Below are 72089 nucleotides of genomic sequence, written 5' to 3' on the forward strand. Positions count from 1 at the left end.
GATGTAATGCATAACATGCTTTTCGTAATGAATGTAATGTAATTTAGGAATAAAGGAAACCATTCATCAGATAGCAGAAGTGTTGGGTCTTCGAGAGGCACAGATAAAAGAGAGAAAACTTGCTAACTATGCCCCTACATAGCGCCGGCTGGATGCACAGTGCCGGGACTTCAGTTCGGCGGGTGGGCTAAGGTGGCGTGGAGTGGGGTAGGGATTGTGTTGGATGGGGAGTGTAGAAGGAGAGAGAAGTGGGTGGCAGGAAGAGGAGTTGGTGGTGGGTAGTTATTGGGAAGGAGGGAAGATGCAAGGGTGCCGAAGCTGGTGGGGAGTGATTCATAAGGAAGGTGACTGGGACACTTGTATTGGGAGGGTATGTACCGCTTCCCAAAACCTCCTGCACCCATGCATCTCATGTCCAATGTGTGCATCTGCCGTCCCTCCCTTCTGCATTCCTAGCCAGAAAACCTGCTACCTTCCTCTGTGCCTCTAGCTATCAACCCCAAACCCCTCTTCCTAACTTCTACCCGTTCCCCTTACCTCTACCTATCCCCCCTAACAACCTCCACCCCACCCTAGTCCACCTGCCAAACTACAATCTTCCTGCATCCCTGCATTGTGTGTCCAGCTGGTGCTGGACACTGGAGAGAAAAAGAGAGAGAGAGAGAGAGAGAGAGAGAGAGAGAGAGAGAGAGAGAGAGAGGGGGGGGGGGGGGTCTGATAGCCCTAATATGGCTGGGTTAAATAAATAAATAAAAACCTTTATGTACAGTAGATTTTATCTTAATTTCTATTGGGCGGTATCATCAAATGAGGACAAGTCATTACAGTGACGCAATATTTTGCTCCCACACCAAGACAACTGAAGTGCATTATGTGCCAGTGGCCACTATGTGCCATTCCTTATGTGGCAGCCTTGTGAACACTGTCAGTTAGTATTTGGGCTATTGTTGGCTTTTGGGACAAGGCAAATCTTTATCCCTCATCACGATTGATGTTGGAAGACTGCTTTTTAATTTCTGTTGTCTCGGCTACCTTTCTCTTGCAGGTAAGTGGTTGCCTATGTAGTGCACAAGCTACCTGAAATTGTAACATTTTGCCACACTCATTGAGACATTTTTCCACTGCCATCTTGCTGCGTTGTTCAAGCCGTTATTGCCTTTCATGTTCCATTAGGTATGTTATAATGTATTATATTCCTCACTTGCAGGTGACTTTGTATGCTCCATGCATGTCTAGCGTATTGATAGCATCCTTCATGGAGCCTCACAGGTTGGAATTTTTTACTGCTTTGGTAGGTCAACTCATTGTTCACACAATTAAGAACTTTTCCCACTCATTCACTGATGTGCTGCTCACTGATAGAAGGGAATGTGCTTTTGTTCTGCCTCTTCTTACTATTAAGTTTTATTTTTTGGTAATGTAATGCTACAGATAGTTTGTTGTCGGACCCATCAGCTCTGAAAGTGGATCTCAGTTTCTGCAGTTTCTCCTTCAAGAGTCTTGCATCAGTCATTTGGTGTGTCCTCTCAGTTAATATCTGGAGGGTAGAATTCTTCGTGTTTCAGATGATGGTGGGTGGTGATATGCAGGTGACAATGGCTGTGGAAGCCAAAACTCACATGTGTTATTATTCAAAACTAGATATTCGCACCATATAAGAAATTGATGCCGAAACCAGATGAGATGGAAAACTGGTACAAATGGGCCTGTGTAGTACATAGTGGAGGCAAAACATTGGTTAAACACACATTACTACGTCAATTGGTTGACTGCCCATGAGTTCCAGCAGAGATCTCCTCTGCCACTGTTAAGTGGTTGACTGTCATACGAATGCATCTGCCATGCTTATATAACTGTGCTGCTGCCAGTGTCCATTTTACAGTGCATGGTCCACTACAGCTTATTCTTCAGGGTAGTGTAGGCAGAAACACGTTTCATGTTCTGTGCGGTGCTGTTCGATAGTGCAGACAGTCTGAGCAATGTAAAACTGCCCACACCCACATGGTATTTTATGTATTCCAGCTGTTGTGAGGTCTACATTGTTTTTCACAGGCTTCGTCAGTTGCCTTATCTTTGCTGGCATTCTGAAGACTGTGTCTGTTTTATGTTTCTTGAGGAGCCGGCTAATCTTCCCTGTTATTGAGCCACAAAACAGTAGACATTGTAGGTCTCATAACAACTGAAAATACAAAATCCTGTGTGGTTGTGGGCGGTTTTATGTTGGTCAGATTGTCTGAACTATTGAACAGTCCCATGCAGAACATGAAACGTTTTTCCACATATGTTATCCCGAAAAATCAGCTGTAGCAGAGCATGCACTGGAAAGTGGAAACCGAGTTGCATTCAGTGATACTTCTGTTAATAAAAGGACCAGTGGTTTCTGGGATAGCATAAAAAATGAAGCAATAGAGACAAAAATATTGGACAACACTCTGAGTAAAGACAGTAGATCACAGTGGAGTATGGTCCGGGATCCTGTGATTTGGAAGTTCAAGAGGGCTCAGTGGTCAAGCCATCAAAACAAACCCGTATGTGGTGCGAGACTAGGTAACAGAGACATTGCTGGCAGCAATGTGACTATATAAGCACGGCAGCAGCATTAACATAACAGTCAACAACTTGACAATGACAGAGGAGATCTCTGCCAAAAGCCAGTGGACAGTTAACCACTTGACATGACTTGAAATACAAGAATGTTTTGTTAATGGATATTGCCATGAGACCATGGATTTGTACATATTTACTGTATGCCATATCAGAAGATTGTGGAACAGTAACAGATGGTCTTACTATGCTCATAATGATGTCTCAGATGCTCACTGACTCTACCCACTATTTAATTACTGCTTTGGTTGTGAGTAGGATGTATGTGGATTAGTAAGGACACTAGAATTGCATAAACCCGCAATATGCAGCATACATATGTATGCTGTTGTGATGAAGCAAGCTGGGATAATTTTTACTTCCCCTCTTGTTTTGCCATCTGCCTCCTTAAATTCTTTTGTTCTATTTTAACTAATTATCATTAATATACATGAATATAAACTGCCTTTTCATATAAGAGAAAGGCTGTCCCTCAATTTTAAAAAATATAACACCAGATCTAATTTTGTGCTTAGTGTTATATATGTAATTAATTTTTTAATTTATTTTGACAATTTATAGTTAGCATCTTTTGTTATTGGGTGAAATCAGTAATTGTTTCATAACTTAAATTCTACTGTTGACTTATAAACAAATATAAATCTGTACTAATTGTAAACATTTGGAATATGAAATACTAATAATCTTAAAGTATCTATTTGGCTCTATTTGAGAAAATATTAACAAAGCCAGCCCTTAATTAATTCCAAAGTAATTAACAGTTTTGTCAAAAGTATTGTTTGTGTAACTATATATGTTAACTTCATGATTTAAACAAATAATTTGGCCTAACTCTTGCTGTAGAAGAAACTGTTAAAAAATGACCAATTTTTCAATGTATTCAGTTAATTTAATGAGTTAAGTTTTAATTGTAATTTCTGTAAATTTAACTTTAAACAATGTATAGTTTCAGTACCTATTATTGTGAGTATATGTAAGGGCACGATTTTTGGTCATGAGACAATCTGCCCACGGCCTAGTTTCAGACGAGGAACCTGTGTTGGTTGGAATGACAACAATGCATCAACTTAACGGTTACACAATTATGCTGCATGACAGTGTCTGCTCCATATGTGCCTTTTTATTCTTCAGGAACTGTGAACTTTGTGGCAAGGCTTTTACAGCTTGTAGATGTTTAACAGTAAACTATTACAGCAGTATGTGGATCATTTGCCTGATAACTATTAATGAGGCTTAAAGGAAGTTAGAGCAATAGTGCACTGGCCATATATAAATGTGTATTATTGGGGGGCTGTGAAAAGTGGAAGTAAAAGACTGTGAAACACAACTGTGCATCTGTCGGCTACATTATTTACTGTAGTCAGTGTCCAAATTACTAACTCCATTTTTTAACCAGTGTAGCAGTGCAGTACCTCGACACTGAGGACAATCAACAAACGAAGAAACAATGAAAGCAAATCGCTACACTGTCTTCATAGATAGCAAAGAAAAACTGTATTGTGCCAGCTTATGTAATCCATGCTATTAGCTATTTTGTTTATGCCTTGCACACTGTACTGCATTCCACACAATAATAAAAATTATAGACAGGTAAAATTGTGTAGATAGACCTACCTCATTAACAGAACCAAGACATTAGATATACAAACGAGTGGTGTTGTCACACATCACATCGGTGAAGAGATGATTGGCTGGAAAAAGAGACAATATTCTGTGCTTTCTCAGGGACGTGCAGGAGTTTACTGAAAGGTGTAGATTCCAGTGAGGAGAGAATATTGGAGACTTCAAAAAACCTTGATGACGATATTCACAGCTTCCACAATGATAATAAGTATGCTGCTTACTTAAATAAGTGCAATGAATATACAGATACCAACAAATGTCCTCTCATAGGCAGTAGGGAAGCAAGTGTTGAGTACAGTGTCATACATCACCCTAAATAAAGTGAAGCCTGCAGCATCTCACTTCAGTTGTTCCATTAACAATTGTAATATTCCCCTCAGTAATGCTTGAGCCATTCCGAGGAGACATAGAAATATTGGCATGGTTTGGGGGACTTGTTCATGCATCCCAGAAAGAAGAGCTGCCTATAGTTCGTAAGCACTTATTTCTGCATGGTTATTTAAAGCAGCTAAACACCAGGAGGTGAAGAATTTATTAATGCTCATTAGGGCAGGAAGGATAGAATAATATAGGCCCACTTGGACTACCTGGATAATATTAAGCTTTTTCTGATGAAGGCTGTGGCAGAAATCTTATGAGGAAGTGTCTTTTATTTGTGCCTGTCTGTAACTTAACATGTCATCTTTACTATTATTTAGTAAACACAGTCGTGGTAGCGTATAAGTTGTTACTTTTGATTTATCCACAAATAAAAAGTAACAACTTATATGTGATCATGACTGTGTTTACTAAATGATTATGATACTAATATGACTTTATGATAAGTAGCAGTCTACCTTTTCCTACATTTTTGAATTCCTACCTGGAGTTTCCATTGTTCAGTTTTGGATAATTTTAAGCATATTCAGTTTGTAGCTGCAGAATTACTTAACTTCACCTTCACTGCCAATAATTACCTCATTCAAGTTTTGTGTGTACTTGGTGAAGAGGTGGACACATATGGCCAAGTATTCACCATGGATTCTTAGGGTATTCCCCGATGTGTTATTTGCGTATTGTTGTTAAGTGTAAAGTTTTTGTAAAGGACAACATCCTTAAACTAATGAAATTCATAGGAGAGGAAGTTGACAAAAGTCTATTGAACATACACCATGTCACTCTTCTACAACAGCAGCTCTTAATGAATACATTAATTCCAAACAGACATTAAGAAGGGATATATGTAATTCGTATCATTTTGTCCCCTTCTGTGAACGGACTTAGGATTGTTAAACAATTGCAGAAATCATGAAGCGAAGAAGATAACTGGTGATTCTCATAGCTGATATGGAACATAAGACAACCATCTGTGGGAAGATGAGAAAGACACTGTGAACTTACTATATTAAATCATACTAGGAACCTTTGTGAATCAAAAACAGCCCCCCTAAGTGGTTTGGAAATCAAATGAATGTTGCCTCCTGTAGTCAAATAGATGCTACCTTGCCAACTTCATGCTCCAATGCTTATGAAGGTGCTTACTCTTCATCTCAGTTGTTAGTCCCACATGATGTTCAGACTATTTCACGAATTTGAAAAATACAGTTAGCCCATCCTAAAACATGTTCACAAGAAAGCTTTAATGTGGACTTATTGACTGTTAATGACCATTATTGGAATATATCTGAGAACTGTTTGATGACTTGTATTTCACCATCAGTTGATACAATTCCTACCATATTTGGATGAACTCTAACTTGAATTTACTTGGGAGTTGGTGCACGTCCACTTGCTGCAAATCTTATTCATCACATGTCAGCTGGACATTTGGAATAGTGAAAACCGTGCTTCAGATGTAACTAGCAATGCACTCTTTGATGAGTTTCACATACTCTTGACATATAGTATGCAAGATAGTCAAAGAGTTGTATGTTTTCCCAGAAAACAAGATGTTCTTCCAACAACAGGCTCGACATGGGATATCAGTTTAATGCCTTGCATAAAAGTCTTCTCAACAATGTCACAAGGGTACGTACCGCAGTCACATGCTGGACTAAATTGCAACAGGGTGTGTGGAATACACCCTCACAGAAGATCATGGAAACACCATTTTTAAACCTTCCTCATCAAGTTACAACTAAGGAGAAATTTGGGAAGATAAAGTGGAAAATAATTTTTGGTGTGTCTACTCATGAGACCAACATACCTTCTCTCATTAAGACATTAGAAGGGGAAACGTGGGGGGTCGGGGAGCACACCATCTGCTGGAAATATTCATGTTTTTGATATTCACACATCATCAGTGATATTATGCAAGCATTTTTGCAATTGGTTTCACATGAAGGCAATAGGAACTTAACTAGATCGCTATGGAACTAATCCAAGATTGGGATGGGAACTACCAGATCAAAGGATGAAATGAGTCATTAGAATGCCATTTGGCATAACATGCAGCCCATTCTTGCTCTCCATAACACTAAGTCAACTAGCTGATCAATATGAAAGTACTTTTCCTGTTGTTGTCTATCATGTAGACAAAAGTGTTTTTATAAGTGATTTCACAACCAGCATAGAGCCTGACACAATTGCAAATTGTTTGCATTAAGAATTCACCAAATTAATGACACTACTAAGTCTTGATTTGGTGAAATGGATCAATAATTCATAAGAGCTAAAGGTTGTATTATGGTTGCTCAAAGAATGAAATATCAACTTAGAGGCATGGGATCTAGGCATTTACTGTAATGCAGTCTTCATATGAATAGAATACTTGCAAGATCAAGTGCTAAGAGAAAGCTGCAAATCACTGACAAGTACAATTGCACACTAGGTCTCTTTTCTCCAATATCTTCAGCTGGAAAATTTTATTCCAGGGTATGTGGTACAGAGTCACTGATTATAAAAAACAGTTGGCACCTGATATTGAGAACTGATGGAACACTTAGCTGTCTATATTAGTCACTGATTTTGATGTAAATTCCACAATGTTCACAAAATGCTGCACTCAGCTACATGTCATTTACAATGCTTTAGAGAGAGCATGTGGAACAGCTTTATGTACTTGCACAGTTGTAAAGGATATACTGTTGTTTGTTTAGCCTTATTACAACATGTAATAGGTTACTATTTTGCTAATAAATAAAAATGCAGACACTAGAATTATGAAATTCTCTATTTTTCATTTGTGTAATTTAGAATTATAGTTTTGGTATAATATTGCCTTGGCAGTGTATTTGTCAAGTTGATTCGAAATGACTACCAGTAGATAAAACTTACTCATAATTTTATCAGTATAATATATATACAAAATTTACGTGAAATATCAGCATTGATTTACAAGATGTATGTTTATGAACCTTTTGTTTAAAGTATAGCTTGCATTTGACTGATCACTATGATACGAAAGTATACAACATTCAGTATAAAGAAGATTACATTAGGAGATATTTTGTAAGCCATTGAATACTCAAAGTTTTGTCCCTGTTGATAAGTGTCTGCTGCAGAATTCATATAATTAATTTTAAAGCCCTGATTTTCTTGATTTATTAGAACACTACCTTTTTTAAAAAATGTTACTTTGGAAATATAATCATTAAAAAATGTTGTCATTAAAATCAACACAAAATTATAAAATCTAACCCTTTCAAAAATCCAATATTAACATCTGGCTTTGATTTTTCTGTTTTCTAAAGTGTACATTGGTTAGCAAAAATTTAAACAATGAGAAATAGTTTCTAGGATCATCCTGATGGGCTTTTCAGGTGTAATAGCATTACAGACTTCTATCTGTTGTGCATGAAAGCATCCACTGCAATATTTACAAACCTAAAAAGGAAATGGCTTCAATATAAAGACAGCCAAAGTTGCAAGATCCTCTTTTTATTTAATTGATGACTAGTTTCAGGTTACCTGAATCCATTTTCAAAATCATCCACATGAACAAAACAGTATTCTCTGAAGTAGCATATAAACCATGTCAAAATTATACATACACGTACAACAAAGTCATGTTTAACCATGAAGAGTGACAGACAAACATATAAAATATATTAATCCAGTATGCTGGAGATTCATCAACAAGGAAATGTTTACTAAACTGAATTGCACATAATTTAACAGTGATTTTTGTGATATATTAACAGCACTGGACATTGATGGTGTTCTGAAACCTATTGACAGACTCAGAAATGATTAAATGAGCATATCTGTCAATCTTTGGTATCACTTGATAAAAGTGTAAGTATAAATTTATGAGAGTAATATTCATTTCTTTCACCAGTTCCAAAAATAATAATGTAAATGAGATACAAACTATTTTTGTAGGAAAGTAAAAGAACTGATATTATGCAGTCTCTTTGCAGAAAAAATGGTAACAATTTCTTTCCTTGCCTACCATCAGCATTTGAGGTTACTGGCTATACCACATATGTAAGTATATGTAATTGCTAACTCAGTTAAGAATGAAATGGGAATAAGTTCTTCATTGCATTAATATTGATTATGCTTCAGTAACTTCACATGTTAGTTTGAAGCATTTGTTTTCTCCATTCTGGAAAACAATTGGATGTTTAACAGTTCCTGTGTAAATTAATCTCTTACACTGCCCATTACATATCTACTCAAATTCTGTATGTTCACCTACTACAAGCTGACTAATAGCACCCACTAAAAAGTTTAGGACAAACAGTTAAATATGTACTGTGCATTCAGTCACAGAGAAATGAATTGTGGAATGGAATATAGCTTTATAAAGGTACACTGTCACCTTTTTTTGTTTTAAGGCCATTGTTTCTGTGTTTTAAGGCCATTGTTTCTGCTTTTTATTTCCTCGTGTTTCACTAGCACTATTGACTAAGATAATCAAAGAATAACATATGTGTTACAACTCGAGTCTTGTGAGTGCATGTGTTGATGTTTCATACAATCTCTGTATCAGGTGTCAATTTATGTTTGCAGTTTACTACAGAATGTATTTCATAAGTGTTTTAACTAATTTTCACAACTGTAAGATAAAATTAAATCACCATTTATGAGTAATTCCAGGCACCACCACCGCTGGTGACCAAAGAAATCCAATTTAGGTAGGAGACAATGCGAGTGTGGACGTCTGGGATACCAGGAGTGCCACATTTTGGAGCTCCAAAACTGATTATGCCTGTGGCATAATAAAGTCCGTCAACATCCTGAGCCATCAGGGCTCCTCCACTGTCTCCCTGATCAAGAAATGTATAATGCATATCATTAAAAAATGATAGATTAGGAAGTAACTTGTGACATGAAAATCTGCAGATAACTATTTTTCCATTTATATTTGCATTTTTCTGTTTAAGTACTTACTAAGAACAATCATAAGCAAACTACAGCTGACAGTTAAATCTATCACACTGCAGTTGAGTATGCACTGTTTGAGGTTTCCTTTTAGATTAAAACTATGTATGAAACACACATTTGAAACCAGAACTGTGCCTTGTGCGTGGGTTGTTTTTTCCTACTATTCTATCCAAATTTAACTTACAGCATGCCCTCATAGCTTCATCTCTACAAATACTTTCCCCTATTTTCTAAACTTCTCAACAGCTCTCCTGCACACCATGCTAGACTAGCACCCATGAAAGAAAGTATATTGTGAAGAAATGGCTTAGCCGCAGCCTTTATAGATCAGTCAATGAGATCATTACCCATGAAAAGGAAGTTCTTTTGGTTTGAGTCTCAGTCTGCCACACCATTTTAATCTGCTAGGATGTTTCAAAACATTCTTTCTAGAAACAGTTGGCTACAACATGGAGAATCCATTTCTCCTCAACATCATTTCTTCCAGTGGAGCTAGTCCATCAAGGTAACTTTGGCTAAAAATTTATCTCAGAGTTTAATGCAGCAGTCTTCTTTCATTATTTCTTTGGAAGAAACCCTAAATGGGGTTTAGGAATACCAATCTGCAGTAGTTGTACAGTTAGGTTTAAAATCCTTTATTAAGTGATAAATGCTTGGCACATGGTTTAATTTGGAGGCCAGTGATTTAAAATTATTCCCATTTGTCATAGTAATACTTTCAGGAGACAGAATTTCCTATCTTTTTCTTCTTTTGTTCCTGCTTAATGAACATCCAGTTCCATTTTACTAACTTCTGTGGAGTACATCATGCTGGAGTGATTCAGTGTTCTAAGCTGTGGTCAGTGCAGGGAACAGAATTCCATATTTTTTCTCTTTTTGTTTCCTGCTTAATGAACATCCAGTTCTATTTTATTAACTTCTTTAGAGTACCTCATGCTGGAGTGATTCAATGAATTAAGCTGTGGTCAGTCCAGACAAGGCTGGCAACCCAACTATTGCAGGCTCAGTCTTGAGAAAACTTCTTAGCTGTGCTACAGTAAGGCTGTATATTACATCCTTGCCTGAAAATGTGTTGCATAGAAAGGCAAGATTCAGTTTCTTTTTCTAGTACTTACACAGTTTCCAACAGTTGTTTATCTTTTCTCCATGTTGTCACTTTCTTTCTTCCAGCAAACTACACCTTATATCTTATTTTTAATGTACATGTATGCTTGTAAATTTGCATTTTATTTTTGAAAGGGTTTCTGTGTATGATTTCCAAATACCATTTTTCTAGATTTTTTTTAGTATTTGTGCTGCAAGATGTTATTTGCTTCAGTTTCCAAAAATATTGGAATATTTGTTTGGTTAATATGTCCTCACTAATTTCTAAAGCACTATTTTTGGAAAATTAAGATTAGCTTTTGATATAGCCTCTGTTCTTACAAGATGGGATCAAATTTTTGAAGCCATCTATATGGTATTGTAGGCTGAGGTTCCAGGTATCAGACTCTGCAACCTCGTTTGTGAGTAATCGGAAAAAAGATTGGAATGATGTGTGATGCTCTACAGCTTTAAAAAAGAAATGTTATACAGATCAGTTGTGTAGTGGTTGCAGTATAGGCCTCATATGCAGGGTTTGTGTGTCTGAATATCATTTAGTGCTTTGAATATTTTATTTGTAAATCTTTATCAAAATGACCTTTATTATTATTTTATTCAATTAATTGCTTTAAATGCAATTTTTATTATTTCTATTCCCTTGTCACATCATTTCAGTCAACATACTAATTTTTTCAACTGCTCTCATTTTTTCTTCCTGTAAATATAATAGTGTTTTTTACCTGCCTTAACATTTAAACATTTGAAAATGCCAATCTAGTAGCTAAAAAACAAAGGACAAAATAATCTATTTATACCGAGAGGGCAGTGGTGTCATAAATGTAATTTTCGTTAAAATATGTAAATTTTCTTGAACAGTGATCCTCACACAAATATTTAACACATAGATTCTTACTGCACTATGGAGAAAATAACAGATCAAGATTTAAATGAAAGAGGGGTCTATAAGGAGAAACAAAATCCAAGCAAACTGAGGCATAAAAATAGTGAATGCAACAACATGGATGATAATATATGATGATAAAATGGAAGAAATTGCAATAATCTTAACATGCAGAAATAATTAAAAGCACATGTACAAAGATTCCAAGAGGAAAAATAGTATAGGAGCAAACAATGAGAGTAACTGAAAAAGTTAATTTCATGAGTAACATAACGTGACAAAAGTGTAGATATAATTTAAAAAATACATTTAGTCCAGTTAAATGAATAAAAATAATGCTCAAAGTAATTATGATAAAGATTTAAAAATAAAAAAATTCAAAACACCACAACCTCTTGCATTATAACCATTACACTATGCAATCAATCTGTAGTACAATACTTTTTAAAGCTATAGAATATTATGTGAAATTCTGAAAACTTTTTTGCGCAATTAATCAGATGAGAGGCCCACCAGGATGAATGGCTGCAAGGTGTGGTACCTGGGACCTTAACCTGTGTCACCACATAGATAATTTCAAAAAGTCGATCACACCACTGGGGACCTCTCCTTGCTAATCATTAATGGTTCATATCGAATGGAATTTGTCTCTCTTTACTATTTGATACTTTAAGACCAGATGTTAGCTAACCATTCTTCCTGCTTCTGTTCAAATTTATCCATATCTGTCTTAAGAGAAGAGACGTAGGAATATATGTAACAGCAGATTCAGTTTTTACGTGCCATTCTTGCTTCGTTCAGCTTTTCTAATTGTTCTTCTTTAAATTCAAAGATACTAGTTAGGGATACAGTATCCGCAGACAGCTCCATGCCAGGTGCTTGTTGGAGTGATAATCATTCATTGCTCCATGTTATGAGCAATATTGACTCACAGATGTTCTATCAGATTATTTTAAGAAAGGGATGAATACCCCTCAATCTTCTACTTCTTCCACTAGTGCCTTGTCCCGCAGTCTGCGCAGGGTCGGCATGGTTTCAACGGATTTGGCATGGTTAATTGAAAGGGGTGGCCGGGTTAATTGAAAGGGGTGGCCAGTTGCCCTTCCTGCTGCCACCCCACACACCCTGGGATGGAATCAGTGATCAGTGTACTCCAGCTTTGCATCTAGAGTAAACCATGAAATAATGTGAACGTGTTTCAAATGTCTGCAAGTCGTGTAACTGAGGTGGGATGTTGGGAACAGCCTGCTATTCACCTAGTGGGCTGTGGAAAAATGCCATTTCTTAATTTGAATGTGTTTGTTAGGCCAGAAACAGGTACCTGGATCATAAGGCCATGTTTATGCAACAGCTTCACTGCCCACATATTGCTGGCACTGCTCAAAACTCGATCTGTGATTGGTTGCTTCGAGTTCACTCTTTGCTTAAACAAAGGAAAGTAATGTACTCAAATAACTGACAGCAATGTGCCAGAAATGAAGCTACATAAAATATTTAGCTGTAGATATTAACAGTGCTGTAATAATGTCATGGCTGCACTTGTACATATGTCGTATGTCTGCTGGATGGAATACCCATTTTTGCTGAATACTGTCTTTAGATGGGCAGATTAACAGGGCACTAACAGTTAAAACTAAGAAGCAGGAAGTGAATAAAGAGGAGAACATGCCGGAACAATCTTTAGGTTTTCTTCCTTTTGTTGGCAACAATTCGTTTAAAATAGCAAGAATCCTTCGAAAATTTCAGGTAAAAGTGGTTTTCCGCCCACTATCGAAGATTGCGGACCTTGTGGGATCAGTTAAGGACAATCTTTTACTACGAAAGCCCGGAATTTACAAGATACCGTGCCAATGTGGTATGGCTTACATAGGTCAAACCACATGCACCGTGAAAGAATGCTGCACTGAACATCAACATTACACCCGCCTTTTGCAGCCAAGCAAGTCCGCTATTGCTGAACATTGTATTTCTACTGGAAATTCAATGGAGTATGAAGAAACAATGATTTTGTCCACAGCAATGTCTTTCTGGGACTCCATTATTAAAGAATCCGTAGAAATACGACTGGCGGAAAATCTGTTAAACCGTGACAGCGGCTACCAGCTGGACAGTGCATGGAATCCCATCATCTCCACAATTTGCTCAAATCGAAGACGACAGATTGCGTCGACTGCCGTGGCAAACAGCAACGCAGAAGGCGACTGAGTTTTGCTATTCCACCAGTGAGGGTGCTGCCGGCGGGCAGTGTGGTTCAACTATCAAGTTTTCGACGCATGCGCAGAATAGTTACAGTACGCTATATATTGTGGAATGGAGGACGTTTTCGACAGTCTGCGACGGCTCACCAGAAGATGACTGGCAGGTGCCCAGTTGAAATATCGTGCAAAGTATTGAACGACGACCGGCTGCAAGCCCGAAATTTGTTTGAGCTTTCAGGCTGGGTTTGCACTTGGGTAGGTGACTGTTCAGATCTACCAAGTGCTGTTATCAAATGAGCTGTATTCAGCCTTTGTGAGACCAACTAAGAAGCTACTTGATTGAGAAGCAGTGGCTCTGGACATGAAAACAGACAATGGTTGGGAGAGCAGTGTGCTGACCAGGTGCTCCTCCACACCTGTGCGTGCCCAGTGACGCCAATAGATTGAGGATGACACGGCTGTCGGTCAGTACCGTTGGGCCTTCCAAGGCCTGTTTGGACAGAGAGAAGTTTCTTTTCTGTTTACATTGAAAATGTAATAACTGTATATTTTAACATTTTGCAATAACTGTCCTATGCATGTCTTTAATAGGTGCTGTGCACAAAGCCACAGTCAGTTTGCATCTAACATTCATTATGTAAACTTCCGTGTCAGTCCACATACAGCTTTCTTTAAGTAATGTTTGTAGTCATTGATACATAACTCAGTCCATGCCAAGCAGCTGTAAAACGCAGTCAAATGCATGTAGACACTTGTGTATATTTTCAAATGGACATTTATTGAATATGTACCAGTGCCATACTGCCACTTGTTAGTGCAATTTACACTCATTGTAGTCTTTGTAGGTTTACTGATCTGTGAAATTTACTATATAAAACTGTTCATCATCAGCCAAGCTCTGTGATAATAAATGTACATAAACTTGGAAAATCAAATTTGTTGGAGTTGTGAAAAGTTATTTAAAATTTACTTGTGTCACCAAGCAGCCATTAACTGGACACAAAGAAAAGAAGAAGCAATATTAAAACACCCATTCAACTGGATCAGTAAACTTATAAGTTGTTGGGGAATATACACCCCAGGACATTGTATACTTTGTCTCTTTCTCAACTACAAGAAGTAATGACTAACTCAAAGTGACAAAATTGGAGACAGCATGCTTTTTACTCACATATACAACAGCAGTTATAATGTTCAACTATTAGTCAACGTGCTTTTCATCCAAAAGTATATCTGAAGTTTTTCTGTAATGTTCTTAGAAATGTCTAATTGCAGAAACAAAGTTTTTGCACTAATATTGTGACATTTATACACACAGACTCACATTGCAAGTGCCAGCAGTTTGCGAGCCAGAGCACAGGGTGTAGGGTGGGAGCGTGACCCCAAGTGCAGCCCAGGCACGCTGGCAGATGGAACGGCCCACCACTTGCACTGGGGCCAGCAGTGGCAGCGCCGACACTTGGCCGCTTCCCACCTCTCCCCAGCCCAGCACCTCTGACAGGGTGCCTGCCTCTTCTAGAGCTTCAACTGTAACAAATGTTGTCTGCTGTTTGAAGAACTGCACATAAGTAACCAAAGAATAGTGTTGACTGGAGTAATGTGCACTTATGAAGATTCTACAGAATCCTCGGAATAGAAATTAATTACTGCATAAGAATAAGACATCATTTGTGTCATTAACTCAGAGATAGTTTATCCATATAACACATGCTACAGGCCCTGTGCTTTCAGGGGCTCATGGCTGGAATTACAGCTCTGTGCTGGAAAATTAAACACTAGCAGTTTAGAATTGCAAATTATAATTCTATTTAGCATTGTGTGTGCATAACTGTATGGTATTTTTGAAGCTCAAGAAATAATAGACCATTGACATAAAATGATGTATATTTTAAAATGTTTGAAGACTGTATTTGTCTCTATTCTAATTTATTAAATCACATTTTACACATTTTACAATTGCTCTGCTGTTCATTACTACAAATTGTCACCACAGAAATTGTTTGCTTTCAGTCATTAACTGAGCTAGTCTAAAAATTGTTTGTTGATATTCTCACACCAAATAATGTAGGCTGCTAAGGAAAACAGAGTATTTTAACAGTCTGATATCTATTTGTTTGAATTATGGTTAGTGATAACAGAGTGAGGTGATGAAAGTCATGGGATACCTCCTAATATTGTATAAGACCTCCTTTTGCCCAGCTTATTTTGCAGCAACTCAACATGTGATTGACTCAACAAGCTGTTGAAAGATCTCTACAGAAACATTGAGCCATGTTGCCTGTATAGTGGTATAGTGGTCCATAATTACTTAATTGTTGCCGTTTCAGAATTTTGTGCACAAATTGATATCTTGATTATGTCCGATAAATGTTTGATAGGATTCTTGTCAGGTGATCTGAGTGGCCAAATCATTTTCTCGAATTGTCCAGAATGCTGTTCAAACCAATTGCAAACAATTGTAGCCTAATGACATGGCACACTGTCATCCGTAAAAATTCCATTGTTGTTTGGGAACATGAAATCAATGAATGGTTGCAAATGGTTTCTAAGTAGCTGAACATAACCAGAACCCAGTCCATTACATGTAAACACAGCCCAGTTGTCTATTGTCCAATCAATATGACCACAAGCCCAGGAGAGACATTACAGGCAATGTCTTGCCATTAATAAGGGCACTGTGTTGGCTATCTGCTGCCATAGCCCATTAACGCCAGATTTCACCACACTGTGCTAACGGATATGTTCATCATGCATTCCACATTGATTTCTGTGGTTATTTCATGCAGTGTTGCTTTTCTGTCAGCACTGACAACTCTACGCAAAACAATTCTGCTCTTGGTCATTAGGTGAAGGGTGTCAGCCACTGAAATGTCCATGGTGAGAGGTAATGCCTGAAATTTGGTATTCTTGTCACACTCTTGACACTGTGGATCTCAGAATATTGAATTTCTTAAAAAGTGCCAAAATTGAATGTTCCATGTATCTAGCCCCAACTACCATTCCACATTCAAAGTCTGCTAAATCCCATCATGCAGCCGAAATCATGTCAGAAACCTTTTCCACATGAATTAATTGTGTACAATTGACAGCTCTGGCAATGCATCACCCTTTTATACCTTGTATACGTGATATTACTGCCATCTGTATAAGTACATTTTGCTATCCCATGACTTATGTCACCTCAGTGTGTAGCACTTGCTTTTCACTAATTTCACGTTCAGCCTTTACCATATGTTTGTATACCCTGTTTCAACCCAGTTGTGATATATGTAAAACTTTCAGGTGCATTCAGGTGTGCCAGTTAGTTTATTGCCTGCTGCCAAGTGTTGCAGTAGTAGGTTTCCAGCTTCCAGTGATAAATACAACAATGTGGCTTTTATAACCTTTGTAGCAATAAAATGTAGGCTGGCAATGGCAAGGAAAGCGTTTCTGAAGAAGAGAAATTTGTTAACATCCAGTATTGATTTAAGTGTCAGGAAGTCATTTCTGAAAGTATTCGTATGGAGTGTAGCCATGTATGGAAGTGAAACATGGACGATAAATAGTTTGGACAAGAAGAGAATAGAAGCTTTCGAAATGTGGTGCTACAGAAGAATGCTGAAGATTAGATGGGTAGATCACATAACTAATGAGGAAGTATTGAATAGGATTGGGGAGAAGAGAAGTTTGTGGCACAACTTGACCAGAAGAAGGGATCGGTTGGTAGGACATGTTCTGAGGCATCAAGGGATCACCAATTTAGTATTGGAGGGCAGCGTGGAGGGTAAAAATCGTAGAGGGAGACCAAGAGATGAATACACTAAGCAGATTCAGAAGGATGTAGGTTGCAGTAGGTACTGGGAGATGAAAAAGCTTGCACAGGATAGAGTAGCATGGAGAGCTGCATCAAACCAGTCTCAGGACTGAAGACCACAAGAACAACAACATACCTCTTCACCAATATTTGGGCTTTGTAAGTATTGACAAGAAGAGACTTTCAGTCTTCTCTCTTGAGACTTTAATATATTCCAGAGTAGCTAATTCACCCCATTTGCAGAGTTTATGAACAACATTAACATTAGGCTTATTAACCTTGATGTGTTTTTGTACTTTTATCTTTATGTCTTACATATACATTTTTATTTATTAACAATATAGGAAAAGTATGTTGCTACTTACTGTAAAGAAGACATGTCAAGTTGCAGACAGGCACAATTAAAAGACACTCACATGTAGCTTTCACACTTCAACTCGACACAACCGCCATCTCCAGCATCTTGGCCCGAGATGCTGGAGTTGGCAGCCATATGTGCATGAGATGTGCTTGCTTCTATGTGTGTGCGAATATTGTGTGTCTCTCTTTTAGTGATGGAGGCTGAGGACAAAAGCTACATGTGAGTGTCTTTTAACTGTCTACAACTTGACATGTCTTCTTTATGGTACGTAGCAGTCTGTCTTTTCCAACATCATCAGTATTCCTGCATGGAGTTTCCATTGTTTTATTTTTATTTATTTATTTTTTGATGTGGGAATATTTGAATTATACTACACACTGAAGCCAGATGGTTAGTTTTATGTCTGTATCTACATCTACATCCATACTCCACAAGCCACCTGACGGTGTGTGGTGGAGGGTACCTTGAGTACCTCTATCGGTTCTCCCTTCTATTCCAGTCTCGTATTGTTCGTGGAAAGAAGGATTGTCGGTATGCTTCTGTGTGGGCTCTAATCTCTCTGATTTCATCCTCATGGTCTCTTCACGAGATATACGTAGGAGGGAGCAATATACTGCTTGACTCTTCGGTGAAGGTATGTTCTCAAAACTTAAACAAAAGCCCGTACCAAGTTACTGAGCGTCTCTCCTGCAGAGTCTTCCACTGGGCTTTATCTATCATCTCCATAACACTTTCGTGATTACTAAATGATCCTGTAATGAAGCGTGCTGCTCTCCGTTGGATCTTCTCTATCTCTTCTATCAACCCTATCTGGTACGGATCCCACACTGTTGAGCAGTATTCAAGCAGTGGGCAAACAAGTGCACTGTAACCTACTTCCTTTGTTTTCGGATTGCATTTCCTTAGGATTCTTCCAATGAATCTCAGTCTGGCATCTGCTTTACCGACGATCAACTTTATATGATCATTCCATTTTAAATCACTCCTAATGCGTACTCCCAGATAATTTATGGGATTAACTGCTTCCAGTTGCTGACCTGCTATTTTGTAGCTAAGTGATAAGGGAACTATCTTTCTATGTATTCACAGCACATTACACTTGTCTACATTGAGATTCAACTGCCATTCCCTGCACCATGCATCAATTTGCTGCACATCCTCCTGCATTTCAGTACAATTTTCCATTGTTACAACCTCTCGATACACCACAGCATCATCTGCAAAAAGCCTCAGTGAACTTCCGATGTCATCCACAAGGTCATTTATGTATATTATGAATAGCAACGGTCCTATGACACTCCCCTGTGGCACACCTGAAATCACTCTTACTTCGGAAGACTTCTCCATTGAGAATGACATGCTTCGTTCTGTTATCTAGGAACTCTTCAATCCAATCACACAATTGGTCTGATAGTCCATATGCTCTTACTTTGTTCATTAAACGACTGTACGGAACTGTATTGAATGCCTTGCGGAAGTCAATAAACACGGCATCTACCTGTGAACCCGTGTCTATGGCTCTCTCAGTCTCATGGACGAATAGCGCAAGCTGGGTTTCACACGACCGTCTTTTTCAAAACCCATGCTGATTCCTACAGAGTAGATTTCTAGTCCCCAGAAAAGTCATTATGCTCGAACATAATACGTGTTCCAAAATTGTACAACTGACTGACGTTAGAGATATAGGTCTATAGTTCTGCACATCTGTTCGACGTCCCTTCTTGAAAACAGGGATGATGCCCTTTTCCAATCCTTTGGAATGCTACGCTCTTCTAGAGACCTACGGTACACCGCTGCAAGAAGGGGGCAAGTTCCTTCGCGTACTCTGTGTAATATCAAACTGGTATCCCATTAGGTCCAGTGGCCTTTCCTCTTTTGAGCGATTTTAATTGTTTCTCTATCCCTCTGTCATCTATTTCAATATCTACCATTTTGTCATCTGTGCGACAATCTAGAGAAGGAACTACAGTGCAGTCTTCCTCTGTGAAACAGCTTTGGAAAAAGAAATTTAGTATTTCGGCCTTTAGTCTGTCATCCTCTGTTTCAGTAACATTTTGGTCACAGAGTGTCTGGATATTTTGTTTTGATCCACCTACCACTTTGACATAAGACCAAAATTTCTTAGGATTTTCTGCCAAGTCAGTACATAGAACTTTACTTTCGAATTCATTGAATGCCTCTTGCATATCCCTCCTCACACTACATTTCGCTTCGCGTAATTTTTGTTTGTCTGCAAGGCTTTGGCTATGTTTATGTTTGCTGTGAAGTTCCCTTTGCTTCTGCAGCAGTTTCCTAACTTGGTTGTTGTACCATGGTGGCTCTTTTCCATCTCTTATGATCTTGCTTGGCACATACTCATCTAATGCATATTGTACGATGGTTTTGAACTTTGTCCACTGATCCTCAACACTATCTGTACTTGAGACAAAACTTTTGTGTTGAGCCATCAGGTACTCTGTAATCTGCTTTTTGTCACTTCTGCTAAACAGAAAAATCTTCCTACCTTTTTTAATATTTCTATTTACGGCTGAAATCATCGATGCAGTAACCGCTTTATGATTACTGATTCCCTCTTCTGCGTTAACTGTTTCAAATAGTTCAGGTCTGTTTGTCACCAGAAGGTCTAATATCTTATCGCCACGAGTTGGTTCTCTGTTTAACTGCTCAAGGTAGTTTTCAGATAAAGCACTTAAAAAAATTTCACTCGATTCTTTGTCCCTGCCACCCGTTATGAACGTTTGAGTCTCCCAGTCTATATCCGGCAAATTAAAATCTCCACCCAGAACTATAACATGGTGGGGAAATCTACTCAAAATATTATCCAAATTATCCTTCAGGTGCTCAGCCACAACAGCTGCTGAGCCAGGGGGCCTATAGAGACATCCAATTACCATGTCTGAGCCTGCTTTAACCGTGACCTTCACCCAAATCATTTCACATTTCGGATCTCCGTCAATTTCCTTCGATACTATTGCACTTCTTATGGCTATAAACACACCTCCCCCTTCACTGTCCAGCCTGTCTCTGCGGTAGACATTCCAATAAAAGTGTAAAACATTCCCAGCAGCTAGGATAGAAACTTTCTTTGGAAGGGGCAATAGTGAAAAAGAGATATTATGAGGAAAGACAATTTATCTCTGAGAGATGAAAGCAGTAAAACAGAAGGGGAAGGGAGCTGAAGATGTCACTGCAAACAGCAAGAAAAAATGAGTATGAGAAGACAATAACAACAGTTAGTACAAGTGGGAGAGTAAATATGACAGGCAGGAAACCAACACAGAGGCAGAATACAATGACAAAAAGGGTAGAACAATGAACACAGTCTGGGAAGCAGCCTCTAAGTTTAGGAGAACGGTATGGGTGGAGAAAGTGAGACACAGTGTTGTCATAAGAGGAAAAAAAAGTATATACATTGAGAAGGGGCATGTTTCAAAAGTAATGGTTGATGATAAAACTGACGAAGGGCAAGAGGTTTTTGCAGAAGAAACCTGCATAGAACAGGCATAATTTGGAGGTAGGACCACAGATGTACTTGGAAAGGAGATTTGTGACTGGGTAAGCATAGGCTTAACACTGATGGAATCACTCTTTATGTTTTGTGAGTAATAGTAATCAGATGCAACTTTACATAGCATGTGTCCCACAGAGCTCTGGGAACTATCAGTGTACATAGTCTGTGGTTACCAGTTTTGTTGTAATCATGTCAACATGCAAAGCTGCAAAACACTGCTTTATCATTGGTAATCTCTGTCATATGGTTTGGATGACTGATTATAAATCAGAAAAAACTGCCTTTATGAATATTAACACTTACTTTTTATACTCTTCTCTGATTATGGTAAGATAAAAGTAATGACTAGTCATAATTCATGCACTCACATTGTTCAGCATTTGGCAAACAAATTGGCCTGATCACAGATGAGTAACTGATGCTTTCCTTCAGCTCGAGAAGGGCAATGTCTCTGAGAATAGTCAAATGCCCTGGATGAAAAACCACACGACTGAGTGTCATCTGTAAACGCTGAGGCTCGGAGACTGCAGATATGTCATGTGCGCCCAAGTACACCGAGAATCTAGCCAGAAGAGGCTGTGAGCTGGAGTACCTGCAACAGTTGTGCACAACAATAAGCTGAACGGGAACCACAAAATAAAAAGTGGAATCAATAATAGACACGCATACTTAGTACTGAATTTTTGTTCCTTCAGGCATATGCATTTTTGTATAATTTAACCTATATTAATTACAACCAATCATTACAGTGAACACAGAACATACGAAAAATGAGAAATTGTTTGATTCAATTACAGTGAAGAAATGACTGAATATAACTCATCCACATGTTATAATGTTTCAGAGTATCAGTATTTGGTTTTGAAATGTTCTTCATATGTGCATAACTACAACAAATCAAGTGATCTTTCAAACATAATTTTCAGCTACCCTCAGCAGCCTCCCAGTATCTGAGTTAATGCAGACTGAGTATGCCACAGATAACCAAACAACATGAATAATCCAAAGTATAACAGGTATTTACTACATTTAAAAAGCGCATTACATGTCGCATTTGAAAGCACACTGCATTACTTGTGCAATACTTGCCAAACACTGACAACTTATTAACAAAACTACAGTTAGAACACACTATATTTCTTACAACTTGCCTTAAGTTCACTTTTGAAAAATAAAAGGCTAGTTTTTTCCTGCCTCTGTCTTTCATTTTCATTTTTGCTGATGATGGTTCTCATTTCTTGGAGAATCAAAACACTATTATAGACAGGTGAATTTTGTCCTGCATACTCTAATAACAGATCCATGCATATTGCTGCAGTGTGCCTCATCTTCACTCTCTTTGCCTACTGAACACATTTTTTTCACTATCAGTTAACTGCCCACATATTGGTTCATAGGCATCACTATTTAACCACTTTCAAATGTTTTTGGTCATCTACATCTTCACAACCAGAAGTTTGTATTCTAAATAAAAGTATTCAACCGAATTATAATTTAATGTCAGGTTTTTATTTTTTCAGAAATCACCAAACTATACATGGCTATCTCATAAAGTTGTTTTTTGGGCAACTCTCACAAAATTATTCAGTGACTACACCAGTTTCAACTGTGTACTTATTATCAGTAGCCCAAATAAATATAGGTTGGCTGATGGTTGCATTAAAACATGCTGGGAGTAAACGTTTCTTTGGGACTTCTATTAGACAATGGAAAATCCGGGATGGAATGTAACAATATTAGAGAAGGAAAATTGCTACTCACCATATAGCGGAGATGCTGAGTCGCGATAGGCACAACAAAAAGATTCACACAATTATTGCTTTTGTCCATTAAGGCCTTTGTCAGCAATAGACACACATACACACATGCACACACAAACTCATACAAACACAACTTTACTGCAGTGTGGTTTCAGTTGTCTGAAACTGCAGACATGTGTACAAGTTGCATTTGTGTGAGTGTGTGTGTGTATGTGTGTCTACTGCTGACAAAGGCCTTAATGGCCGAAAGCTATAATTGTGTCTTTTTGTTGTGCCTATCATGACTCAGCATCTCCCCTATGTGGTGATTAGCAACTTTCCTCCTCTAATATTGAACTTCTATTAGAGGAAGTCCTCTACTAGTATCTTCAATGAAATGTTGGCTCCTAGCACATTTTGGTGCAGCCATTGGCAAATCAAAATCTCTGGGATACTCATAAAAAGTAGTCAGTTGAAACCAGGTGTAGCCACTGAATAATTTTGTGAGCACTGCTTGAAATAAACTTTATAGTGAAAAGTAATGCTCTTGGCCAATAACAAGGCAAATATGAACATATACACAGATAATCCACATGCCTGAAAATCCACTTTGAGGAGCTTGCTATAATTTATTTTAATGAACAACAAACGCTAGAGTGAAGTTACTTGTGTTGAGCTTAATTTTTTTGGTGAGGAGTACTGACAAAGTGACACAGTGAGCTGCAGTGAGCAGCCAGCGATGGGAGATGATGACTGCACCGCACTGTAGCTCTCCATCCAGCAGGAGGGCAGCCAGCCAAGGGAACTGGTGCGGCAGCACTGGATTCCCTCCAAGGATCCGTGTTGTGTCATCAGCCTGAATGAGACACACATGCGCACAACTACTACTTGCATACAAACAAGTAACAAGCAAAATATGTAAAGACAATGACTGCCAAAACAGAACTGTTAAATGACAGTCACCACATACCACAAGAGATGTCTGAACACTTCACCTAATCATCAAATTTGAACTTTTTTTTTTTAGCAAAAGCAGAATTAATGAAATTGATGAGAAGTGATGCTGAAATTTCTTGCATGCAAAACAAAGATTTCATTTGGATAGTAAAAATAAAGAAAATAGCTATCAACCTTAAAAAGTTGGGCACTAATATTTATGAGCACTAATAATTTACTGATTGACAATATTCCACCTCACTGGCATGGCAGATGGGAGAGAACAGCCCTTTATTTTGTTTTTAGTGGTGTGCAGTTTTGATTGTGAAGCCGAATCATTGTACAGTATGATCTATTTTTACTGTTGTGTGACTTACTGAGTGCTATGACTACATTTCAAACATTCCCATTTAGAAAGATTATTCCTTGCTACCCCCTACTGTTTTTGTCACAGTGTAATATAAAACAGAGAGATATTTTAACTCATCCAGTGGCAGTCATTGTGGCCACATATTGTCATTTAAACAATTTGTGATGCTTGTGGACTCTGCACTTTGCAGATAATTTACATAACAATAGTATTCATCGAATAGAGGTGGTTTTGACAGTAGGTGCAGATAATTTACATAGCAGTAGTATTCATCCAATAGAGGTGATGTTGACAGTAGGTAACAGGACTGTTACCAAAAGAAATTTCAGACAAAACCCTCAGTGGCTGAGCTTGGATAAGTAGTGATCTTGGGTGATATGAATGTTGGAAACATGGAAGAGGTGCAGGGTAGAATGAGATAGCAGGGAAATCGCTTAGGAAGAACAGGTGTTTATAGACCGCACAGTGAGAAAAGAATATAAGAAAAGGCAGAGAATACAAAGTGAGAGAAATGGCCAAGCAAATGGCACACAGGCGAGATACGGTGCGACAGGCAAGTGAGGGTAGGGCAGAGAGGTCCGAGCTGCAAGAGATGGTGATTATGTGTGCATGAGGTGTGCTTGTATGTATGAATGAATGTGTGTGTGTTTCTTTTTCTGAAGAAGGCTTTGGCCAGAAGCAAAGTGTGTAGCAGTCTTTTCATCATGCCTGTCTGCAACTCATCATGTCATCTTTATGGTGAGTAGCAATCTACCTTTTTCTTTATACTGTTGATATTCCAACCTGGAGTTTCCATTGTTTGATTTTGCTTAATGCCTTTTCTTCCATCCCACAATCTTGTGATGTTTTGTTTAGTTACTATTTTCTAAAGCATTAATCTTCTCAGTGTCTGTTTTCTCCCTTCTTTCCTGTGTTTGTTCATCACCATCCAATCTGCACATGCTCTGACTTCCAAGCCACACTGTATCAAGAATCTTATCTGCTCACAATAGACAGCTACATGACTGTGTGGACTGTTGATGGAGCCAGCATTTGATGCCTCAAATTCCTCCCACCAATAGTTGTAATTTTTCCTACTGAGCCCGTTTCCTATGTCATCCTCGATATTTTTGCGTTTTATTTTCCACATCTTTGTGTCACACAAACTTGTGATCCTTGACCTAACCAGTCCTCCTTTGCGCCCTCTTCCCTTATCGCAACCCATATGTACTCCAAAATCTCATCTGTTCCTTTTCTCCTGTGTATTTGCATGTTCTTAAAGTATTTGTGGTTATTTTTATGGATTTGAACATTTTTTTATGTATCTGTGAGTGTTTTTGCACGTCATTATGTATTTTTACATGTCTTTTCTGTTATCCAGCTCCCTTCATGACCACCAACACTTCCATTTGCCCATTTCTGCATCATCCCTGTTTCCCCTATACCATCCCTGCCCAATGGACCCCTGATCCATTTTTCTGCACCAGTCCAGAAAACTACCCCTATCCCTGACTAAAACCCCGTCCTGCATCCTGTCCTCTGTCCTGTAAATGCTTCCCCCAGCCCCAATGGCATAACCATAAAATATTCCTTTACCTGGATCCCACACCTCCTTTCACAATGACCACCTTTTCAGATTCTGCCAGTCACTGGCCGTAACATACCTAGTACTGCAAAAACGCAACCTCCATGGCACAGGCATCCCAGAACCACCTCTGTCCCCCCTCTGCAAGATACTGCTACTATACAATCCCTCTACATACATCACATCTTTGAAATTGAATCCCTTACTTCCAGCATCTAGGGGAGCACTTCCATAAGGTATCCAACTGCTGACATCCTACTGCCTCATTGGGGCACCACTATACAACCCTCTATATACCCACAGTGTTCCTCTTCATCACCCCTCATAGTTCCCAGACCCAGCCCAACTGACCTTTTCAACTTGCCACATCCGCAAACAACTTATCTACACTCCACCAAATCCAGAGCTAGAACATTCCTGGAACACTGTTGTTAATCTTTCCAACAAAACCCTCAGGTCCATGAAGTTTCAGTCCTATCCAAAGGGCTCACCTTTAGCCCTACACCTAAATTTAACCATTGAATTTGTCAAAGATCTAATCTCCTTCTGATCTCTGCAATGGAATTACTTCTTTGCCACCAATACCTCCAACCAAAGCCAACCTAATCTCAACACTGAACCCTGTCTCTCTCAGTTTACATCATCATCCAATGGTGACTGTCCCCTGCTCCCACCTAACCACACCCAGGTCACTTTCTAGGAATTTCTTACCTCCAACTTGGCCTCACCATCCTTCTCCAGGTCCCTTCCTAAGAACACCAACCTTTCAGCAGGACTGTCGTACACAACCTCAAAACAAATCCTGACTTAATCATCCTACCTGCAGACAAAGGTTCCACTATGTTGTTATGAATTGCAGTATATAGCTGGTGGAAGGCCTCTACCAATTATATGACTTGTCCACCTATAAATCGTGCCAGTGATCCTATCCCTTGACCAACATAACCTCCAATCCATGTTCAAAGGCTTAGGCCCTTCCCAGAACCTCTCCTCTGAATCCATTTCCCTCCTCATCCCTATGACATGCCGCATACCTATCTTCTACATGCTCTCCAGAATCCACTACCCTAACAATCCTGACTGCTCCATTGTAGCTGATTATTGTGCCCCCAACCAACACTGACTCTCCAGCATTCCTACTCCTTTACTTCCTGGATCCCTACTTGCCACTGTTCATGCCACTTCCCTAAACACCAGCATCCCTCCTGCCCATGGACTTGCAGCTTTGAACATTATTTTTGCCAATGTCCTTCAGACCCCAAACCCACTACTCCTCATAGACCTTACTAAACCAAGCAAGATGCCGCAGTGGTTAGCACATTGGACTTGCATTCAGGAGAACAGCAGTTCAAACCCATGTCCAGCCATCCTGATTTAGATTTTCCATGATTTACCTAAATCGCTTTAGACAAATGCTGGGATGGTTTGTTTGAAAGGGTACAGTGAACATCCTTCCCCATCCTTCTCTAATCTGATGAGACCGATGACCTCACTGTTTGGTACCCTCCCCCAAATCAATCAACCATTCATTTGACCTTACTAACTTTATTCTAAGAACAAGCATTCCGATCCAAGCTGCTGGAAATGGTGGTCATGTGTGCATGATACATTCTTCCTTGTTTAATGAATGTGTGTGTGTGTGTGTGTGTGTGTGTGTGTGTGTGTTTCATGTTCTGAAGAAGGATTTGGCCCAAAGCTAAATATGTAACAGTCTTTTCACTGTGCCTGTCATCTTTTTTTGCTTAGTAGCAATCTATCTTTTTCCTTACATTGTTGGTATTCTGACCTGGAGCTTCCACTGTCATATTGTTTACATATAAAGAATATTTGAGGATGAATCTGTGCTACACAAATACAACAACAATGGTCATTGTATACTCAATAGAAATTACAACTAAAGTACATTGAAATACTATCAGCTATTAATTCGTTCTGCTGTAGTGAGATGGGAGTGTAAGATTTTTCTGTGCTATGTTCTGCTGTTAACTGCATCTTAAAAACATTTATACTGTGCAACTTATTGCTTATGATGAAGTTATGTATGACTGTGTCAAGTGAATAACGCCATTTAATTTTTTTGGTTGTGTTCAGAAATACTGAGTACCACAATTTGCTTAAAATAAATTTGGCCCTAATTTTTTAAGGTATTGGTAGTACCTTTATATGCTTTCTTCACATAATTTATTCGTTAACTCAAACACACATTGTGTTCCGGAGAACCTTCTGAGACATAAAATGAGTCAAAACATATTTTGTAATAGAGACATAGCTATGGTGAACTGCTTCAGCAATCTATATTTGCAATGAACTATTCTTGCATATTTTATTTCACACACTTAAAAATCCTGATGTTAGGGTCTTACATAATTAGGAAGTTACTTTTACTCAAGAAAAGAGTCTGCTTTTATAATTACACTACTCAGTTGCTGTTAATCTATCACAACATACTTAACCCACTGCTTGAGTATGTGAGTTAATGAGGACTCAGAAGCATTTGATAACATATTCCTCCAGTTGAATTTCAGGACCTTACCAGTTTTATTTCTTATGTCTATGGGTGTATTTTTAAGCCAATAAAGAACTCCACTTGTATAGCTGAACAAGGACAAAGAGCCAAAATCTTTTCTACTGATGTCAAGGATTCTGTAGTTCATTTACAACTTCTTATTGCTTACAATAGGTAATACTATGGAATAACACCACTGTTAAGTAAATGTAGTAATTACAATGTCCTTGTTGAGTATTCTACAAAATATTCAGTTATTGGAGGAGATAGGGGCAGAAAAGTACCTGGCTTTGGCCTGTAATTGAAAAATGAAATTAGTAGCAGACTGTATGAAAACCTGATATCTTTTTATGTAACTGTGCAAATACCACATTTCCTATCCTTATAACTATTTTTAATTGCAGGAGAATGTGACTTGTCAGAGGCACAAACAAGGTTTGCGTCTTTGGAGTTATTGGGGATTGTGAAGTTTTCGTTTCTCCATGGACAGTCCTGAAAAAATTCCACACTGATGTGTCACAGTCACAAGGGGAGCATCTTTCCCGCAGCACTGTCAACACCTGGGTGTCTCATGTCAAACTGGACATCTCATAATTGAAAATGAACCTTATAATGGGCAGCCCACATTGAAAAAAATCAGAGAAGGGCAGCACATTTTTTTATTATCAAGACATAGGGGAGAGAGTGTCATGGACATGATATAGAATTTGTGGTGGAAATCATTAAAACAAAGGCATTTTTTGTTTTGCAGTGGGATATTTTCATGAAACTTCAGTCGCCAACTTTTTCCCATTGGAGAGCCGAATAATAGAGAATTAGTGTGAAAGTGCTTCGATGAGCCCTCTGCCACACACTTAAGTGTGATATGTAGAATTGCCATGTACATGCAGCTGTAGATGAATAGAACTAGCAATGTGTGATGCTATTTATAAGTTGATACCTGCACATCTCGTAGTAGCATGTTGGTTTTTTTATTAACAATATCCTGGACATGAGGATGTTTATGACAAAATGGGTGCCAGAATATTTGGACAGTGAACAGAAGAAGGCATGGGTTGAAGCATTCACAGCTGTAGTGGCTTATTCTGATGCTGTAAAGGACGTTTTGGCTAGTCTAGTGACTGAGGATGAAACAAGGCTCCACCTATATGATCCCAAAACCAGAGAAAAGTCAAAAGAATGGCAGTACTGTGGGGTCCCTGTGACTGAAGAAACTCAGCACCCCAAAACTGGCCAAAAAAGTCATATTGCCATTTTGTGGGGGATTAATATGGTATTTTGTTGGTGGACTGTAACTGAAGGCTGCAAGGATAAACAGCCAACCAACCAAAGGGGGCATTTTAAGGAGAAAAGAGAAAGTTAACCAAAGGGATACTTTTATTGCAGGACAATTTACCAATGCCCACTGTTGTGGCTGCCAAATTGGAATCCCTGCATTTTCATTTGACACCCTCAACTTCCATTTGTTTCCTAAGATGAAGAGTTTTTGTTTTGATGATACTGAAGATGTCAAACATGCTGCTGAGAGCTGGTTTATCATTCATCATATAATTTCTTTTAAAGTGGACCAGAGAATCTGCAAAAACAATGTCACAAGTTCATCAGTGTTGAAGGGGATGGGTGAGTGTGTTGTACATGTGTACTGTTAAAACTGACTCTATTTTTTCTGTACAAAGCCAGGAACTGTTTGTCCATCCATAGTAGATGCTACATAGTATTCTGGCAGAATGTCCATAATTCAGTTGTGAAGGAAAGAACTCACCAAACAATGAAAGCTTTGAGCTGTAGACAGACACAAAAAAGGATTGAAAACTTTGCTAGCATTTGACAAATTTTTTAACACATGGATCGATATTCTCTCTCTCTCTCACCCTCTCTCTCCCTCCCCCTTCTCTCTCTCTCTCTCTCTCTCTCTCTCTCTCTCTCTCTCTCTCTCTCTCTCTCTCTCTCTCACACACACACACACACACACACACAAGCGCACACGCACATGCACACATGCACATGCACACCTCTGCCACTGCATCACTACATTGTGCCGGCTTGCACACAATGCCAGGACTATAGTTCAGCACGTAGGCTGGGGTGATGGATTGTGGGTTGGGTAGAGTTATAAAAGAGGATGGAAGTGGGATCAGGGGTTGGGGAAGGATGGCTGATGGCTCAGAGGAAGGTGGCAGGTGTGTGGGATAGAAGTGTGGGAGGCAGAGGCAGCAGATACGTGGGATAGGAATGCGACACATGGGCACCATAGCAGGTGCAATCATGGGGCACATGACAATGGTGTACCCCAACTTGTCACTGTTGATGTCACCTCCCTGTACACCATCATCCCCTATGAACATGGCATGGTACTGAGCAGTAACCTTGCCAGTATTCTTCGTACCCCACACCAACTACCTCATTCCTTATACATCTAACCAGTTATATCCCCACATTGAACAACTTCTCCTTTGAGGGGAAGATATAGAAACAAATCCACAGCATGACCATGAACGCCCATATTGTGCCCTTCTCTCTCAATTTGTTTATGGGCAATCTAGAGGATACCTTCCTAGCCTCCTGAAACTATGAACTCCTTTTCTCATTCAAGTTTATTGACAATATCTTTAGTTCTGGATCCAGAGCCGAGATACCCTATTCAAATTCCTCCACAGCTCCAACACCTTCTCTCCCATATGTCTCAGCCCAATGTGTCACCTTTCTGGACATTGTCCTCAAACTCTTTGATCCATCCATGCCTCTGTACATCTCAAGCCTTCTAACCATACACAGTACACACAATCTGACAGCTGTCATCCCTTCCAAACCAAAAAATCACTGCTATATAGCCTAGCCACCCATGGACATCATATTTGCAGTGATGAGCATCCCCTTTCTGAGTATACTTAAGGGCTCTCAAAGGCCTTCACAGATAGGCACTTTTTTCCAAAATTAGTTCCCAAACAAATTTACTGCCGGCCGGGATGGCCGAGCGGTTCTAGGCGCTACAGCCTGGAACTGCGCGACCTCTATGGTTACAGGTTCGAATCCTGCGTCGGGCATGAATGTGTGTGATGTCCTTAGGTTAGTTAGGTTTAATTAGTTCTAAGTTCTAGGGAACTGATGACCTCAGAAGTTTAGTCCCATAGTGCTCAGAGCTATTTGAACAAATTTACCATGCCATATTCTCACACACCCCTAATCCTCCCAGTGCCTCTAAAAACCAACTGCAAAGAAGCTCCCTCCTCATCACCCAGTATTATCCCAGACTGGAGCAACTGAACAGTGTCCCTTGCCAGGGTTTTGACTATCTATCATCTGCCCAGAAAGTGGGGACACTCTACTCAAATCCTTCCACGTCTCCTACTGTGGTTTTCCACCACCCAGCGAACCCGCTCAGGATAATTTTCCATCTCTATGCCTCCCAACCCCTTGCCACAGAGGTCATATCCTTGTGAAAGACCCAGGTGCAAGACCTACGTGATTCATCCACCAATCCGTTCCTGCTCTAGTCCTGTTGCAGGCTTATCCTATCCTGTCAGAGGTGTGGCCAACTGTGAAAGCAATCATCTCATTATCAGCTCCACTGCAATTTCTACACAGAATTTTATGTAGGCATGACCACTAACCCATTGTCCACCAGAATGAGTGGCCACTGTCAAAGTGTGGTCAAGAGGAGACTTGATAAGCTAATAGTGGCACATGCTGCTGACCCCACAACTTGCTAGAGTTCAGTGGCTGCTTGACAACCCATGCCATCTGGCTCCCAACTTCTCCCCACCCATCCACCATTTAAACCAGCTTTTTCTGAACTATGGAGAGGGAATTATCCTTGCAACATGTCCTTCATTCCCATAACCTTCCTGCCTCAATGTCCACTAACCCACGTACACACACCGTTGTGCCAAATTCCTATCCCACATACTTACTGTCTCCCTCTGTGCCAACAGTCACACTTCCACAACCCCTTTCCTACTGCCAACCTCTTTTCTTCCTCTAACCACCTCACCCTATACAACCCATTGTCTCCACCCACCTGCCAAACTTCATCCTCAGCATTGTGTGTTTAGCTGACATAATGTAGCAACACAAGTGTGTATGTGGGTGCGTGCTTGTTTGTTGTGTGTGTGTGTGTGTGTGTGTGTGTGTGTGTGTGTGTGTGTGTGTGTGTGTATTTTTCTGTGTACTCTAGCTCATTAAAGGATTTTTCTGAAAGCTAGTGAAGTTTTCTTCATTTTTGTGTGCCTGTTGACAACTCTGTGCTTCTACTGTTTGGAGAGTTCTCTCCTTTATCTCTCTCTCTCCTCAGCAATCACAGGCCTTGTAGACCACGTGCTGCATTAACAATCTGATTCCACCACCTTCTATCTCTCACAGCCTCTCTCCACCCTGTGGAAATTCCTAATGCTGTGATGTCCTTCTCTATGTCATCTTTCCACCTTGTATGAGGTCGGCCCAATGGTCTTGTTGCCTGAAGAGTTCCTTCAAATGCTTTCTTGGTGATTCTGTTGTTTTCCGTTGTGGCCACATGTCCAGCCCATTGCAGTCTCCTACTTTTTAATTTCTGGATGATAGTGGGTTCCTTCCTTAACTGATAAATTTCATTGTTCTTTCGAATTCTCCATACGCCATTCTCCAACACAGGTCCCCAGATTTTTCTCATTACTTTTCTTTCAAAAACATTCAGTTTTTCTCTTTCATTCTTTGTAAGTGTCCAGCTTTATGAACTGTACAGTACTATGGGGCAGATAATAGTGTTGTATATCTTCATCTTTGTGGTGATTGACAAAGCTTTACTTTTGAGTGGGTTGATTAGTGAGTACAGACATCTTGACACTGAGGCTATTCTTTCATTTATATCCATTGTTATGATATTTTTACTGTTGAAATGTGATCCAAGGTATTTAAACTGGAGAACTTCTCTGGATTTAGAATGTTGGTCAATTTCAAAGTAAGGATTCGGGTTTAAGACTCGACCTATTTCCATATATTCGGTTTTCTCTTGGTTGATCAAAAGCCCAATTTTGCTGGCACTCTGCCTGAGAGATCTGTACATGTCTTTCAGTTCTTCTTCAGTTTCACTCAGCAACACTATATCATCTGCGTAAGCCAGGAGTTTTGCTTCACTGTGTTCGAGTCGGAGACCTTTGTATAGATGTAAATTACTCTCCTGAACCACTTTCTCTAATGCAAGGTTGAAGAGGACACATGAAAGAGTGTCTCCCTGTTGTAAGCCTGTTTTAATTGGAAAGGTGGGGGATATGGACCCTCTGAACTTCACTGCTGCCTGGGAGCCATCCATGCACAGTTGTATCATCCTAAAGTATATACATAATATCCTTATTGCACAGTTTTTTTTTTTCCCAACAGAAACATTATAGGCTTTAACTTCATTCTCCAAAAAAGAATCCCACAAGATATAAGAGTGTGAAAATACATATAACATGTTAGACTTTTCTTTTGTAGTTACGCATGTGTCTATGTTTGGATGTTATAATGAGAGGCAAACTTTTAAGGACAAAGAAGTTTGAACTAAGTGTATTGATAAGCTTGTAAATCTTTTGGTTACACTTCAGATTGTCTGTTTAGATCCTTGAAAACATTGCACATGAAGTTTCCTGTAGTAAGTGTCCAACAGTATGTATTTTTGTCAGACTTGCAAAGCAAGCACAAACAAAACTTCTGTCATTCGGAGAGAACATTATTTTTATTTTCTTAAGCATATGGTAAATAAAGTATTGATCACCATCATCAGACATTTTTCACTCACTGTCGTGACATAAAATGGAGCCACCATTTAAACAGATATACAGTTTATAATGAAATCTACAATGATCCACTTTTTTTGAGTGCATGTTGAATTGAACATTCATAGCCAATTAAAACTACATGCTTAAATGCCTTTTATGCTCCACAATTTAACCTACTCCAGCATACTTCTTTACTTTACCAACTAGTTGCAGGTAATCTTATACTAACTACCTAGTACTATTTCTTAAATGCTTTGTTAGGAGTAACAATATTATGAAAAGGATATTTGCAACTCACTATAAAGCGGAGATGATGAGTCATAGATAAGAACAACAAACAGACTTTCAGAAAGTGAGCTTTCGGCCAACAAGCCCGTCATTGCGAATAGACAACACACACACACACACACACACACACACACACACACACACACACACACACACTGAGGCCAGACTGCGAGCAGCAGTGCATGATGGGAGAAGTAACCAGGTGGTGGGAATAAGAAGGAGGCTGGAGTGAGGATGGGGAAGGATGCTAGGATAGGGGTGGGTGAGGATAAAGTGCTGCTTGTGGGAGCATACCGGGACAAGATGGAGAGAGGGTAGGGCAACAGGGTGCAGTCAGGAGGTTAGATGGAGGGCAGGAGGGGAACGGGAGGTTAAGTGGAAAAGGAGAGAACTTTTGCAAAAAAGCATTGGATCACTCTGAAATTCATCTTCAGATAGGTCAGACAGTGCATTACTGCCAGCGGAGGACAGAGTTTCTTGCCAGGTACATTGCTGTAATCCCCACTGGGTTTTTGTACACTTTCCACTACAAAGAGAAATATTTATTTCTTATTCTAATGATTAACTCATTCTTCATACAAATATTGTGTTCCATAAATCCTGTGATCCAGTACAGAGCCTTCAGGGCTCTGGAATGAGCCAACTTATAAATTTAGAGACAGAAGTAACCAATTTTGGCTACTTATGTAAATTATGCTAACAGCAAATTATGATAACCCCTAATCTACTCAAACTATAATTATGGCAGTGCCCTAATCCACTCAAATTGTAATTACAGCAGTTAGTCTATATTACTTTGCAAATGATTGTTAGGAAAAAAATATAGCTTTTTTGAGAGGGGGCAGTGCCCCCACTCCTATACTACAGAGCTGCTGTTTTTGTCCAACACTTCTAACAAAGCTATTAGAGTTTATTTTAGTACATATTCCTGTGTGGGGTGAGAGATTTATCTCCAGAGCTAACCTCATGAATGAGCAGTCTGTGACAATTCTCTGACTCCACAATATTAATCCTGCATTTGTATCAGAGATGCCTTTCTGGTAATTTTAAGAATATGATGTTAGTAGTAGCATTGCTGTCTAATGTCTTCACTTAAATTGGTCTGCTAAAGCATGAACCATGGACCTTGCTGTTTGTGGGGAGGCTTGTGTGCCTCAACGAAACAGATAGCCGTACCATAGGTGCAATCACAATGGAGGGGCATCTGTTGAGAGGCCAGACAAATGTGTGGTTCCTTAAGAGGGGCAGCAGACTTTTCAGTAGTTGCAGGGGCAACAGTCTGGATGACTGATCTGGCCCTGTAACACTAACCAAAATGGCCTTGCTGTTGTGGTACTGTGAACGGCTGAAAGCAAGGGGAAACTGCAGCTGTCATTTTTCCCAAGGACATGCAGCTTTACTGTATGATTAAATGATGATGGCGTCCTCTTGGGTAAAATATTCCTGAGGTAAAATAGTCCCGCATTCAGATCTCCGGGTGGGGACTACCCAAGAGTACGTTGTTATCAGGAGAAAGAAAACTAGCGTTCTACAGATCGGAGCGTGGAATGTCAGAACCCTTAATCGGGCAGGTAGGTTAGAAAATTTAAAAAGGGAAATGGATAGCTTAAAGTTAGATATAGTGGGAATTAGTGAAGTTTGGTGGCAGGAGGAACAAGACTTTTGGGTTACAAATACAAAATCAAATAGGGGTAATGCAGGAGTAGGTTTAATAATGAATAGGAAAATAGGAGTGCGGGTAAACTACTACAAACAGCATAGTGAACGCATTATTGTGGCCAAGATAGACATGAAGCCCACGCCTACTACAGTAGTACAAGTTGATATGCCAACTAGCTCTGCAGATGATGAAGAAATTGATGAAATGTATGATGAGATAAAAGAAATTATTCAGGTAGTGAAGGGAGACGAAAATTTAATAGTCATGGGTGACTGGAATTCGACAGTAGGAAAAGGAAGAGAAGGAAACGTAGTAGGTGAATATGGATTGGAGCTAAGAAATGAAAGAGGAAGCCGCCTGGTAGAATTTTGCACAGAGCATAATTTAATCATAGCTAACACTTGGTTCAAGAATCATGAAAGAAGGTTGTATACATGGAAGAACCATGGAGATACTAGAAGGTTTCAGATAGATTATATAATGGTAAGACAGAGATTTAGGAACCAGGTTTTAAATTGTAAGACATTTCCAGGGGCAGATGTGGACTCTGACCACAATCTATTTGTTATGAACTGTAGATTAAAACTGAAGAAACTGCAAAAAAAGTGGGAGTTTAAGGAGATGGGACCTGGATAAACAGAAAGAACCAGAGGGTGTACAGAGTTTCAGGGAGAGCATAAGGGAACAATTGACAGGAATGGGGGAAAGAAATACAGTAAAAGAAGAATGGGTAGCTTTGACAAATGAAATAGTGAAGGCAGCAGAGCACCAAGTAGGTAAAAAGACGAGAGCTAGTAGAAATCCTTGGGTAACAGAAGAGATACTGAATTTAATTGATGAAAGGAGAAAATACAAAAATGCAGTAAATGAAGCAGGCAAAAAGGAATACAAACGTCTCAAAAATGAGATCGACAGTAAGTGCAAAATGGCTAAGCAGGGATGGCTAGAGGACAAATGTAAGGATGTAGAGGCTTATCTCACGAGGGGTAAGATAGATACCTTTGGAGAAAAGAGAACCACTTGCATGAATATCAAGAGCTCAGATGGAAACCCAGTTCTAAGCAAAGAAGGGAAAGCAGAAAGGTGGAAGGAGTATACAGGGTGAGTCACCTAATGTTACCGCTGGATATATTTCGTAAACCACATCAAATACTGATGAACCAATTCCACAGACCGAACGTGAGGAGAGGGGCTAGTGTAATTGTTTAATACAAACCATACAAAAATGCACGGAAGCATGTTTTTTAACACAAAGCTACATTTTTTTAATGGAGCCATGTTAGTTTTGTTAGCACATCTGAACATATAAACAAATACGTAATCAGTGCCATTTTTTACATTGTAAAATGTTAATTACATCCAGAGATATTGTAACCTAAAGTTGACGCTTGAAACCTCCGACGTTCAGTTGCATGTTGTAACAAACACGGGCCACGGTCGGTGAGCAGCATCTGCAGGGACATGTTTACGATGACGACCATTTTTTTTGAGTGTGGCTGTTGTGCACTGTTGTGATTTGGTCTAGCTGTCGCAGTGTCTGCATGTAGCGCTTGCTGGTATTGTTATTCTGCATTCGTCTCTGCATGCAGACCAACTGCAGTACACTGTGTTACCAGACGTATGTGATAATGAAGTGTTGTAGGAACTGTGACAATGGTGTATTCGAACTCTGAAAAGGCGGAGATGATACTCATCTATGGCGAGTGTCGACAAAATGCAGCTGAAGTCTGCAGGGTGTATGCAGAACGGTACCCGGGCAGAGAGCATCCAATGTGCCGCACATTGCAAAACATCTACCACCAACTATATGCAACAGGTATGGTCGTAGCATGCAAACGGGTCCGTAACAGGCCCGTCACAGGAAAAGCGGGTGCAATTGGTGTGTTAGCTGCTGTTGCCATGAGCCCACACATGTGTACACGGGACATTGTGAGAGCCGGTGGACTGATTCAAAGTAGTGTCATGCGCATACTGCATCGTCACCGCTTTCACCTGTTTCATGTGTCACTACATCAGCAATTACATGGTGATGACTTTAATCATCGAGTGCAATTCTGTCAATGGGCATTAACAGAAAATGCATTGCAGTTCTACCTATTTACTGATGAAGCGGGTTTCACAAACCATGGGGCAGTGAATCTACGGAACATGCACTACTGGTCCGTGGACAATCCTTGCTGGCTCAGACAGGTAGCGCGACAGCGACCGTGGACTATAAACTTGTGGTGCGGAATCATTGGCGACCACCTCATTGGTCCTCACTTCATTGCAGGGGCCCAAACAGCTGCAACATACATCGCATTTCTAAAGAATGATCTGCCAACGTTGCTCGAAAATGTCCCACTGGAAATGCGTTGACGTATGTGGTATCAGCATGATGGTGCACCTGCACATTCCGCAATTAACACTAGGCTGACCCTTGACAGGATGTTTGACGGGCGTTTCATAGGACGTGGAGGATGCATAAATTCTTCTTTCTGTGGGGTACATTAAAGGAGAATGTGTACCATGATGTGCCTACAACCCCAGAGGATATGAAACAACGTATTGTGGCAGCCTGCAGCAACATTACACCAGATGTACTGCGGCGTGTATGACATTCATTATGCCAGAGATTGCGATTGTGTGCAGCAAATGATGGCCACCACATTGAACATCTATTGGCCTGACATGTTGTGACACACTCTATTCCACTCCGTAATTGAAAACGGAAACCACGTGTGTACGTGTACCTCACCCCTCATGGTAATGTACATGTGCGTCAGTGAAAAAGACCAATAAAAAGGTGTTAGCATGTGGACGTAATGTTGTGCTGTTCCAGTCTCTTCTGTACCTAAGGTCCATCACCGTTCCCTTTGGATCCCTACGTAATTCGGTGCTCTCCGACACACACACGACTGAACAGCGGAGGAGTGGTACTCAAGCGTCAACTTTAGGTTACAATATCTCTGGATGTAATTAACATTTTACAATGCAACAAATGGCACTGATTACGTATTTGTTTATATGTTCAGATGTGCTAACAAACTAATGGGGTTCCATTTAAAAAAAATGTAGGTTTGTGTTAAAAAACACACTTCCGTGCATTTTTTTTATGGTTTGTATTAACCAATTACACTAGCCCCTCTCCTCAAGTTTGGTCTGCGGAATCAATTCATCAGTATTTGATGTGGTTTACAAAATACATCCAGTGGTAATGTTAGGTGACTCACCCTGTATAGAGGGTCTATACAGGGGCGATTTTGTTGAGGTTGATATTATGGAAATGGAAGAGGAGGTAGATGAAGATAAAATGGGAGATATGATACTGCATGAAGAATTTGACAGAGTCAAAACAAGGCCCTGGGAGTAGACAACATTCCATTAGAACTACTGACAGCCGTGGGAGAGCCAGTCCTGACAAAACTCTATCATCTGGTGAGCAAGATGTATGAGACAGGTGAAATACCCTCAGACTTCAAGAAGAATATAATAATTCCAATCCCAAAGAAAGCAGGTGTTGAGAGATGTGAAAATTACCAAACTATCAGTTTAATAAGCCACAGCTGCAAAATACTAATGTGAATTCTTTACAGACAAATGGAAAAATTGGTTGAAGCCGACCTCGGGGAAGATCAGTTTGGATTCCATAGAAATGTTGGAACACGTGAGGCAATACTGACCCTACGACTTATCTTAGAAGAAAGATTAAGGAAAGGCAAACCTACATTTCTAGCATTTGTAGACTTAGAGAAAGCTTTTGACAATGTTGACTGGAATACTCTCTTTCAAATTCTGAAGGTGTCAGGGGTAAAATACAGAGAGCGAAAGGCTATTTACAATTTGTACAGAAAGCAGATGGCAGTTATAAGAGTTGAGGGACATAAAAGGGAAGCAGTGGTTGGGAAGGGAGTGAGACAGTGTTGTAGCCTCTCCCTGATGCTATTCAATCTGTATATTGAGTAAGCAGTAAAGGAAACAAAAGAAAAGTTCAGAGTAGGTATTAAAATCCATGGAGAAGAAATAAAAACTTTGAGGTTTGCTGATGACATTGTAATTCTGTCAGAGACAGCAAAGGACTTGGAAGAGCAGTTGAATGGAATGGACAGTGTCTTGAAAGGAGGGTAAAAGATGAACATCAACAAAAGCAAAACAAGGATCATGGAATGTAGTCGAATTAAGTTGGGTGATGCTGAGGGAATTAGATTAGGAAATGAGACACTTAAAGTAGTAAAGGAGTTTTGCTATTTGGGGAGCAAAATATCAGATGATGGTCAAAGTAGAGAGGGTATAAAATGTAGGCTGGCAATGGCAAGGAAAGCGTTTCTGAAGAAGAGAAATTTGTTAACATCGAGTATTGATTTAAGTGTCAGGAAGTCATTTCTGAAAGTATTTGTATGGAGTGTAGCCATGTATGGAAGTGAAACGTGAACGATAAATACTTTGGACAAGAAGAGGATAGAAGCTTTCAAAATGTGGTGCTACGGAAGAATGCTGAAGATTAGATGGGTAGATCACATAACTAATGAGGAGGCATTGAACAGAATTGGGGAGAAGAGGAGTTTGTGGCACAACTTGACAAAAAGAAGGGATCGGTTGGTAGGACATGTTTTGAGGCATCAAAGGATCACCAATTTAGTACTGGAGGGAGAGGGTAAAAATCGTAGAGGAAGACCAAGAGATGAATACACTATGGAGATTCAGAAGGATGTAGGCTGCAGTAGGTACTGGGAGATGAAGAAGCTTGCACAGGATAGAGTAGCATGGATAGCTGCATCAAACCAGTCTCAGGACTGAAGACCACAACAACAACAACAAAGCACATTCTGTGAAATGTAGATATCCACCTTTCAGTTGTACACTGTACATATTGTTAACATTAAGGTTTGTTAATTATGTACTCAAACCATACAGAGTGATTTTCTAAGAGTAAAAGCCTGCTGGAATATATCGTGGTTGTATATGATGGCTCAGAATTTCTATAGTTTGTAACAACTTTGTGACACTTTTTTCATCATTTTTGAGAGTTATGTGCAGCACCAGACTAGAGATACGTGCTGCAATATTCCAAAGCTGATTTTTTATGAACCTAAATGAAGATTTTAATGTATTCATTCAGTACCATAACCAGAAAGTTGGAACATGGTAAATTAATTTTTGTGTCATTTTTTTATTGTCAACAACTGCAAAACTATTGAATCAATAGAATCATACCTCATGAAAGAACTCCTCCACAGGGGAAAATCTGTTTCATACATAATGTCATTGCTCTAAAAGCATACCAATGGTAATAAATTGGAATTAATTAAAATAACATAATTTTTCAACAAAGTTTTGGGTACTGTAACCAATTACACATAATTTTGTGCAATGGGAAAAAATGATTTTTCACTACACTCTTATTAAACCAAAATGAATGTTAAACTATTGCTTTCTTAATCAAAAACAATGGTTTAGAAGACTGTGAGAAGATTGGATGAGCTAAATCTGTTGCCAATAAATACATGCACTATATCAAACTACTATAAACAATATAAGGCAAAGATAGATTGCTACCCACCATAAAGATAACACGTTGAGTTGCAGACAGGCACAACAGTTGTAGATTGGCACAACAAAAAGGAAAAAATACACATTAGTGCTTTCAGCCAAAGCCTTCTTCAGAAGAGGAAGTGCACTCACACACACACACACACACACACACACATTCATTCACACAAGCAAACGTAAATGAGTGCCATTTATGGAAGCTCCGGATGAAATGTGTGTGTGTGCGAGTGTATACCTGTCCTTTTTTCCCCCTAAGGTAAGTCTTTCAGCTCCTGGGATTGGAATGAATCCTTACCCTCTCTCTTAAAACCCACATCCTTTCGTCTTTCCCTCTCCTTCCTTCTTTCCTGATGAAGCAACTGTTGGTTGCGAAAGCTTGAATTTTGTGTGTATGTTTGTGTGTCTACCGACATGCCAGCACTTTTGTTTGGTAAATCACATCATATATATATATATATATATATATATAAAAACAAAGATGATGTGACATACCATACGAAAGCGCTGGCAGGTCGATAGAAACCACAAACAAACACATACATACACACAAAATTCTAGCTTTCGCAACCAATGGTTGCTTCGTCAGGAAAGAGGGAAGGAGAGGGAAAGACGAAAGGATGTGGGTTTTAAGGGAAAGGGTAAGGAGTCATTCCAATCCCGGGAGCGGAAAGACTTACCTTAGGGGGGAAAAAAGGACAGGTATACACTCGCACACACACACACACATATCCATCCGCACACATATATATATATATATATATATATATATATATATATATATATATATATATATATATATATATATATATATATATATATATCATAGAGGGAAACATTCCAGGCGGGAAAAATATATTTAAAAACACAGATGATGTGACTTACCATACGAAAGTGCTGGCAGGTCGGGAAACATTCCAGGCGGGAAAAATATATTTAAAAACACAGATGATGTGACTTACCATACGAAAGTGCTGGCAGGTCAATAGACACACAAACAAACACAAACATACACACAAAATTCAAGCTTTCGCAACAAACGGTTGCTTCATCAGGAAAGAGGGAAGGAGAGGGAAAGACGAAAGGATGTGGGTTTTAAGGGAGAGGATAAGGAGTCATTCCAATCCCGGGAGCGGAAAGACTTACCTTAGGGGGAAAAAGGATGGGTATACACTCGCACACACACACATATCCATCCACACATATCCATCCACACATATACAGACACAAGCAGACATATATGTGTGTGTGTGTGTGTGTGTGTGTGTGTGTGTGTGTTTCCTCTTCTGAAGAAGGCTTTGGCTGAAAGCTAACGTGTATTTTTTTTCTTTTTGTTGTGCCTGCCTGCAACTCAGTGTGTCACATTTATGGTGACTAGCGAACTATCTTTGCGTTGTATTGTAGATATTCCAACATGGAGCTCCCATTGTTTGATTTCACACTACTGTAACGTATTTTATAATTATGTTGATTGTCAGATGTATTTGTTGACAACAAATTTACATGACATTAAAAGTAATGTAAAAATATAGAGCTTATAATATTTTAAATTTTCTTTATGTGGCAATGAGAAACTCTACCAGCTCTTCTTTTGGGGTTTGAACATCAGACTGTCTAATTGATGCATCTGTTGAGACAAGTTTCTTAACTGGGTGCTCACTTGTGCTGTCAGAAATTGTACCAAGCTTCCCCAGGCTATGTTTATCAGCAAGTTCTGTAATGTTCATGCTGGTTGCAGTTTTGTTAGGCCCATTTTCTGCAATTAAATCCAAATTAGTGTTTCCCGTGCTTTGGGAGTCTGTTTGTTTGGATTGCATCCCTGTTCTTTTTTCATCTGTACCATCTGGTTTCCAAAGCTGTATGGCAATATTGAAAATATTCTGTTGAAAAATCCCTCCATGTTGCTCATTGATGTTTATCTTGACTGGAATGATGAATCTGAAGCCGCTCTCCTGATGTCCTCTCACTGCAGCATTAATATTGGATGGCACCTGTAAAGCATGAAAAGATAAATGAATGTTTACAGTTAGCTGTATGGCTCAAAGCCAACACTACGGCAAATTCCACCAACATTGTATGTCTGTGCTGGAAATGTGCATGCTTGCTTCTACTACTGACATGAAAACTCTGTTACTTTTGAAAATTGTATGATGTGGAAGAAACATTTTACATTGTGTATCTTCATTATAAATTTGATTTAATTTCTTTCTCAATCCATGAAACAATTTACACCATGTGGATTTCATCATTCAAGACATAGACAAATTAACAGCACACATTTTGTTTCTTACATAATAACAGACAATGAATTATCTTTTAATCTGTAATTACATTTGGTTTTTAGTCTTATGTATTTATTATATCTTCATATATTATAATACAGAACTTTTTAATTAAGTAAAATTTTTAATGCATATACTCAATTACTGTATAAAAACTTTTAATTTGTAAATAATTTTTTAGTTTTGCTTTGAAAGAGCAGATCATATCAATGTCTTTTATATGGTGTGGTAATTTATTATGTAATTTGATGGCATTGTACAGTAAACTTTGCTGAGTTTTTTAACTTCAATTTTTCTGTCCAGATGCAAATTATAATTGTTTCTAGTTTCATAATCCTGTAGTAAACAATTCTGAACATGGTATTCAATATTTTTCATATGTGACACTCTGAAAAATATATTCACAAGGGACAGGTAAGACGTCCAGCACTTTAAGAAGTTTAAGGTAGTGAACCATACTTCCACTCTTGATTATTATACATATTGCTCTTTTCTATGACCTGAATATAGTTTGGATATTTTTTCTACTCACTCCCCAAAAATTTTTGTCATTACTAGTGACAGAATGAATATAAGTGAAATGTAAAGATCTGATACATTAAATATCTCAAACTGACATAAAAAAGCAGAGGCATAGCATGCTGTACAGACTCTGTTACCTTAGGCGTTACACCCAAATTTAATCATGTTGGACCTCTCAAAGACCTGCTCTCCTTCTCCCAACCCCTGCAATGTAAACACTTTTTTGCCACCAATCCCTCCAACCAAAGTCAACCTAATTCCAACAAGAACCCTGCCTCTCCCAGTTCATACCACCCTCTAACATTGATCCTCCCCCCTCCCACCTAACCACTCCAAGGTAACCTTCCAGAAATTCCTTAGCTCCAACTTGACTTCAGCACCCTTCCCCAGGTACCTCCCTCAGAACACCAATCTTTCAGCAGAAGAAAGAACAGCCATACACAATCTCAAAATAAATCTTGATCTAATCATTGTACCTCAAGACAAAGGTTCCACCACTGTTATTTTGAATGATATTATCTAGCAGAAGGATTCTGTCAGCTATCTGCCTCCTCCACGTATAAACTCTGCCAGAATGATCCCTTTCTGGAAGTCCAACATAATACCCATCCCTCCTTAGAGCCTCAGGCCCTTCCCAGAGCCCTCCCCTGAATCCATTTCCCTCCTGACCCCTATGAAACCCTGCACACCCACCTTCTACATGCTCCCCAAAATACACAAATCCAACAATCCTGGATCCCCATTGCAGCTGGTTATAGTACTCCCACTGAAAGAATGTCAGTTCTCGTTGACCAACACTTCCAACCAACTGCCCGTAATCTAGCCTCCCACATCAAAGATAACAACCACTTCCTTCACCAATTCTCCACTGCCCAACTCCTTTACCTCCTGGATCCCTATTCGTCAGTGTTGACACCAACAGCCCACATGCCCATGATCTTACCCGTACTGAACACTACCTTTTAGACTCCAGACACACTACCTCAATCCTAATATGCCTTACTAACTTTATCCTAACTCACATCTACTTCTTCTTTGAAGGGAAGATATACAAACAAATCTGTGGCACAGCCATGGGCAATCACATGACACCCTCATATGCCAGCCCTGTTTATTGGCCATTTAGGGGAGACATTCCTAGCATCCCAAAACACCAAATCCCTAGTCTGTTTCAGGTACATTGATGATATCTTCATGATGTGGACTATCATTGTTCCTCCACAACCTCAACATTTTCTGTCCCATCTGCTTCATTTGGTGCTCCTCCGCCTAGCATGCCACATTCTTGGACATCGGTGTCCTCCGCTATGATGGCTCCATCCACACCTTTGTCCACATTAAACTCACCAACCACCAACAGTACCTGAATTTCCACAGTTGTCATCCATTCAACTTCAAAAAGTCCCTCCCATACAGCCTGGCCACATAGGGATGGCACACCTGTAGTGACAAGAACACCCTTTGCTGGTCTCACAAAGGCCTTCACTGACAGGCACTAAGACCTTGACCTAATCTGCAAACAGATCTCCTGTGCCATTTCCCCACACACACCCAATCCTCCCACCATTTCCAAGAACCAGCTTCAAATGAGTTCCCCCTTTGTCACCCAATACCACCCCCAGACTAGAACAAATGAACCACATTATTCATCAGGGCTCCCTGTGAGAGACCCAGGTGCAAGACCTGACCAATCCTCCTACCCAGTACTTCCCATTCCAGTCCTGTCACAGACTTATCCTATGTCATCAGAGGCAGGCCACTTGTGAAAGCAACCATGTCAAATATCAGCTCTGCTGCAATCATTGCACAGCTTTTTGTATTGGTATGACGACCAACCAGCTGTCCACCAGGATGAATGGCCACTGCCAAACTGTGGCCAAGAGCAAGGTAGACCAGCCTGTGGCACAACATGCAGGTGAACATAACATGTTTGATTTCAATGGTTACTTTATAACCCGGACCATCTGGATCCTTCCCTCATCAACCAGCTTTTCCAAACTGCACAGATGTGAATTAGCCTTGTAACACATTCTCTGTTGTCAAAATTATGCCGGCCTTGGTCTATGGTAACGTACTGGTCTCACACCCTCCAGCCAACAGTTTCCGCCTCCTCTGCCCTTTCATTTTCTTCCTATTTTTGTCCCCTCATGCACTTTGTTTGCTGCCCTTTGCCAGTGCACCTTACTGGCTCCTCTCCTTTTTCACTCCATTTCCCTCCTCCACTAACAAACCTCTCTGCTCCACTGTTGGCAGTCTAGTCCCTACCTGCTCTGCCAGACAGTAGTCTTCTCTCCCCACCCATGTCCCATGTCCTGCTATCCCTTCCCCTTTCTCATCCCTCCAGATTTCTGCTTCCATTCTATGTGACAGTTACCACAGATGGCAGTCATGTGCATGAGGTGTGCCTGCTTATGTGAATGAAAGCTTGTGTGTTATTCTTCTAGAGAAAGCTTCAGCCAAAAGCAAAATGCATAATTCTCTTTCTACTGTGCCTGTCTGCAACTCAATGTGTCATCTTTATGGTGAGTAGCAGTCTGTCTTTTCCTTATAGTGTAGACTCTGTTACTGAATATTTTTACATGCTCTTCCCATTTTGACAGTCAACATGCATTCCAAGAAGTTTTTTATGTTTCACACTTTGATTGGATTCATTATTTACTTTAAGGTTATTGAAAGCTGGTTTTTGTGGTGACTTCATTGTTTGTTGCCCACTTACATACATGGTTAAGTGTTCCATTAGCTTTGACTCTTAGTACTTCTGGTGACTAGTCAGTGATCAGCATGCTGGTCATTTGCAAACAGTATTGTTTGCCCATGTTTGATATTTTGGGGGAAATCATCAATGTAAATTAGGAACGGTATTAGACCTAGCACACTACCCTGTGGTATACCTGATTTGTGAATTTTGGATTACAAACATGTTTTTCAGTATAGTTAGAGCTATTTGATATATATATATTTCACTCAGTTGTATTCTATTTTCTAGATGTACTGGAACCACTTGTTCACCACATTCCTTATTCCTGGTTCATATAGTCTATTGAGCAGTATTTTGTGATCTATCACATCGAATGCTTTGTTAGACCAAGAAATATACCTGCCTCATACTTTCCTTTATCCAATGCTTCTAGGACATGTTTTGTGAGGTATACTGTTGCCAATTCAGTGTCTTTCCCTGACTGAAAGCAGACCTGGTCTTTGGAAAGAGCCAGGAAAGCAGCCCTGTTTGAATGATTGATTCATGATGTCAGCTAATGGAGGATATTAGATTCAGGCTAAATGGTATTTCATCCAAACCTACTGAAATTTTGTTTTTGAATTTGAAAACTGCTTTATAAACTTCCCCCTTTACTGCAGCTGGTAATACACATTTATTTACGTTTTTGAGATAAGGGGTTGTTTGAAATTTTTCCTGTAATTTTGCTCTGATACTCCTGGAGTAGTTACTCATCATCATACAATAACATAATGAAACAGACTGATAAAATGTATGAACTGTTGAACAAGTTCCTTCTTCTGAAGTAGAACTCACACACGCATGGTTACTATCTCCAGGCACCGGGGTGAGCTGTCACTCTGATGCAGACCAAGTACAAAAGCTCAAATACTTTAGCAGTCTTTTTCAATATGCCTGTCTGCAACTCAACATCTCCTCTGTGCGGTGAGTAGCAGTTTATCATTTATCATAGTGTATTACTCCATCCTGGACTTTGCATTGTTTAAAGTAGTTATTTATATAGTTTGCCAAATCTTTGGATTTTTTATTAGTGTCCTTTTGTCTTTGATTTTTAAGTTTGATCGATTCATCTTTATGTTATGCATTTTGTGCTTTACAACCTTCCATAGTGCTTTATTTTCCTTTTCAGCAGTGATTATCAGTTTGGAATTATCAGCACTCTTTGCTGCAAGGAACGCTTTCCCGTATGTTTCCTTAGACTGTTTATAAAAGTGTGAGAAAGATGGATTAGTTTGGCTGTTTTTATGGAGCTCAGGTACTTCAGTGTTTGGGATGGTTTATTGATATCTTTTGTCACTGTTTTGTTTGTTTGACTGTTCTTAGAGGATGTAATACTTTATGAAAAGTTCCTTAAAATTTTAGTTTGAATAGTATCATGAAATTTTTGAAGTTTTCATTTGCATCTACTTCTGTGTGTACTATTTCACATGTTTGGTCTATTATTTATTTGACAAGCTTATGCCTTTTTGGATTAGAAAATGTTCAACTGTAGGTGTGCATTTTCTTTGTTTTTCTATAGCCACTTTATACTTTGCAATTTGACTGAAGCAGTCAGATAATTCTAGATTTACTTAGCCCACCCAACAGATTTCTTTGTCTAAATCTGCTAACACATGACCAGTAGTTGCTCTAAATTGGTTTGTTATTCTTGTTGCTTTGTTAACCATTGACACTAAATTGAAACTTGGACTGATGCTTAAGAATAGGTAAGAGGTAACACCAGAATTCATTATATGTATATGTATTTAGGTCTCCACATCTGAGGATATTGCTCCTTGGAGTGGATGTCATATCACAAAATTGATTTAGTTTATACAAAAAGATTTACATATCTCCAATAGGAGATGTATATACCCATAAAATAGACAATTTTCTACACTTATATTGGTCCCTTAATTTTGTTGCTGCCAAATCAAAATGTGTGGGACATTAATGTTCACAGTTGCATCATCGTTGCTGACGTAGAATTGTGGTAGAATTTCACAACCCATCCGAATAATGGTGTATTGATGGATGATTCTATTGACTCTATAAACAAATTAATTTCCTGGTTGTATAATAATAGATTATTGTAAAATAAAAGTAAAGCTGCACATAACCTATTCAGGGCCTTCAAAACTCACCCTATCTGTATGGATCTCATCTTAAACTTGAAACAATAGAACAAGTTAAGAAATTAAAATTTATTGGGATGTGAATGGGCAGTAACTTACAACAGAATATTATGAGAGAAATGCTACTCAAAAGACTGAGCAGTCTGTCCGATGCATTTCAAATTTTCAGGAAGTCATGTGATATCACAACACTAAAGACGGTTTATTTTGCATTAGCAACATTAGAGGCAGTAACCTTTGTTAACAAGGACCTGTGAGGTCAACGTGTCTGTTAACAATTATAATACATTTTTCAGTGCAAACATTTTGTGAACCAAATAATGGCCAGGAGTCCATTTGCTGTGAGAAATATGGGCAGTAAATCATCCTCCCCACCCTGTTCATGAAAACAATAATACATCTCATCTAGGAATAAAGTTAAAAATATTTCATGTACACAGTTTTTATTCAGTTAATGAATATCTAAAGGCCAATTTGCATTAGCACCAGTTGAACTTTTATTGTAGTTATTGTTAGTATTATAATTCTTATCACTTTGAATGGTACAGTGTTACTAAATTGTACTGTATAAGTCTGACACAGAAGTTACATAATTTTTGTTAAGCCGTGCTATATAATTGTATTATTATAGCTTATTATATGAAGGGAAGTCAGATGAAAACTGAACACACGCCACAATGGGACCATGGAACGGTTCAATTCAAAAGTAATCACAATACGCTTTAAGACATTTATCCCTCTGGGAGATGAGATGATCAATTCCTGTTTCACAGAATGCGGTCAGCCACCACTGACAGATCCACAATTGCACCCACTCTTGCACTTCTACATTTGACTGAAACCGAGGTCCACGCAAGTCTTTCTTCAGGTTGCCAAAGATGTGAAAATCACATTGTGAAAGATCCAGGCTGTAGGGACCCTACCAAATCGCTGAAGCATAGCCTTCATCTGATTGACAGTGTGAGGTGGGTGTTATTGTGCAATAGGACAATTCCATCCAACAGCATTTTGACAGAGCAAGCCAAAAAGTAAAGCCAACAATGAAAACATCTCGCATCTCCTCTGCGAAAGAAATCCAAAGCAGTTTACACAGGTTTGGTAAGGTTATGATGGCCATCTTCAACTGCAAGGGGTATCTGCTTGTCAATCAATGCACAGCAGTATGAAGACACAGTTTAAAAAGTGTGTTGTGTCATAAAGTCAAAATGCCCAGGAATACTGTTGGACAGGATGATCATTTTGTTGCACAATAATGCCAATGTCCACACTGCCAGTCACAAAAAGGCTACGCTACAGCTGTTTGGTTGGGAAATACTGCAGCATCCTCCATACAGCCTGGATCTTTCACCAGTGACCTATAGAAACACTTGTGGATGTCAGTTTATGCTGGATGAGGTAGTACAATAGTAGGTGTGGTTGTGGATCAGTCAGCAGCCAACTGCATTCTACCAAACAGAAATTGGTCATCTCAACTCCCAGTGGTATAAATGTCTTAACATGTTTGGTGATTAATTTTGAATGTAACCATTCCATGGCCCCACTGTGGTGGACATTCAGTTTTCATGTAACTGCTCCTTATAGCATATTAAAATATTTTTATGCTACATTTTTGTATTTCAATGCACATGACTTGTCATATATATTTTGTTCACTGTACAATACAATATTATTGGGTCCAAAATAAATAAATGAATAAATATAAACAAAGAAGTTGCTAGTAACACTATCATACTTTTATAGTTTTGGCACTAATTAAAAGTTCATTAGGTTACATTATGTAACTATGGTATTGAAGTTCTGGTTACTGGATAAATAGTTTAGGAGTAAAGGCAACAACTCACTAAATAGTAGAGGTGTTGAGACATTGATAGGCACACAGACAAAACTGAACTTTGCTAGCTATCACATGAATCTCTTTCGGAGCTAAACTACACATACACACACTCTCTCTCTCTCTCTCTCTCTCTCTCTCTCTCACACACACACACACACACACACACACACACACACACACACACTCACACACACACACACACACACACAAACAAACATATTGTACTGTCTATATTGTGCCAACTGAATGCACTGTGGTAGACATGCAGTACTGCAGCTTGACATGTGCGAGAGGGTGTGTCGGGTGTAGTGAGCAAGGAGAGGGAGGGACAGGGAGTGGGCCTGACATTATTGGTACAGGAATAACAAGACTTTGGGATAACTCATTGAATATCCTATATTTAATGATAATGAGAAAGTCATTGTATAATAAGTTATAATTATACAGTATTTCAAAAAAATTGTAATTATTAAATGTCTAGATCCAATTTGTTATAAAAATTTAAATAATGTATGTTTGACGTTTGAAAAACCAATAGCTAAACAGGTTTTCTGTACAATATCCTGTGTACAATATATGTACTGAGAAAGAGATTCATGTGGACAGATAAATAAATAAATAAATGTAACTGAATAAGAAGTTGGCATTCATATTCATATCAGTAATATAAAAAGAAAAAATTGGCCTACATTAAGGAAACATACATACGTATTAAGTGTTTGAAATACAACATGTTTTGGCACCTTCTTATCAAATTTAGTTTTTGGGCATGATATGTACTCAAACTGAAGAAATTACATTTACAAAATGACAGGTTTAGAATGTTCAGAATCCTTTCCAAAGTTTCAATACAATATTCAGAAAAACTGTGATTAGATATTTCTGCGGGCTGAGATGGGATACACACTGAAGTAATTAAAGCAGTATATCTCATAGTAGCACCTCTTCTAATTCTAATAATTGACAAACTTTTGAATAGAGCTGCTTTCCCAATATGTTGAAGTATACAGAAGTTAAACTTTTGCTCAAGGAAAGGTCAAGGTGAGACATGGGAAACTACTGACTTATTTTTGTTTTTCAAACCCCATCAAAAATGCAGGTGAAAGTAGCTGGAATCTAGATCAAGAATTTTGTGGTATAATATGAGAATATTGTAAGTAAACTAATTGGGTTCAAATGCAGAAAAAGTACTGCAGATGCAGTAAACATCTTTCTTGAAAAGGCTAGCATAGTGTTACATCAAAGGATTAATGTTGCAAGTACCTTTTGTGATATTACTGAGGCCTTCAACTCAGTAAACTATGCATTGTTTATCAACAGATTACAAATATGTGGGATTAAGAGCAGTATTCTGCAGTTGATCACATCACACCAGCTCAACACAAAGGCAAAACTAAGAATACTCGCTTCTTCGAATGCAGTTGTTGTGCCTGGGGGTCCCATATTAGGTCATGTTCCTGTATCATCTCAATGAATTATCAGTAAATATAAATTCTCTCAGTTTGGTTTGGAGGTGATCCACCCGTATTATAAAAACCCAACTGGTACTGTTCAAAACCGCACATTTATAAAGCCAGAAGATTAAAATAGATCATAATACTCAACTTATGGAAGAAGTTCATGTGATCAAATTTCTTGGTTTAAACCGGGACAGGAATTTCAGTTAAAATACACATGCTGAATTCATGGCCAACAAATTATTGGTTTGCATTTTCTTTGCAAATATTAGCAAATTTTTTTGACATCAAAACTAAAAAGTAGTGTATCATAATTATTTTCAGTCTGTTATTAGGTAAGGTATATTTCTGCAGGAAAGGTCAAATATCATATCTTGAATACTGAAGCTGCAGAAGAAAATTGTTAGATACATGTTATAGTATATTAATGTTGTGTTACAAGATTTCTGTTCACCAGAGTTCCTATTGACTGTGCGTTAGTGATCTTTTGTGCCCAATGCTTATTGTTCTCTCTTCTACCAGTCATTTGTTCATTATCCATTGTCTGTATCAATTCACGGTTGTGTGTGAAAACTTGGGCATGGAGATTGTCATCCGGATTATTCAAACATTGTCTCAATATTTATGGACTACATAATAAAAGACACCAATTTAAGTATACACTGGTCTGCATAATTATTCTTAGATTGAATGAGTGCCAGATTTTCCTTTCAGGATTAAATTTTGTGGCACTGTTTGTATTGGCAGTTAAAGTGCAGCAATGTAGAGAGCCTGCAGTGAGTGATGAGTTTAACTGTGCCAATTCTACTACCTGTTTCAAAATTTTTATCCACACCAACCATTACCTGTACAATCAAGTGAGCACTGCACCTTGCTCCTCTGTATACTAGCCACTCAAAGAAGAGTTCATGTAAATGCATTTCAAAATAATATTCTTTAATAGGATGTACACAGCAAAAACAGACTTGTTTCTCGTAATTGACCCCTTCCTATAAATTTATAAAATTGTAATTTTATATAGATACTATAATTATTTGATAAAAATAATTTTGACTACACTTTCAACAAAGGAAAAAAAGATAATTATATGCTCCCACACACCAACTATAATGATGTGTTCATATAATGTAATTTTATATAGATACTACAATTATTTGATAAAAATCATTTTGACTACACTTTCAACACAGGAAAAAAAGATAATTATATGCTCCCACACACCAGCTATAATGATGTGTTCATATAGGGATGAAAATATACAAAATTTGTAGGCTAGAACATACTCAATGAAGCTATATTATCTAAAAAGCAGGTTTTAGGACATTGTTGAAGGAATGCTACCATTCTGCAGGGATGCTACTATTCTGCAGATAAATTCATGCAGAATGAACTGATAATTTGAACTAGGTATAAATTAATAATAGCAGTCTTAATGAAATTGTTTACTAACTGTCAGTGAACGGAAAATTTGACTGATTTTTCATTTTGAAAGAAACTGTTCATCTATTCCACATTTTCTAACTTTATGTGTAGCTTTCTGTGACACAAATTGGAATTTTTTGAAGGAATTATGATTTTCCAATATAGTTAATATTATTTATGCTAACCTGTTCATAGTTTTCCTCTTTCGAGTTATCCACATTTTTCAAATACTCAGACATGTCTCCAGTATCAATATCATTCTGCAGGTTGAAAGCAGCCATGGAGTGAGCTGTATTGGAATGTGTACTTGGAATGTCTTGCTCTTTCTTCTTCAGAACCACTTTATCCCACTCTCCAACCTTATCCCACCGATGCCGTGCATGACGTGGTCCTCGCAATCCACATGCATCCTTTCCTGGAGCAAAAGTCATTCCTTTATTGGTATATTAAATTCTATTGCCATACAGAAATATTTACATGGAAATGAAAGGAAACAGAATGAAAAGAAGAAACTAAAGTTACACAATGATGGTACTGACAGCCTTCTCTTCCAAAATTTCTTACTAATATACCTGTTTTGCAAAGTTTGTTGTTGTCTTCTCTGAGATGCTGTTTACATTAGCAGTTATAACTACTATCATATTATGTTTTTAAGGAGGCTTGAAGTTCCTGATTTTTACTCAATAAACTGCCACACTACTTCTGGTAAATCTAAATATCCATCTCAAATCTTCTAAATGTACAGGGTGGAGCAGAGGAAAAACATGTTTTTTGATCCACTAGTAAACAGCGTCGAGAGGGGGTATTGACCTTGAATGAATGTTGCCAGACTGCCCATAGAATGTAGTTTCAGTCGCTATGGAGCATTGGAGCATAGAGAATTGTGTGTTCGTTGTCGAGCAGTACTTTAGAAACAATGATTCCCTAGTCACAGTGCAACGTCTTTTTCCGTCAAAATTTTAGAGTTGGACGTCAAGGTGCAGTGCCTGATCGAAATACTGTACTCCGATGGGTTGCAGCATCTAGAAGCGCTGGATCTGTGATGAAAAAGAAACCACCTGGTCTTCCCGTTCAGTTCATACTCCAGAAAATGTAGACCGAGTGAGAACGGCAGTTCTTGCTAGTCCGAAACAATTGGCTAGATGACAGGCTGTAGCGCTGGGTATGCCACGTTGTTCGCTTCACCACATCTTACATGATGATCTTAAGTTTCACCCATACAAGATAATGATCATCCAGCAGCTTAGTGAAGAGGATTTTGTTCAGTGCAGAGAGTTTTGTCGCGTAATGGACGAAATTTTTACGGAAGATGCAGATGCTACAGTTTTCATGAGTGATGAAGCACATTTTCATGTAGATGGTTATGTCAATGTTCAAAATTGTCAGTATTGGGTGCCAGAGAACCCACATTAATTACACCAAAGATCTCTCCACAATTTAAAAGTAACACTGTGGTGCTGCATTTCAAAGATGGGGGTTGGTGGACCCTATGTTTTTGAAGAGGAGGGAACTGCAGTTACTGTGATATCAGTGTTCTATGTTAGAATGTTAAACAACTTTCTTTGTCTAGAAGTTGAAAGGAATCGAGTGAACATGAGAGAAATATGGTTTCAGCAGGATGGTGCCACAGCTCACATGGCAAGAGCATCCATGGAAATGGTTCAACATATGTTCCCAGGACATGTTATTTAGAGATATGGTGATGTTTACTGGCCCCATCACTCACACGACTAGTCGATATGTGACTTCTTTTTGTGGGGATATTTAAAATCAAAAGTCTACATGAACAAGCCTCACACAATCGATGACCTGAAGAACTCCATTCATCAGGAAATTGAAGCCGTGCTGAATGAAATGTTAGAGAGAGCAATGCATAACTTTCGGTAGAGGAGCAAAATTTGTATCCAGCAAGAAGGACGTCATCTCCAAGACATTTTTTGAACCTAATTAAAGTATGTATATTTCAAAACTGCATTAAAAAATCTAGCACTCAATACTTGTTTTTATTTTTATCAAACCATGTCTGAGTCATTCAGTAGTGAAAAAGATGTGTTTCCTCTGCTCCACCCTGCACAAGTCATCACAGCTAGTTTGACAACATTTTTTCACATAGGCAATTTATTATTTGGCAGCCCTCCCTTACCCCTCACCACCCTTTTCCCTTGTACACTTCCAACTGAGTCAGTTTTTAGTACTAATTGTGATACACAGATCTTGCTCTTGGATGCCCCTGGTGCCTCTCTCAGCTAGGTATGACAAGCGACAGCTACTAATTGTGGTATGTCCCATACAGAATTCTTACAGTTGCAGCACCTATGTCAACATGGTGCCCCATGTGGCACCTTGTGTTGCTTGTGCCTTAAACCAGTCCTGCATGCACTATCACAGAAATGAATAAGAAATTGAAAAGGGAAAACCTCACACAAAGATAAATAGGAACTAGACTTGGGGAGAATTTACTGAAGAAATGTGGGTAAGGATGTGTGGAAAGATGTAGGACATAGACTGATCTCTGACACCACCAGCATAGAATAGGTGTGAGATTATGAAACAACAACTGGAGCAAATTGTCGTATGTTGGTAGAGGAGTGAAGGAGTGGAACAATTTGCCAGGAGATACCCACAGTCCATTTCCAGAAAGCATCACTAAATTTAAACACCTGATTGAACATTCACAAAACACCAAAAATTAAGGAAAAGAAGATAAAGGTAAATTTACTTGTGTATAATTATGTGATACACAGATGTCATATTCACTGTCTTGGCAAAACCATATTGCCATTATTGTAATTATTATTGTTATGAAAGTTTTTGTAATATCTTTAGCATGTGTTGTTCCCAGTCAGATGTAAGAGAGGAACTTAAGGCCATAATCTGGTCAGGCTAGATAAATAATAACTAAATAAAAATATTTGTGTGCAAACAAAAATGATTTAATTTTCCAAACAGTTGGGCTAAATTTGGAGCACACCCGTATTCTGAGGAAAATACTTGCTCTTACGTATAGCATGTTCACTAAGTCCAAATGATGCGATGTTTTTCTCAGCATGACTGATAGAAGATATAGGCCTGCTGTTAGACTTTTCTGTTTAGAAAAAAATCGTCACTTCCAGCATCCTACGAAAATGTCTAAGTCAGTTGTTGATCAATGTAAAGTCCAGTTAGGAATATCAACAATGTTATGAAAGTGTAGAGTGCTACTCACCATAAAGATGACCATTGAATTGCTGGCACAAGAAAAAACTGTTGCACATTTAGTTTTCAACCAGATCCTTCTTCAGAAATGAAAAGAAAACACACATTCACACAAGCATGCACACCTCACACACACATGACCGCTATCTCCAGCTGCTCTGGCCAGCACCAGGAGTATCAATCTATCTTTTTCATAATGCTGTTAAGTCAGTTATTGAAATATTATGCAGAAAAATGCAATAGGCAGTCTGGATGAACACCTGAAAATATGTGTTGTATAATGTGATGTGTCTACAAATACAGTAACACAACTGTGGCAATACTGCAGCCATGAGATTATTGTGAATCCTACTCTCATAAATAAGTATATTAATAAGAAATAGAAGTTACTTTAAAACGTTTCTTCTTGTTATACACATAATATAGGTTACTTACACTTGAGTGTTAGTGTCATGTTAAATAAGTGAAAATAGCGTGAAAAGTATATTTTTCTTCTGTTGTCTACAGCTATATTTTTAGGCCTAATTGTACAATTAGAATCATATTGAAAGAGTAAGGATTTCATCAAACAAGATCAGGCGTTGATAGTTGTAGGAGCCAGAAACAACCTGGCTGAAAACAAAAAAGTACAATAGCGGAGTTTATCTGGACAAAATAGGAATAGCTACTTAGGACACAAACATGGGTTTTGAGAAGATTCTGTGGTGCCATGACCAGCACTGGGTTGACTCTGACATTAAGCGGGTGAACACGGAGCTGAGGGGCTCCTTCAGACGGACGTAAAATCTCATATTTACATCGTTTGAGTAGTTGCAATAGGAAGATGGTGATACAATTATCATGGCTTGTAGGCATAAGGGGATCCATCAGCACACAACCCTGTAGCTGTTGGAGTCAGGTGAGATAGCAACTTTAGGGAAAATTCAGTCAGACAGTATTAAAGGAATTTAAATTGAAAGAGACTCCTACTTTATCTTGCAGTAATAAAGGGAAAGGTGAAATCATTTTGCTTCATCAGAATATTAGGAAACTATTTGTTAATTTTTTTGCAAGATATTAATAGTTAGAAAGAAATTGATGTCATTTGTCTGACTGAACATAATGTAACCACAGCGGTAGAACATATTAATGTAAGTGGTTATAAATTAACTGCACATTCATGTAGATCCAACATGGAGAATGGAGCAACTGTCACATTCATAAAACAGGGATATAAATTTTAAAAAACTGTAGAAATATGTAAATTTGGTATATATTAGGATACAGAAGCATCTGCTTATAAGTTAATGTTGGGAAATGTGGTATTTGTGATTTTTACAGCATACTAGTCTCCACCGGTTGACTTGGAAATTTTTGAGATAAATTTAGATGGTTTATTGTGCTGTATATCAGACAAAAAAAGGTATAATTGGATAGATAAAAAATCTACCCACTTAGTAATTAGACTGATAAAAAAATCTACTCACGAGTGGGTGGGAGGAGAAAACACATACAAAAGTTAAGGAAATGTGCCAGCTTTCAAAACCAGTGGCTCCTTCTTCTGGTTGTGGGGGAAGAGCTGAAGGAAAAGGACTGGCAAGGATTAGGAAATTGAGAGAGTTACAGAACCCCGGGTCAGGGAAGACTTAGCTGACAGGATGAGAAGGAAAGAGTGATTGTTGGGCACAACATCAGATGAGATTTGAAAACTAGAGAACCTGGGGGTGAAAAATATTGATGGTAGGCAATGAAAACCTGGTAACTCCATCAGTAACCAGTAACTCCATAGTCAAAGAGAGATTTGAAACTGCATGGGTTTCTCTAATCTGTCAATAACTAGGCTTCTACTATACAGCTGCACATGCAGCAACTTTCTTTATCACTTTATATTATTTTTTAAGAAGCAATTTTTGTGCCTCCTGCAAATTTTAACAGAATGGAGTTATAAGTTTTTCATTGCCTGCCATGGAAATGACAATAAGCAAAACAAAGCTTACTAGACTTAATAAGAGAGGAAAGCTAAGTGTATTATGCATGAGAGACAATGTGAGGGGGGGGGGGGGGGGGGAGGAAAAATAGATAGGTCAGAAAATAAAATATGAAGAAAGCTAAAAGGGGATGAAAAAAGGAGTAGTTACTGAAAAGACATGCTGATACTGAAAAAATAATGATAAATTAAGGCCAGGTGCGTGGCGAGAACTAAGGGTATGTTGTAACGCCAGTTCCATCCTGTTTCTCAGAACTCCACAGGTGGGAACTGGCATTACATCTCCTTGGTTTGCATCAACCATCTGGCCTTAATTTATATTATTTTCTTTTCAGTAACTATTTCTTTCTTCACTCCCTTTTAGTTTTCTACATATTTTATTTTCTGATCTGTTTATTTTTTCTTACCTCCCACCTCCACTTGTCAGCCACACATAATACATCTATCTTTCCACTCTAGTAATCTCTGTCTTGTTTATTACTCTATCAACTTCCTAGCTCTCAGGTTTTTGAATCTCATCCATGGCAATCTCTCCTCTGAGAGTTAAAAAATTCATATTCACCTGGAATTGATGGTATCCCAACAGCTGTCATCAAAATTGTGCACACACAAACGCTGAACCATTAATGCACCTCTGTGACTGTTCTTTACAGGCAGGTACTTTCCCTAAAGCTCTGAAACTTTCTGAAGTAATTCCTGTCTTCAAAACAGGTGATAATAAAGATATGAATAACTAAAGGCCTATCTCAATCTCATCCTGCTTTTCTAAAGTTTTTGAAAAAATAATGTACAAAAAACTGATGGACTTAATTGAAAAAGAAAGATTTACTAAGTTTAGCTCAACATGGGTTCAGAAGCAACAAATCTACTGAAACTGCAGTATATGATTGCATAAATATGCTAGCTATTAGACCTGTTAGGTAAAAAACAACCCATAACAGCCATATTTCTGGATCTGTCAAAGGTTTTTGACGCTGTTGACCACAAATATTGCTGGGAAAAATAGATCACTATGGTATCAGAGGAATTGTAAACAATTGGATTGCTTCATTCCTAACCAATTGGATGCAGAGAGTCAGCATGAAATACACTAATAGACAAAGCAACTCAATAACCGAAATCCTATTGAGCAATAAAATTGTAAAGCAAGGTGTACCACAGGGCTCAGTATTGGGACCTCTACTTTTCCTCCTGTACATTAATGACTTGAGCCTGAATGTAGTTGCACATAAAACAATAATATTTGCTGATGACACAACTGTACTTCTCAAAGGGGAGAATACAAAGGCTGTGCAAAAAGCTGTGAACTTGGCCACTGAACAACTCAGCAACTGGGCTAAAATCAACAGATTAACTACCTACACCAAAAAGACAGCTTCCATGAACTTTCACACAACACAAAATGCAAATTCCTCTCAGCCACTTGTCACAGTAAATAACCAGCTGACAGATACTGACACTGTTTTCATATTCCTGGGTTTGTGGGTTCAAGATAACCTGAAATGGAACACACATACAGGAAAAGTAAATGCCAGAAGTAGTACTGGCTGTTATGCGTTGAGTGTACTGAAATCATGTGATAGCCTGAAACCATCATGCAGTGCATACTACACTTACATACAAACCCACCTAAAATATGGTGCGATATGCTGGGGAAATTCTCCAACTGCCCTGAGCACATTAAAAATCCAGAAGAGAGCAATGAGGATTACTACTGGGAGCAAACCCAGAGACTCCTGCAAACCCATCTTCAGAAAGTTGGAAATCCTTACACTGCCTTGCCTATACATTCTCGAGACTCTAAAATTTTTCAGAGACCATATATTGCCAACTGACTCCAGAGCCACAAAAAATAATGAAATACATAAACACAACTCCAGGAAAAACTCAAATCTGCATGTTTTATGTACAAATACTCAACTGTGTAAAAAGGGAGCCTTCCATATGGGCCTCCAACTGTTCAACAATCTTCCCACTAGTATAAAGTACATCAAAGACAACATAAAATTTAGCAAAGCTGCGAAGTCATATTTGTTGTGAGACTGTTTTTACTCTATAAATGAGTACCTAGAACAGTAATCTTGCTATTTATGTTAAATTGGAAACATTGAGCAATGGAGTGAAGTAAACCTAACCAATCTTTGCAATATAATACAGGATACTATATGTTAATATATGTTAACAATGTTAACTGATATTTTCCAACATCTGTAACACACTGTCTACCATCAGATCACATAGAATAAATAAATAAAATAAATAAATCCCAACTGGTATGTCTTCCCTGACCAGGACTTCCAGGCAACTTTTCTGTAACACTCCCCATATCCTAAAACTCATCAGTCCTTTTTCTTCATTCCTCTTTCTTTCTCTTCAACCTTTCTATCAGAAGAAAGGGCCACAATCTTGAAAAGCTTGCACATTCGTCAGCTTTTATACGTGTTTTCTCCTACTGCTGCACGGTGAGTGGTTTTTATCCATCCACTGACATTGTGTTTTCAAAAATTCATTATTTTGTTGGACTAAAAAAAGAGAGATTATTGATTTGTGATGCTTGAAATGTAAATTTCTGGAAAGAATATAACATGAAAAGTGGTTTACAGGTGCTGGCAGCCACTTATAATTTAGTTATCATCATCAAGTCACACTCTACTTATGACTTAATATCAGTCATCAGTTTTATCCAAGGTGTGTACGGACGCAGGAGGAGCTGGCTACTATTCGCGAACAGCTGAGCGTGTTGATGGCCGCGGTCAGCCGTCTTCAGGCTGCTGCCTCGGAGTGTAGCGGCAGTGGGGAATCTGGTGCGTTGCAAGGTACACCCCAGGTGTTACATGTTTCACCCACTGTCCCTGCTGTCGAGACATCGTCGCAGGTACCAGGCGTGGTTGGGCCATCCTCTCCCCAAGGGGAGTGGCGGGTTCAGCGGCGTTCGCGGCGCACGAGGTGGAGGGTCAATGTGGAGGCTGGCCGTGTGGCATTGCCCGCTCTGTCTGTGAGTGGACATGTGGCCGCTCCTTCAGCAAGGTCCGAGCAGGCACATGGGGGGGGGGGGGGGGGGGGGGGTTATTAGGTATTGGGTACTCCAATGTTAGCCGAGTGATGGAGCCCCTTAAGGAAATAGAGGAAAGGTCGGGGAAGAAGGCCAGTGTTCACTCTGTCTGCTTGCCAGGGGGTCTCATCCAAGATGTGGAGGAGGCCCTACCAGCGGCGATAGAGAGCACTGGGTGCACCCGACTGCAAATTGTTGCTCATGTCGGTACCAATGACTCCTGCCGTCTGGGTTCAGAGGTCATCCTCAGTTCGTACGGGTGGTTGGCGGAATTGGTGAAGGCGGAAAGCCTCGCTCGCGGGGTGGAATCAGAGCTAACTACTTGTAGTATCGTTCCCAGAACCAATCGCGGTCCTCTGATTTGGAGCCAAGTGGAAGGCTTAACCAGAGGCTCAGACGATTCTGCAGTGATCTGGGGTGCAAATTTGTCGACCTCCGCTATCGGGTGGAGAAATGTAGGGTCCCCCTGAATAGGTCAGGCGTGCACTACACGCCAGAAGTGGCTACAAGGGTAGTGGAGTATGTGTGGAGTGCACATGGGGGTTTTTTAGGTTAGAGAATTCCCTCCCTAGGCCCAACAAGACGCCTCCTGAGACGCGGGAAGGTAGGAGTAGGCAAAATGCAACAGAGAATAACAATATTAATGTGCTAATAGTAAACTGCAGGAGCGTCTATAGAAAGGTCCCAGAACTGCTCTCATTAATAAACGGTCACAACGCCCATATAGTACTAGGGACAGAAAGTTGGCTGAAACCAGACGTAAACGGTAATGAAATCCTAAACTCAGATTGGAATGTATACCGCAGAGACAGGCTGGACAGTGAAGGGAGAGGTGTGTTTATAGCGATAAGAAGTGCAATAGTATCGAAGGAAATTGACGGAGATCCGAAATGTGAAATGATTTGGGTGAAGGTCACGGTTAAAGCAGGCTCAGACATGGTAATTGGATGTCTCTATAGGCAGAAGCAAAGGGAACTTCACAGCAAACATAAACATAGCCAAAGCCTTGCAGACAAACAAAAATTACGCGAAGCGAAATGTAGTGCGAGGAGGGCTATGCGAGAGGTGTTCAATGAATTCGAAAGTAAAGTTCTATGTACTGACTTGGCAGAAAATCCTAAGAAATTTTGGTCTTATGTCAAAGCGGTAGGTGGATCAAAACAAAATGTCCAGACACTCTGTGACCAAAATTGTACTGAAACAGAGGATGACAGACTAAAGGCCAAATACTAAATGTCTTTTTCCAAAGTTGTTTCACAGAGGAAGACTGCAATGTAGTTCCTTCTCTAGATTGTCGCACAGATGACAAAATGGTAGATATCGAAATAGACGACAGAGGGATAGAGAAACAATTAAAATCGCTCAAAAGAGGAAAGGCCTCTGGACCTGATGGGATACCAGTTCGATTTTACACAGAGTACGCGAAGGAACTTGCCCCCCTTCTTGCAGCGGTGTACCATAGGTCTCTACAAGAGCATAGCATTCCAAAGGATCGGAGAAGGGCATAGGTCATCCCCGTTTCCAAGAAGGGACGTCGAACAGATGTGCAGAACTATAGACCTATATCTCTAACGTCAATCAGTTGTAGAATTTTGGAACACGTATTGTGTTTGAGCGTAATGACTTTTCTGGAGACTAGAAATCTACTCTGTAGGAATCAGCATGGGTTTCAAAAAAGACGGTCATGTAAAACCCAGCTCGCGCTATCCGTCCACGAGACTCAGAGGGCCATAGACATGGGTTCACAGGTAGATGCCGTGTTTCTTGACTTCTGCAAGGCATTCGATACAGTTCCCCACAGTCGTTTAATGAACAAAGTAAGAGAATATGGACTGTCAGACCAATTGTGTGATTGGATTGAGGAGTTCCTAGATAACAGAACGAAGCATGTCATTCTCAATGGAGAGAAGTCTTCCGAAGTAAGAGTGATTTCAGATGTGCCACAGGGGAGTGTCATAGGACCGTTGCTATTCACAATATACATAAATGACCTGGTGGATGACATCGGAAGTTCACTGAGGCTTTTTGCAGATGATGCTGTGGTGTATCGAGAGGTTGTAACAATGGAAAATTGTACTGAAATGCAGGAGGATCTGCAGTGAATTGACGCATGGTGCAGGGAGTGGCAATTGAATCTCAATGTAGACAAGTGTAATGTGCTGCGAATACACAGAAAGATAGATCCTTTATCATTTAGCTACAAAATAGCAGGTCAGCAACTGGAAGCAGTTAATTCCATAAATTATCTGGGAGTACGCATTAGGAGTGATTTAAAATGGAATGATCATATAAAGTTGATCGTCGGTAAAGCAGATGCCAGACTGAGATTCATTGGAAGAATCCTAAGGAAATGCAATCCGAAAACAAAGGAAGTAGGTTACAGTACGCTTGTTCGCCCACTGCTTGAATACTGCCCAGCAGTGTGGGACCCGTACCAGATAGGGTTGGTAGAAGAGATAGAGAAGATCCAACGGAGAGCAGCGCGCTTCGTTACAGGATCATTTAGTAATCGCAAAAGCGTTACGGAGATGATAGATAAACTCCAGTGGAAGACTCTGCAGGAGAGACGCTCAGTAGCTCGGTATGGGCTTTTGTTAAAGTTTCGAGAACATACCTTCATCGAAGAGTCAAGCAGTATATTGCTCCCTCCTACGTATATCTCGCAAAGAGACCATGAGGATAAAATCAGAGAGATTGGAGCCCACAAAGAGGCATACCGACAATCCTTCTTTCCACGAACAATACGAGACTGGAATAGAAGGGAGAACCGATAGAGGTACTCAAGGTACCCTCCGCCACACACCATCAGGTGGTTTGTGGAGTATGGATGTAGATGTAGATGTAGATGCTCAAAATAATAGAACCCTAATACATAATGTATTTAAGCAAGAAGGGGAAGTTAAATAAATGCATGGTTATCCTGTGATAAACAGACTGTCAGATCACAATGCACAATTAGTCATGTTACATGACTTAGCTCCATGTATCATATAAAAACACTCAAAGAAAGCAGTAAGGCTGACTGATGATAAAACTATTGAAGATTTTAAAGAAAACTTAAAATATTTTTATTGAGATGAACTCTACAATGAGCTAAATACTAACTCTAAATTCAACACACTTTTTAATGAGTTTGCATCAGTTTTTTAGTGTAGTTTTCCTAAATAAAGATAATTAGATGCAGTAATTAAAAAAACTTGGATTACTGTAAGTATCAGAGTCTCTGCACAAAGAAAAAAGGATATGTGCAAAATAGCCAGAACAACAAAATGATATTGTAAACTTTTTTGTAATGTTTTAAGAAAAATTAACTGTGAAAGAGATCCAGGAGTATGCTATTTTGTATGTAGCTGACTGATCAGACAAAAATATACAAGGAGAACTACTAAAAGAGACACTAGGTAAGAAGCAGTAGAAGATGATATTATTTCATTAAAGGGAATGGGAGTACTGACAAAGACAGTTCATGTGTAGCAGATAATTTAGCAGCTACTTTTTAAGAATAGGAGAGAGAAAATCATATGAGGTGGATAAAGTCTCTAGTAAGACACTAACATGTTGTGGCCCTATAACATGTAATATCCTTAGTAAACTAGGTACTGCATAATTCAGGGTGTTTTCCCAGACCATTGTTACGTGCCTCTGTAAGATGGGTGACTCCACACATATCAATAACTGCCATCCATTGGCATTCCTTACATCATTTTCTAAATTTTTTGAAAAGATAATCTGTGCCATGGCTGTCAGTTGCCTGTGTAGTAATGGGTTACTTAGCCAGTACATAGCAGGATCTTCAGGCATGCAACCCCCCCAGTGGTTTAGACACAGTAATGGGAGGAGCCATGGCCAGAGCATAGGCGGGATAAACCTTGCATTTCTTGTCCCTTATAGCCAATAATAGTATGTGTATTAGCTGCATACAGTTTATGGTGCAGTGAGAAGTAAATCTTAAAACCTGGTTCTGACCCTTTTGGTAGACTCTGACTAGCAATGCCAAGCAGACAACAGTACTATGTGAAATAACAGTTCCTGCATCATAGGCTGGGCTACTTCATGAGCAGTAATGGAGAATCCTTATAGATTATAGAATTCTTCATGTTATCAGCTATTTTAAAGCATGTCTCCTTAAACATGCACATTCAGTGCCAGACCCTGTGGGGTGGGCTTGTAATTGATATTGTACTGGTTGTTGGTTAAGAATAAGGTCTACCATTGCAAGCACACTTTGTCTCTTTTGGGAACATAGAGCAGTGGTCTACCAGGAAGAGATGACTTACTATCAATCATTATGCGAAATTTCATTCCATGCAGATATATGAGAAATTTCTTAACCTCCTATGTTTTTTGTTAAAATATCCTCCTCTAGTTAGGAGAAATTAAATTATGAAAAAAGTCATTAGATGATCTGTGTCAATGATCTCTTTTTGTGGTACAGTAAGACAGTACCAATGCCATGTTGTGCGGTATCAGTGATGTTATGAGAAGGTAAAGATTCTGTCAAATTACTGGGTATCCACATCAACATCAAATTGAACTGAAACACACACAGATAATTTATGCAGCAAACTATCTTCTGCATTGTACCTAATCAGGAAATTAAGAACCTGTGTTGTGCAAGACAGCTACTACTTGCACACTTTTTCACATCCACATAAATTATAGTATAACAATGTGAGCTGGGATTACAACTTGATAATAAATTCAGTTGGGAGGAGCACACCACAGAACTGCAGAAACGCCTTAACAAATCTGTATTTGCAATTTGAGTGTTAGCAGACATGGGCGACATAAAAATGAAAAAGCTTGCATACTTTGCCTACTTTCATTCCATAATGTCATACGGTATAATATTTTGGGGTAACTCTTCAAGTCAAACAAAAGTTTTCAGAGTCCAAAAGTGTGTAATACGTATTATTTGTGGAGCAAATTTATGGACGTCATGTAGAAACCTCTTCAAAGAACTGGGTATACTAACCACTGTCTCTCAGTATATTTACTCCTTAATGAAATTAGTCCTAAATAATATATCTCTTTTTCCAACAAACAGCTCAGTTCACACATACAATACCAGGAACAAAAATGACCTGCACAAAGACTTAAAAGCACTTACTTTAGTTCAAAAAGGGGTCCACTACTCAGGAACACTCATCTTCAACAATTTGCCAGCAAACATAAAAAATTTAGTTACAAATAAAGATCAATTTAAAAGGAGCCTGAAAGACTTACTATCGGCCAACTCCTTCTACTCCATAGACAAATTTTTTAATAGAAACAAATGATGTATTGTATATATTCATACTACTAGTATTGTTATTTCAGCTAAAAAAAAAAAAAAAAAAAAAAAAATATACATGTTCCACATCCACGAGGATCTCCTCAGCATGGATCTGTGGAACGAAAAACTAATCTAATCATGCTGAGGAAGGAATTAAAGTTTAAGGAGATGAAATAAAAAGTATGAGGTTTGCTGGTGATATTTTTACTTTACAGCGAAACACTTAGAAGAGTAGTTTAACAGAATAGACAGTGCCTTGAAAGGAGGATATAAGATGAATATTTAAAAATAAAAAATAAAAAAAATAAGGGTAATGGAACATAGTCGAATTAAACCAGGAGAGGTTGAGGGAACTAGATTGGGAAACAAGACACTAAAAGCACTATGTGAATTTTGTTATTTGGGTACCAAAATAATGTACGATGGCCAAAGTAGAGAGAATACATAAAATGCAGGCTGAAATAATAAGAAAAGCATACCTGAAGAGGAAAAATTTGTTAAATCAAACATAGGTTCAAGTATTAGGAAGTATTTTCTGAAGGTATTTGTCTGGAATATAGCCTTGTACGGAAGTGAAATGATGACAGAAAACAGTCTGGACAAGAAGAGAATAGAAGCTTTTGAAATGTGGTGCTACAGAAGAATGCTGAAGATTAGATGGCAGATCATGCAACCAGTGAGTATGTACTGAACAGAATTGGGGATAAAAGAAATTTTTGGCATTGCTTGACTAAGAGAAGGGACTGGTTGATAGGACACATTCTGCGACTCAAGGGGTCACCAGTTGTATGGAAGGCCAGTGCGTGGGGTAAATACAGTATGCAGGTTCAAAAGAATGTAGTTTGCAGTAGTTATTCAGAGATGAAGAGGCTTGCTTAGGATAGAGTAGCATGGAGAGCTGCATCAAACTAGTCTTTGTGCTGAAGACAATAATGATGACAACAACTACAACACCAACAACAGCCCAGCTAGAGTCAGAAGAGTTATTTTTACAGAAAAAACTATTTGATGCAGATATGATATAAGAGCCGACACTCCTTGCAAAACGCATTTCACTGAAAACAGAATAATAACCATCCCATATCTATGCATATTTCACACCAAAATCAATTGGGGTAAACACGATGCTAGATTGAGTATTCACTCCTATAGATTTAGGAACAGGAACTCTTTCAATATTCCCTGGATTAAATTAACAAACGTACAAAAAAAATTATGCAGACAGTAGAATTTCTTATTAACAAATTACTTAGTGGGCTGAAGCAGTTGAAAGCTAATAAGGTCAAATAAGCTATAGAATCCTGCTGAAAAAAACTTTCTGTAGTGTTGAAGAATTGGTAAATAATGATGCAAGTAATCTATTAATCTAAATCTAAACATACAGTTTCTATCCTTATTATTCTTAAGAGTGTATGTATAACAACTATGTGTAGTATGACTAAAGTTAGCTTATCTGCCATGTGTTTAATTAAAGTATAGTTATAGAATTGCATACTGACAATACAGCCTATATCTCAACACAGATAACATGTAAGTATGTAACTGCATGGAATACAGCTTGAAGGCTGTCTTACAGCCTAATAAATAAAAATAAAACATCACCTGGCATAAATGTGGCCAAGCAAGTAACCGATATAACACAGTTGTTTAGTTGTACAAAAGCCTTCTGGTGAGCCATAGGCCATTCAAATCTGAAACATTTCTTCTTGTGGTGAAGTAAAACGTTACTTGAGTCATGTTGGGAATTAATTCATTATATTAACATACATCAGACTGGAAAGAATGCACTTCTGTTGAATTTTTAGGTGCTCTTAAGATGTCTTTGCTGTTAACTGCTTTGACAGTGGACTATTGCCCTCTCAGCATGTGGCCTTGGTATTCGATACTTGCCCCAGAGAAACTGTATTCATCTAACTTCATCATAATCGACTGGTTTGGAGCAGAATGAATAAAATTTTTAAATTATGCAAATGCTACCCCATACGGTCCCTATTACAATAATATTGCCAAGGTAGTTGACACAACATAAGATGTAGGCAATGTAACTCACATGTATTTTAGCCTTGCCAACTCAACTGCTTCATGCAATGCAAATTATACTAGGTGTTGTCAACAAAAATACGGCTGCATAAAGTAAGTTACAAAAAAGTGGGCCACAACATTTTTATCATGATCATTAGAGAAAAACATATTTCCATAAATTTATGAAGCAGCAGTTCCATGTCATCTTGCAATACCATGTCCTCTCCATCAAAGTGGAGGGTGAACGTCAGCTCAGTCTGAAATTTGTTTGTTGCCTTGAATGCCATTGTCACTCTGGACCTGTGTATAACACAACATAGTGGCTTTGATGCTTGTTGGTTGCCTTATATACAGACATGTTGCAGGCAAAATACATCACTTCACTGTGTGGACAACTGGATATCATTTTCAGCTTCAAAGGAGATAATAGTCCATACAAGATTTCTGCTACAGATTATGCTGATTACGATACTACTGATTACAATACTATACAGACAATGTAATGCAGGGAAGGTTATTGACTTTTGCTGCATCAGTTGAGTGGGAGCAATGGGAGACTTCACGCCATATATCATGGGCAATTACCTACACGGGAGACATCATACCACTCATTACTTTTCTAAGTGGTGGTGCCTTATATTGTTACTGTTGTCATCAGATTAGTAGTGAGAACAATGTTGATATTTGAAAATTTTTGAAATTCAAAATTATTATCAAATAGTCTTTGTACTATTTCAAAAAACTGTGCCCAGTTGAGAACAACAGTAAGCTCATGCCCTGAAGTGCTTCATGTCCTAGTCCAAAATTCATGATTGGGTGCCAAATGGACTAACATGTCTTGAATGAGTGAGCCTGCATAAGATACTTCACAACCTTGGCATTTGAAATTGCACTGTCAGCTTAGACATCGTACACTAGCTACTCAAAGTTTTTTACAGCATTACTTGCCGAAATAGTCAAGCACATTAAAGCACCCACTTACACGTCACTGGGAGATGTTCTGGCCCTGAATCAAATCCACTTCATGGGTTCTGATGGGGTCAGTGTGCTGGCAAGCCTGAATGTGGTTTTTAGGTGGTTTTCCACATCTGCTTAAGTAAATAAAGGGGTGGTTACCAACTTCTGCCTCCTCAGTGGAAGTATAATCATTCTGCAGTCAGCTGCTATTGCATGTCCCCTATATCCGCCTAACAGCTCCCTTCCAGGGATTCCCCTTTGAGTTGATGAAGCATCTCCATAACACTCACATGTAATTGAATGTACTCTATCTACATGATTACTCTACAGTTCACATTTAAGTGCTTGGCAGAGCGTTCATCGAACCACAATCATACTATCTCTCTACCATTCCACTCCCGAACAGCACGTGGGAAAAACGAACACCTAAACCTTTCTGTTTGAGCTCTGATTTCTCTTATTTTATTTTGATGATCATTCCCACCTATGTAGGTTGGGCTCAACAAAATATTTTTGCATGCAGAAGAGAAAGTTGGTGACTGAAATTTCGTAAATAGATCTCGCCGCGACGAAAAACGTCTTTGCTTTAATGACTTCCATCCCAACTCGCATATCATATCTGCCACACTCTCTCCCCTATTACGTGATAATACAAAACGAGCTGCCCTTTTTTGCACCCTCTCAATGTCCTCCGTCAATAACCACCTGGTAAGGATCCCACACTGCGCGGCAATATTCTAACAGAGGACGAACGAGTGTAGTGTAAGTTGTCTCTTTAGTGGACTTGTTGCATCTTCTAAGTGTCCTGCCAATGAAAGACAACCTTTGGCTTGCCTTCCCCACAATATTGTCTATGTGGTCTTTCCAACTGAAGTTGTTCGTAATTTTTACACCCAGGTATTTAGTTGAATTGACAGCCTCGAAAATTGCACTATTTATTGAGTAATCGAATTCTAACAGATTTCTTTTGGAACTCATGTGGATCACCTCACACTTTTCATTATTTAGTGTCAACTGCCGCCACCTGCCACACCATACAGCAATCTTTTCTAAATCACTTTGCAACTGATGCTGGTCTTCGGATGACCTTACTAGACGGTAAATTACAGCAGCATCTCATAACAAATCTATGATAATGATGGAAGCTGAAGAAATGAACTAAAATTTGTGCCACAGTCAGGACTTGAATTCAGGTTTCCTCACATTCTAGGCAGGAATGCTAACCATTACACCACTGCAGCACTACAGTTAACACTGCTACTTGGCATGCCCTCCCCCAACATAAACATCAATTCATATCATCAGCTTATTTTCCCCTTCTTAGATCATCACTATTGCTGAGGTTCTCTGGCATTGGAATAGCACACCAGTAGTGGATGTAATGGGGATTGGTTTGTTAGGTGTAGCTGATGAGACTCAAATGTCTCAAGGAAAATTTAATTATAAGATATATAAGGTAACAAATCTAGTGGCACACTTCTGAATTGCTTTAATGCCTTTCTTTAATCCAACATGGTGGGGTACCAAATACTAGAGCAGTATTCAAGAA

At 38.9% G+C, this 72089-nt stretch overlaps 1 protein-coding gene across 1 annotated transcript; it reads right to left on the reverse strand.

Annotated features, from left to right (window-relative positions):
• Positions 1 to 8245: 8245 nt before the first annotated feature.
• LOC124788415 (CLIP domain-containing serine protease HP8-like) lies at positions 8246 to 54504 on the reverse strand. Its single transcript, XM_047255680.1, has 6 exons — positions 54259 to 54504; positions 43286 to 43696; positions 23828 to 23979; positions 21753 to 21976; positions 15044 to 15246; positions 8246 to 9419 (listed from the first exon to the last, which is right to left on the reverse strand). Exons 1-6 carry the CDS (start codon positions 54502 to 54504, stop codon positions 9234 to 9236), a joined length of 1422 nt encoding a protein of 473 aa, XP_047111636.1. The 3' UTR covers positions 8246 to 9233.
• Positions 54505 to 72089: the final 17585 nt, after the last annotated feature.

This window comes from Schistocerca piceifrons, chromosome 3 (genome assembly GCF_021461385.2).
Source record: "Schistocerca piceifrons isolate TAMUIC-IGC-003096 chromosome 3, iqSchPice1.1, whole genome shotgun sequence".
NCBI classification, from domain to species: domain Eukaryota; kingdom Metazoa; phylum Arthropoda; class Insecta; order Orthoptera; family Acrididae; genus Schistocerca; species Schistocerca piceifrons.

Excerpts from the sequence above, each read along its gene's own strand:
- LOC124788415 (XM_047255680.1), bottom strand. The coding sequence starts at position 54,504 with ATGACTTTTGCTCCAGGAAAGGATGCATGTGGATTGCGAGGACCACGT. Across the intron at positions 21,977-23,827 it reads GCAGCTCACTGTGTCACTTT|GTACTCCAGCTCACAGCCTC; the intron begins GTCAGTACTCCT and ends CAACTGTTGCAG. Across the intron at positions 9,420-15,043 it reads AAACTGCTGGCACTTGCAAT|GGAGACAGTGGAGGAGCCCT; the intron begins GTGAGTCTGTGT and ends TTTCTTGATCAG.